Genomic DNA, 71012 nt, shown 5'->3' on the forward strand with positions numbered 1-71012 from the left:
ACTTTCTTTTTCATACAGACCTTTTACAGTATTCAGCTGCATAACCTATTCAAATGAGCATTTTTAATAACTCAAATGTTAATCTTAAAAACATACAATCTAATGTGGTCATAAATGTATGCTCCTGTACAAATGATGCATAATACATTGTTCTTCCAGTTGTTCATATGGTTTCTTCATATTCTCTAGTTTATTTTGCTGTGGTCATACTTCACCTGCATGTGGTTAACAAACTGCTAACAACTTGCTATATCTTCAACTTAACAACAGTACAACATTCTGTTCACTTTCAAAGAGTTGGTCTAAATCACAATATAAATCCAACAGAATTGTGCTTTTCTGTATATGAAAATGAATGGTGTTTTGTCTCAAATGTTAAAAAGAGCTCATCTAGAGGGTACTGTAAATCCTGTTGCTGAAACCTTTTTTGTTTATAGGTTACTTTTATGATTTTGTATTAGCAGAAACACCCATGTCAAACTGCTAAAGTATATATCCAATATGTTATCTTGTTTTGGAAGACCCCCTTCCAAAACACCACTTATACACACACATCTCAAATGTGTGTTAATACCATGGTCCATGGTTAATACATAAAGTTACTTAATCACTAAATCATGAAAACAATGGAAATCACTGCTAATTAATGTTGAGCCAAAACTGAAAGTTGACTTAAAAGGGTAATTGCATTTGTTGCTAACTATTAGTAATAATGAATGGAACAGGTGTTGGCTATGGTCCCATGGTTCCTTAGGATATATAAAGAACCTGCACTACCCCATGTAACACACAACAAAATGGACAACGTAACCATTAATGTGTTAGACAGCAAAGGTAATGTTGTCATGCTAACAGTTTCCAATGACATCGCTGAAAGGATGAAGAATGGTAAGGAAACCGCATAACTGTGAAATAACTACAAGGCACCAATGATTTGTGCAAGTGTTTTATTTATCATTTATTCCCCCAGATCAAATGTTCCTTTCTTCTGTCATGGAGCAAGAATCAGCTGTTGAAACAAAAGGTACACATTTACTTAATGACCAAGAATGTACTAGAAATATTGCTTGAGTGACACTGACCACATCTACAATCTTCTCTCCAACCAGCTCTCCTCAGTGGCCCAGCTTGTGCTGCAAAGCTCCTCCAACCTCCTATTCCATGTCTCACTACCTCCACTAGGTCGCCGGTACCCCTAAACCTCAGTTTTGTGAAACCACCATCAACCAGCCAGTGCCCCAATACTACAACTAGGCCCTCTGTACCACCTCCACCATCAACCAGCCAGTACCCGATTACTACCACTAGGCCCCCTGTACCACCTCCACCATCAACCAGCCAGTGCCCCAATACTACCACTAGGCCCCCTGTACCACCTCCACCATCAACCAGCCAGTACCCGATTACTACCACTAGGCCCCCTGTACTAATTACCTCCACTGTCAAGGACCCACCACCTGCCACTCTGCAACCTGGTGCAGTGTGTGGAAACCCTTCAGCATCCATTCAACCTTCATCCCCCTCCTTCCAGTCAAACAGGCATGAATCTCAAGGTATTATATCAAATACTGTAAGGAAGATAAATGTCAATACTGTGGTTAAATTACATTTTCTTTGTTTTGTAGTGTTAATCTATTTCTCTCCTTATCAGTGGCGGCTGCTGGTCTTTCAAAGAGGGGAAGCTCATTTTCGGCCTACATTATAAACATATTTACCCTATTTTTTGCACTAAATCAATCTTAGGTGTTGATCTGCCCTGCTGTTTAATTCTAATTTTTTCCTCGTAAGGAAGACTTTCAAATGGCTTCGCCAAAATCAGGTCGACAATATTAGCACCGTCTGCCATCGTGCGCAGTTTCACCCGTACGACGCTAGCCTACTGTATGAACGAGCGAACGAATGAATGCTCTAAAACAAAATATATTAAACTTGGTAAAACTGAAACAAGGAATGTGGTGTATAATTGTGTGAAATGTATTATGCAAATTGACTAGCAATTTCGCCAAACAAATATAAAGAAATAGGCTGCAGCAGTTTGTCTTTCGACTACACTTGAGAAATCCGCGATGGGACTGAGCGCGAAATAGCTTCAGTGACTTCTTATAGTACAGATTCGCTGTCAATCAAAAGGAGATGCAGTCTTTCGACAGATCCTCCAATCATCACGCGGAAGCCCAGAGTCCGGGCCAGCCCACTCCTCATTCACCCCCAGAAACGCTGAGTGTCCGTGGGTGGGACATAATCGCAGCATTTATCCAATGACCGTCTATTTTCGGAGCACTGAAAAAAACTGTTCAGAGCAGCAGCCCCATTGAAGTCAATGGACGCTCGGCTTCAACAGGGAAATGCACTGACGCTACGGGAATGTATGAGAAGTAAATCGAGTCAGCCGACCTGCTATATGTAATGTAGCTGATTCTGAACGACCTCGTCTTCGAGATGAACGTGTTCTAACGCATTTTTAGTCAATAAATTGTTTACACAATAGTACATATTTGACCATTATTTTTTTTGACATTATAGGGGAAGCTGAGCTTCCCTTGCAGTCTTAAAGAAATCCCCACTGCTCCTTATCCCCTCCATTTTACAGAAATAACACATCAAATGATACTATTTCTACTGGACCTTACAAAAACTCACCAGCAACTTTATTTTAGGAACAAAATGGCGTTCTATAAAAAAATACAAAACTCATTCTCACAAAAGGGCTACAACTTGTCAAGTGAAAAATTCGAAAAAAAAAACTAGCAAACATGTTAACCACTTATAAGAGGTTAAAAGACAGGCGCCGTGCAACTGGGGAGGGGAAGATCACCTGGGAGTACTATACAGTAAGTTGAAGACTGCACTTTACTTTATGTTTCTGAAATAACATTGTCATGTCTTACATTGGCCATTTTCATTTTACATTTGAAATCCACCAGCTAATGGATGAGTTATTTGGGTCATCTGGGATCGGTACTGCACCATTCACTCCACACCTCTAGGTTTGGAAGAGACCTCCACCCAAAGCATGCCCACAACGTCTTCTCTTCAAGACCAGCCAGCAGGTGCTAGTATGGATGAACAACCAGGAACCTCTACCATACCAAATACAAACGTCACAAGCAGGCAAAGACGACCACAACCCTTACAATTTCTGGAGGCTTACGAAGAGCATGCAGAGAGAAGGACTGCTGTGCTTGAGTCCCTGGTAAGGCCAGATCTGGAGAGATGGCGGCGACTTAAGGAGAGGCGGAGAAGGTCCTTCGAAAAAAAGATGGTGACCAGCTTGGGAACAATTGTGGAGGAGCTGAAGAAAATGGGGAAAAAGACAAGAGCAAATTATGCATCTATTACAGAATCCACATGAACCTCAAAAAAAATGATAATGTAAAGATGTTTTCTCTTTTGATTTACACCTTTCCCCAAAATGTCTACTATGTATTTTTTTTTTATGTTCCCAAAGAACACAATTTCTAATGACAAACTAATTTTGCTCAAAAAAATAAATTTCTTTATTTCAACACAAAATCTGTTTGTTTTTTTTTTATCATTTGTTGAATATTTCTGTACATTCAAATCTTTACTTTTGTATGTTTAGTATACACATACAAGTTAGATCTGGCCACAAATCTGGTCTCTATAATGACATGCATTAGTGTTGTGGGGTTGCTGGGGGTGTGGTTCATCATCAACACCATCATCTACCACAACAACTTGATCACTGAGCTCTAAACAAAGATTATGCAAAATGCAGCAGGCTGAGACTGCTGAACTGATATTGGAAATGCTTCTCATTTGCAGGCAATGGAGCCTCCTAAACTTAGATTTTAGAATGCCAAATGCATGCTCAATGACCACGCAAGCTGCATTGAGCTTTCTGTTAAAGTATCTTTGCCTAGCAGACAAGTGGCCATTGTCTCTATAAGGCCTCATAAGTTGAGGCAACAAAGGGTAGGCAGAATCCCCAATTATGTGCATTCCTTGTGGAACAAGGGAATGAGGATCTTCAAGAACACGACAAAATTCTGTGAAGCGAAATGCTCTGGCATCATGCCAACTCCCAGGGTAACCCACACTGATGTGACAGAAGCGCCGCTGACTGTCACAAAACCCAGTTAAATTTACAGAATAAAACTGTTTCCTATTCATGTATGCTAGGGGATTATCACAATGGGGTCTCAGTATAGGAATGTGACACCCATCCACTGCACATACAGTGTTGGGGGAAACCTGCTGCGTCAAACCCTAACTTTGACATCTCCAGTCTTTGACCTCTGGGCCAGGAAATGTGGTGGGCCATGTATGTGTTCACATTGCAACAAAACTCATGGAGATGCTTGGCAAGAGTGGATTTTGACATGTTGAATCTATCTGCCACCCCACGATATGACTCCTGATTCGCCAATGTCCAAAGGCAGGCAAGAACACTGTTTGTGAGTGGAAGTTTGGTCTGTTGTAAATTCATATAAACAGGACCAAGGGTAGTAATGACATCCTGCAAAGGTAGAAAAATAGGTTATCAAGACAACATGCTAACACTTGTAATAGTTCAATGATTTTTATATTAACCAGTACAAACCTCCACTTGTTCTTTGGAAAGCCTGAAATGACCTCTAAATTCTGAGAGACTGTAGAGAGGGACAACATCCTCCACAAAATTGTCTATTTTTGGAACCATTCTAAATTAGAACAAGAGGAATTGTACTCACTATATACATGTAGCCTAACTGAACACACATGTAGTCAAACATTTATTTTCAGTGTTTTATGTTGAATTATTACTCAAATAATTAGTGTATACAGAAGTGTTGAAATTGGAGTAAAACTCCATTATTTCTTTGTCAGAATGAGTAATTCTCCATTTAAACCAAAATAATAATAATTATTATTAAAAGGCAAGCAACAGTAGCTATTGATTACAAAAGCCACCCATTACATCAGTAATACATTGCAAAGACTTTAGACTTTCGATACAGTATTTTTATTCAACATATAATTTGCAGATTCTAGGTATAGTAACTTTAAAACTAAATTGATAATGTGTAATTTGTTTAAATAGATACTTCTTACATGTAACCATTTAACTCACCTTCGTTGCTCATTGTGCCCAATGTCATGCAAAAATAATGGAATTTCTATCGCTTCCAGCTCGTCTGCGATAAAGCAAGCAAACACCACGTGATCTGCCATGACTGACGTAATTGCAGCAAACTACGGGAGCCACAACGTGTCCGGCTTCATATCTCCGTTTGCAGATCCTCCCCGCCTGCACGCGGCAACTCTCGCCGATCGGTTACATCCAGCAGCAGCCGATGTCGAACACACCTATTCGCTGCAGCCAATGGCATTTAACGGATTCTTAAGCGCGAAGAGTTTGAGGGAGCGAGTCGAGCAATGGCTAACGGAAATTTTAAAGGGTAAAGAAACAATAGCTTCAAATACATATATTTTATATTGGCCGTTAATCTTAACGGCAGGTTTAAATGGATGTAGTTAGTTTCGAATGGTTTATTGTTCGACAGTGACTGGAGAATAACGTACGTGCACATTGCACGAGCTGCTCGAATATGCTTTTATTGACATTTTAGACTATTTTAAAGGCATGACGTCACCAATCTCATCTATTTTGGCTGTCTAAACTAGTTCTAGACGTCTATACCTGTAACATTTGATCGCTGGTATTGATATTATTGTCTATGACAGTCCTTCATGTGCAGTTATGTCCGCTCAGATTGTGTTCTTTGCCATCGATGTGGATTGTCAACTAGAAGAGAACAACAGCACGACCAGTGCCTTTCAAAATGATCTTAAACTTTGGATACTAAGGATTCTGCTCAGTTTGGGAAATAAATATGGTCTCGAAAAGGTGCTATGGGGATATACATTTTTCCATTCAAGGATAGTTAAAAAAGTGATACGCTCATAACCAGGTACTGACTTCAAAGAGCTCCACGAGAAGGCGTTTAGTGACTATGAAGAGGAGCTTTATGTCAAATTTAATGTGGAGGAAAAATAACGCATATGTCGCGAAAAGTCCTCAACGCAACACAAACTGAATCCCAGCCCGGCTTATTTGTCCAGAATGCACTGAAAGAGATCCTCCTAGACTTCCAATGGGACAGACCTGATCTAACATCTCCCACCAAATTGGCGTTGAGATCCCGAAGGTCCACTCGAGGTCGATGACATGGGTAGTGACAAAAATATCCTTTTCGTTGTTTCTGAATGTCCACGCTCCAAAAGAGAGTTGGGGGACTATTTGTCTTTGACGAGGGATGACAATAGAAACCAAATTAACTGAATGAAAAATGGACTTATGTCTTGCAACTAAATTGAACAAAAAAGAGGTCTGAATCCTTTAAAGTCCAGATGCAAGTTGAAACATTTCTGGAAAATAAAAGGCAAAAATAAAACACTGGTTTATTTTCTACTGAAGACTTGAAGATTGGAGTTACTGTTAATTTTGCTGCTTCATTATCCAGTATACTATTTAGTTTTAAAGAGTTTCTTAACAAGCTGTACATTTATTTTGAAATAATGTGTATTTAGAGGTTTGTGTATCTTTACATATTAAAGAGTACTCCCAATTAGTTCCACACAATTATGTAAAGATATTCTAAACTGATTATGGCCAAAAAAAAAAAAAACACAGTATCGGCTTGGGATCAGTATCGGCTGATATTGAGATTTCCGTTATCGGATCGGAAGAGAAAAAGTGGTATCGGTGCATCCCTACTGCTGTTATAGTTATCAAAGTGCTGCATCAATAACACATTACAAGAAGACAATCACTGTCAGACTTTAAATCCTCTGCTGTGAGGAAAGTTCCCATATTTGTGAAGTGCTTTGGAGAGATTAAAGACTTTTGATGATTCTGTCTGACACTGCTTCCATATATACTTGCAGTTAGAAAGGTTAAACTGCTTGATGTCATGAACTAGGCTAGATGTGTAACAAACAACTGACCGACTAATTAATTATGAAAATTGGTAGCTTTGCACATCCCAAATACATAAGCCCATATTAATGTGACAAATGTGTTGTCAAGTTTTCATTGAACATGTGTGACTTCTACCATATTTCTGTTGCTGCCTCATTTATACAGTTGAAGTCAGAAGTTTAAATACACCTTAGCCAAATACATTTAAACACAGATTTTTAATTGTAGAAAACTTTCCCTGTCTTAGGTAAATTAGGATCACTACATTTAAGAATGTGAAATGTCAGTATAATATTTTTAATAATATTTTTATTTTATTTCTTTCATCACATTCCCAGTGGGTCAGAATTTACATACAGCATTGCCTTTAAATTGTTTAACTTGGGTCAAACATTTTGGGTAGCCTTCCACAAGCGTCTCACAATTTTGGCCCATTCCTCCAGACAGAACTGGTGTAACTGAGTCAGGTTTGTAGGCCTCCTTGCTTGCACATGCTTTTTCAGTTCCGCCCACAATTTTTCTATCAGATCGTGGTCAGGGCTTTGTGATGCCCACTCCAAAACCTTGACTTTGTTGTCCTTAAGCCATTTTGCCACAACTTTGGAGGTATGCTTGGGGTCATTGTCCATTTGGAAAACCCATTTGTGACCAAGCTTTAACTTCATGGCTGATGTCTTGAGATGTTGCTTCAATATATCCACATAATTTTCCTTTCTCATGATGCCATCCATTTTTTGAAGTACACCAGTCCCTCCTGCAGCAAAGCACCCCCACAACATTATGCTGGCACCCCTATGCTTTACAGTTGGGATGGTGTTCTTCGGCTTGCAAGCCTCACCCTTTTTCCTCCAAACATTATGATGGACATTATGGCCAAAAAGTTACATTTATGTTTCATCAGACCAGAGGAAATCTCTCTAAAAAGATCTTTGTCCCCATGTGCACTAACAAACTCTAGGCTGGCGTTTTTATGGTGGTTTTGGAGCATTGGCTTCTTCCTCACTTAGCAGCCTTTCAGGAAATGTCGATATATGTCTCGTTTTACTGTGGATATAGATACTTGTCTACCTGTTTCCTCCAGCATCTTCACAAGGTCCTTTGCTGTTATTCTGGGATTGATTTGCACTTTTCGCACCAAACTACATTCATCTCTAGGAGACAGAATGTGTCTCCTTTCTGAGCGATATTATGGCTGCGTGGTCCCATGGTGTTTATACTTTCGTACTATTGTTTGCATTTGTAAATTGCTCCCAAGGATGAACCAAACTTGTGGAGGTCCAAAATATTTTTTATGAGGTCTTGGCTGATTTCTTTTGATTTTCCCAGGATGTCAAGTAAAGAGGCACTGGGTTTGAAAGTAGTATTTAAAATACATCCACAGGTGTACCTCCAATTGACTCCAGTTAGCCTATCAGAAGCTAATTGTCTAATTGCCTAAAAACTATTTTCTGGAATTTTCCAAGCTGCTTAAAGGCACTGTTAACTTGAATGTAAACTTCTGAACCACTGGAATTGTGATCGTCAATTAAAATTGAAACAATCTGTCTGTAACAATTGTTAGAAAAATTACTCACATCATGCACAAAGTAGATGTCCTAAACGACTTGTCAAAACTATAGTGTGGCAGGGCGGAGGGCGGGGCCAGGTCGTGATCATACACACGCGGTCCCGTATTAGGCTAATTATGCCTCGTGAGGGTTAAAGGCTGACTGCAGGGGATCGTGCGGGAGAGAGAGATCGTTAACGGACATGTCCGTCTGTCTGTGTGTGTGTTTGTGTCTTCTTTTAAGTTTATCATTAAACCATTATTTATATTATCAAGCCAGTTCTCGCCTCCTCCTTTCCATTGATCCCTTTACATATAGTTTGCTAAATCTGTGGAGTGGTTAAAAAAGGAGTTTTAATGACTTCAACCTAAGCGTATGTAAACTTCTGACTTCAACTGTAAATACTGTGCATTCATAAAAAGCTATTTTTTTGTTGAAGTTGTATTGTGCCAAGAACTTATTGCTTTATTTTAATATTATCTTTATGGATGCAAATCAAATAATTGTCATAATTGACTAGTCAGTCGGTTGTTTGAACGATCAGTCGACTAGTCTGTGTTAAGGATAATAATGTATAATTAGGCACCGTTATGGTCACATGTCCCGTGTTTCAGAGGGATATACGGACCCTAAGCACAGCACTTCAACATGGTAACTAACAGATAATCAACTAATTAAAAGGCTAAATAACTATCGCACAAAACTATTAAAGTAAGAAATAAGAAAGGCTCCAATAAAGTACGGTACAAAACTGCTTATGTGCATCCTGAACACAGAATGACGTGCTTCAATGTAAACAGAGAGCTCAGGGGGATCCTTGGTGTGCAGTCAAAAGCGCAAAACAAGATAATGCAGGTTCACATCTATTCTCTAATTCAAGCAGTTTAACCTTTCTAACTCCCAAGTATTTATTGATGCAGTGTCAGACAGAATCAGCAAAAGACTTTAATCTCTCTAAAGCACCGCATAAATATGGGAACTTTACTCACAGCAGAGGATTTAACATCTGACAGTGATTGTCTTGTAATTTGTTGTTGATGCAGTGCTTTGAACAGCAGCGAAGCATAGCTGAACTAAACTTAAGCACAACAAGCTATAATCATGCAAAAATACTCCAAGAATATTCACATCTCAATTAATTTGAGAATTGTATCTCCTTATTAAAACCAACACTAAAAATATTAGGCTAATGTTAGTAGTCAACCCCATTAATTGACTAGTCAGTTGTCGATAGTAGTTGATTAGTCGACCGTAGCACATCTCTAATTATGTTATAGTGCAGGTTGTTATTTTTTCTTAGATATTTGCACTATGGTTTAACACACATAAACTAGTGAATGACAGGTAAATTGTGCTACAATAAAGCGCAACATATCTTGTGGTTTTATTACAGTCACTTGACTTGATTTTGCATAGCTTGCAGAAGTGAGTGAAGGAGGTGTGGTGTGTTCATCGGTGCTGTCAGTGCTCTCCTCCTGCACAGCTCTGCTCATTGTCCTTCAGCCTCTGGTTACTCGGGGAGATGAGCACCTGCCTGCAAACTTTGTTTCCTCAGAAACTGCAGACATCCCCACTGACTTGCCTGATGTTGTCAGCAGTGTTCTCAGTGTCATGATTGACTTCATGGAAATGAGGATTGCTCAGGTGTTTGACATATTTGGAAATGTCTGTGTGTTGTGTGTCATAAAATTACATGGAGAAAACAATAAATTATGTGTTTTGTGCATAAAATAATTATTCCAGGGTGTGCCGATTGACTTCAGCCAGGTCTCCTAAGCAACCAAATTGGCTCTGATGCTAGGGAGGATAGAGTCACATGGGGTAACCTCCTTGTGGTTGCGATTAGTGGTTATCATTCTCAATGTGGCGCGTGGTAAGTTGTGTTTGGATCTCGGAGAGTAGCATGAGCCTCCGCATGCGGAGTCTCTGCGGTGCCATGCACGATGAGCCACGTGATAAGATGCATGGATTGACTGTCTCAGAAGCGGAGGCAATTGAGACTTGTCCTCCGCCACCCGGAGGTGAGTAATCACGCCACCAAGAGGACCTACTAATTAGTGGGAATTGGGCATTCCAAATTTGGAGAAAAGGGGATAAAAAAAATAATATTCTTAAAAATGTGACGTGTGAAACTTAGAGTTTTTGAGATTTACAGGTAATATGGTCTATGAAATCAATAACTCCCAGGTTCCTGAAAAGTATCCCTAAGGTCCTGGCAGATGTCTACCACAGTCTAGGAACTCAGTTGCCTGAGGCGCTTATTACTGTCCTGCCCCCTGACTTCTTCAGTGAAGAGCCTTTGGCTAAGAACAGCATGTCTGTGAGTCTCTCCTTTCTCTGCCACACAGAGCAACTTCTCCCGTTTCGAAGATCACTTGGAGGAACTCCACAATTGCTCTGCTAAGGAGGTGATTGTTAAAAAAAAAAAAAAAGTGTAATTGTATCAAGTGCTTTGTGTTGACAGAAATGAACAACTCTTTTGTCTCGCTTTTATAGGCACAAAATTATCACATGCCACAAGAGCATGAGCGAGGCTCCTCAAGTGCTTCGACTGATAGAAATGCCAAGAAAATCCACACACTTGGTGAACTTCTATTTTCCCCATCACTGCTTGCACTGCTATTTCCTGCCAGTTTCTTGTAATGGTATTTCTTTACTCAAAAATACCTTCCAATCTTTCTTTTATTTCAAAATGGAGAATAATGAAGTTGATATTACTTCAGCCAGGGGCAGTGTTCAACAAAAAAGAAAAAGGAACATTTTGGTTGAATGAAAAAACATCTATGGAGTTACTGCCCTGATATACTGTAACATGTTGTTTTTCATTTATCCAACTTTTCATCAGTGATCTGAAATTGATTTTCTGTCCAAAAGTTCTAAACAAAGTGAGGTGTTTGCAAGGGTGGGAACCCCACAAGAGCCAACACAATTCGAACACAGCCCAGGGATGTTGAAAAGTTACATAATGCTAATGTACCTCTATTGGGATCTACAGACAAAGCCAAAGTTGTGTGTTCCAGTAGAAAAATCCTGCTGTGGAAGAACCACCACCACAAAAGCAAGCGGTTCAAGGTGATTGGCTCATCTCATTTCAATCTTCATGCTGTCTTATGGTCAAGATGCTTAAAGAGTTGTTGTGATCTGGGTAGGGTTGAACCAGCTGTGTGTAAGTTCTCACATAAGTCAAGTCAAGTCAATTTTATTTGTATAGCGCCTTTCACAACATACATCGTTTCAAAGCAGCTTTACAGAATATCAGCATTAACAGACGATAAAACTGTAAGGTCTATAAAGTCGATTAATCATCATTGTGTAGTTTAGATAAAATACAATTTTTAATAGTATTTAAAAATAATTAAATGATAATTGTATTAATAACCCCAGTGAGCAAGCTGTAGGCGACTGTGACAAGGAACACGAAACTCCATAAGATGTTGATTAATGGAGAAAAATAACCTTGGGAGAAACCAGACTCACTGTGGGGGCCAGTTCCCCTCTGGCTAACATTATGAATGTAATGTAAATATTAATTATGTATAGGTAAAATCATGGTTTAAAATTATTAAACTATAAGTGTTAAGGGTCAGTGATTAAACATCGATTGTGTTTGAACTGTAAGATTAATGACCAAAGTCTTTGAAGTCCATCTTGATTAATTGCAGAAGTTCACATAGATGCAATTGTCATTGTTAATTGGCTGATGAAGGCTTTTGTTGGCAATAGTTAGTCTAAGCATTTCATTTCAAGATCGTAGTCCATAAATAGACTGAGGTGATGCAGGTTGGAGTTGGCATCATTTCATCCTCTGAAGTCCGTCATAATAGATTGAAGTGATGTTTGGCTGGCACCGGCTGCTTTTAGTCATCATCATTCTGCGACATGTAGCAGTGGAGTCCAACATGAAGCAGGAATGGTGCTGGATCCAGCCGGTTCTGGTGACCTCAGGATAGGAGTCCCGAGGTTGAGACAGGGAAACAAATAAAAAGATGTAAGCGTAGATGCCATTTAATTTATTGCAGAGTTAGAGATCATGCTCAATGTTTCTGATTTCTGGTTCCGGCAATAAGTTAGGGCATAAAGTTCACACTAAGGGCTTAGTAACTACTAGTTAGTTTGTATCCAAGTCAGTGCTTAATTTGGTTGCACCGCATGTTCTTAAGGCAAGACTTAACTAGTAGGTTGTAAGCTCTCCGTTATGCGTAGTAGCATATTATGACGTTTACCTTTATTGATCCAATACGCAGCCTTAAAATTTGTAAACAGAAGTATTAAAAAGCAGTGAATTTCAGTTTTATCTGGTTACGGTTGAAACCTTGTAACCCGTAACTGTCAGCTGTAATAAATTAAACCCCCATTAAAATACAATACATAATAAAAGTAGCTACATTTGATAAATAGTGTATTTGCCCTGTGTAAATAACAATAAATAGGAACTGTATAAATAAATCCTAATACAACAGGCTGGAAAAATAGACATTTATTCATTTTAATAACTTATATGCTGAAGAGACCCTTAAAAGTTTTTTTCTCTCTCTCTCGTAAATGTAAACAAGGGTAAATGCCAACATCATCATATATATGTCGAAATGATTTATACCTGTCATGCAATGCATGAGCTCAATGTCATAAAATGAGTCTGCTTTTCATTCCATCCATTACTCCTGGTTGGTGTTTGCCGTAAATATTTAGTTTATACGTAGGGTTATGTTCTACCTAAGTTTAATGGTGCAACGCTCAAATATTTAATAGTGCGTAATGTGACTTAGTGCCCATTTACACCACAACTATGCTAAGTTGTAATGTACAGCTGGTGCAAACAGCCCCTGATGTCGTACCTTGTCATATTCATTTACAGAGGTAACCAAGGTTAGGAGAAATCTCTTCAACCAGGTTACCGGATCTCTGTCAAAGAAGTCCAAAATGCCCAGAAGCCAGTCTGTGTCCGCTGTAGAAGGTCTCAGGAAACGCAAGTGTTCACATATGGAGGATGGTGGTAAATTGTTTTTAAGTGAGAGATATTGATTGATGAAACAGCACTGTAGTTTATTAACCTTTATTTAAAAATTTAACATTAATTTTGACAAAAGAAAGTATCTGAGACACCACTTCATAAGCAGGTGTCCAGTCACTTATGTCACAGGCAAAGGACTGGCAGGTGAGTCCTAGGACTGTGATTTTTAAATTGTTACTGGCTTTGGCACTTATAAGTAGTTTGCTTGAGGATGATATTAAAATAGTAGACCATTAGAAAATATTTGTTAAGTCTCACCACTTCTATACAAAGAAACTACACAATGTGATGGTAAGACAAAGAAAAAGTTGGAGCTATTGACTTCAGAGTAGATGCCGTATTTGACGAAAAATGAGGCTGTGAGGAATAGAATATTAAATCTTGTGTCTTAATGTCTTAGGCCACATATACGTTTCAAGATTATTTTTTGTCCACTGGATATTTTTTTGAATGGGATGTGCTTTGAGATGTATCGGCACACGAAATAACTAAGTATACTCTAGCCTCAATTTGTTGACCTGTTTTGTCAGATAAATGCTAAATGCCAGATAAAAAATAATAAGAATAAGAGTAATTTATTTATTTATTTTTCACTACAGGATTAATGTCTGAACTGGATAGCTCTCCTCTTTGCCAGCCAAGAAGCCAAAGGACACCAAGTATGCCATACAGCTGAAAGAAACTGCTAGACTAAGAAGTCTATCACTGCAAAATTTCTTTTCTGATGCATTTTCCTGCACTCTTTTTAGAAATTCAAACTTTCACTGTAAACGGTTTTGTCTGTTTTTAATATTATGCCATGTCTTTATATCAACAGTTTTATTCTGCTTTGCTTGTATAATAATGCATTACACAATATTGTATATCTTGTACTTTTTCTGTATTATACAAATGCTACATCAGTTACAGTGTAACACACGTAGGAGTTAAAAAAAAAAATTTAAATATGGTGGAAAAATTTATTTTACTTTTTTGTGTGGGTTTTTTAATCTAAAAACATAAGCTTAAATTGCATTCATTTTAGTTTCAGTTCTTTATTTATTTGAGCTTATTGCTCTGGAATGGAGTTTTTATGTAGTATGTTTTTCTTAAAAGTTGAAATGTAAATGTTAAACAGATTATTTTAATAAAGAAACAGTTATTCTTAAGGTTCTACATAATGCTTTTATTTATCCTTTTATGAATTAATGTAAAAAAAAAAAAAAAATGTGTCTGCTTTATTCTCAGAATATCTGCTAATGCTACAGTTGAAAGCCAATTGCAAAACCATTGATGGAATTTGTTGTGGTTTAAGGCATTAAATGTCATGTCTAATATAGCATGTTTTTGTGGTCTGAAAGTTCAGCATCTATAGTTTGTTGTTCATGTTGCACATAATCTGCTATTAAATTGGTTGGCCTCTGAAAAGATTATACTTCTTAAAAACATGACTTGCAGCTTGTCTTCTGGTAGGTTTTACACTACTGGTTAACAAAACTACCTCATGATTTGAAAGCTGCTTGACAAAGTGAATACCTAAGTGTTTTTGTGTGTTATACAGGCCTGTCCAAATTAAAACAAGTACTTTATCTAAATGAAGCTTTTGTCTTGGATATAGAGCATACAGCTTGGTGATGGTGATCTGTCATTGCGTACATGACTCAAGAGCGATGTGAAAATGACACCATCTATCTAGTGTACCATTAGATCACCTCATAATATGCCTTTGTGGTTTCTTTATATACAATTTGGCCATTAGATAAGTCCATATAACAATTGACTCGACTGTAACTTACTTTGATTCATTTTATGAGTGATTTACAAGAGGATGCATTTAAAATAAACCATGAGACAAGAACAGGCTATACCGCATGAGATGGTTCAGACAGAACATCTCTGATGAGCTGAGATGTTCCAGCAGTCACTTCATTTTCTTTGGAGTGTACCATTTAGATCCCAACACCAGTAGCAACATCTGTAAGGTGAGCCGTTACTACTCTTACCAGAATATTGTGTAACCAGCTAATTGTAAGTACATTAATCAAATACTTATATCACCATTATGTAATATTCCAGTGGGTAAAGGTGTTAAGTACCATGTGCTCTGGATACTTTTAGCCTGCTATGGCATCCCCACCACCACCTCTTCTTGTGGTTGTTTCCAAGTTACTGAGTGTTAGTTCAAGATTAAAGAAATTTCTCTCAAACTAATGTTATCCATTTCTCACATTTGAGCTGGCCAAGAACTCTTGTGATGTTGCGTACATGTACTTGTTCACCACACGGTGTATAGCTGCATAACTACAGAGTGCATATCTGTTTTTTTTTTTTAAGAAATTAGTAGAATTATAGGTTTAGTGGGCCTTTTATTTCACAATCCTTCCAAATGTACAAAAAAAAAAAAAAGGTACAAAAAGGAAAAAATAATTCACCAAATCCCCCTCCCCCTTTTCCATGAGAAAGAAATATGTGGAATTGGTCTCAAAAGTGCATCTCTCCAAGGTACAGTAGCAGGAAAGTATTCTCAATTTGACAGATCTGTACCTCTTCCACTTATCTTAAAAAAAAAAGAAATCACACAGTCTGGCCACCACAACCATCCACAGTGATCCCAGATCAGCAGGCCCAAGGGAGGGCCGACTTTGGGTCAGAGCACTGTTCACTAAAGATTGGTATATAATTTACATCTCCCGCAAAATTCCCTCCTCAGAGCTGTTGGCCTGTGATTGTTTATAACTCGGATTTCTTCTTCTTCTTTGACTTCTTCTCATCCTCCTCCTGAACCACCACAGGGTTAGTGGCCTCCCTCTTCAGGTAGGAAATAAATTCACTGACTTCACGACCTCCCTTAATGTCAAACCAAAAACTCTTGATTATCATCACTTCTATCAGAACACTGAAGTTATTATGTCATGGTATAATAAAGGCAAATTAATGTTCTTTACAAGGATATGAAGAAAAAAGCCAGAAAGACAAACCTCATATTTCTTTGGATTTTGCTTCTGACCAGCCGGAGAGAAATAGATTGTGGGGAATCTGAAAGCAAAAAACCAGATTGACAATAAACCAAAATGTCTGCAATAATTTAGAATAAAAAAATAAAAATAAAAAATCAATAGATGATGCACTACATACCCTCTAACTTCATATGGAGAGGGCACATCATTAGCGGTGGCATCCATCTTTGCGATGACAATGTTTGGATTGTTGACAAGCTGTGAAATAAAGGTGGTTAGTATTAATGTTCTGGCAGCTTTTCATAAACACTCAAAGTTGATGATCTCGAAACACTCACCTTCTCCCCAAGTTCTTTATATTTAGGCTCCAGGCTCTTGCAGTGTCCACACCAGGGAGCGTAGAACTCAATGAGAACGTCTTTGCTGTCATCATTTACAATTGAGTCAAAGTTCTCAGCCACAAGGACCTGGAATATAATTGTGGATAAGAGCAAGTAGTTGTGCAGGCTGTTATCAAAGTTAGAAATCTTTAAAGGCCGTCAGAATGAAAACTGAAACATAAAGCCCCTGACGCACCTTTACAGGGCCATCATTGTTCTCAGGGATCGGCTCTGATTTGAGGTAACGCTTCAGTTTTCCATCAAAATAATCCTGCAGGAACTTCTCCAAGGCCTTTCCATCACGACTGCAGAAACACAAAATGATTCACAAATAACGTATCGGTTACCTAACGTAACCTCGGTTCTCTCTAGATGAGGGAACGAGTATTGCGTAAGCTAGCTTACGCTACGGGAAAGATTCATCTTTTCTGAGATATTGAAGCCAAAAAATTATCCTTAATTTTTGTATCCATTGTCAACGCAGTGCGGCAGCTGCAGACCTTGAGCGGGCTAGCTAGCGAGCTCATAGGTTGCTCTGTGGCAACTGCTGCAGCCTATAGACGAGCTTGGGCTGAACTCGCGATCCAATGAGAGGCGTCCGCGCGCTCACTGCATCAAAGCCCGCCAAAATGGGCATGACTAGAATGCATATAAGCGTAGTTCGTAGGCTGGAACCCTGGTTTTCATTGACTGAAGCGAAAAGTCGCTCGTGGCGCGAGCACGGCCGGCTATGCAATACTCGTTCCCTCATCTAGAGAGAACCGAGGTTACGTTAGGTAACCGATACGTTCTCTTACGAGAGGTTCTCTCGTATTGCGTAAGCTAGCTTACGCTACGGGACCCATTGTCAACGCCGTGCGCGCCAAGCATCCACTGTATGAGCCCCAGGGAATGAAGGGGGGACCCGGGGGAGCCCTTATGAGTGGGGAAATAATATTTGGCCGGCAAGAATGCGGGTCATTGATTGTGTAAAACATAAGCACATAGCGGGAAGGGAACGACAGAGCGGCGGTGCCGGTCTGTGTGGAATGTGTCCCATCAGTGCAGCTCACCAGGGGAGCTGTAGCATATTAAACTGCTAGTAGTTTTGCCTGCAGAGCGGGCACTTCCATATTGTAAAATCTGACAAAGGTGGAGGGGGAAGTCCATCCCGCTGCCACACATGTCATGAATGGAAATCCCGCTGGACCATGCCCACGAGGATGCCATGCCTCTAGTGGAGTGAGCCCTAATGCCCAACGGGCATGGCAGGTCTTTTGACTGGCCGTGCAGGGGTTCAGCGAACGCCGCAACGGCCGCCACATACACTTTGAGCGTGGATGGGGATCTGCCCTTATCCAGCAGCTCTTGTAGAAATACGAGCAGCGATGACACCCCACATGTCCGCGGGTCCAGGTCTCTGTCGGTGCACCATTTTGAGAACACAGACCATTTTGACGCATAGAGTCTTCTCGTGGAAGGGGCTCTAGCGTGTATGATGGTGTTTATTACTCCTTCTGGCAGAGCGACGGGTAGTCGTTGATCACCCACGCATGCAGCGACCAGCGCTCTGGGTGGGGATGCCAGATTGTTCCGCGAGCTTGAGAGAGGAGATCTGCTCTCACTGTGATGGGCCACGGCGCTGTCAGTGACAGCTGCATAAGCTCCGGGAACCATGTCTGATTCTCCCAACGCGGGGCTATGAGGAGCACCGAGTGACGCGTTTCTCCGATCCTCTGCATTACCTGTGGCAATAGCGAGACGGGAGGGAAGGCGTAAAGCGGGCGTCTGGGCCAGTCCTGGGCCAGCGCGTCCTTGCTTTTCGAGAAAAATATTGGGCAGTGAGAGTTCTCTTTGGACGCAAAGAGGTCTATCTCTGCTCTGCCGAATAGGTGCCATAACGTCTGGACTGTTTGAGCGTGCAGGGACCATTCCCCTGGGGGAATATTGTCTCTGGACAGTCTGTCCGGGCCGTCATTCAGGTGGCCTGGCACGTGCGTCGCCCTCAGAGAGCGCAGGTGGCACTGGGACCAACTCAGTATGCGTTTCGTCAGATGGAAGAGGTTCCTGGATCTGACACCGCCCTGACGGTTTAGGTAGGATACCACAGATCTGTTGTCCGAACGGACCAGGACGTGGTGACCCTGAATGACCGGGAGAAAGCGCACGAGCGCGTACTCGACCGCTATCAGTTCCAGACAATTTATGTGAAGGAGCTTTTCCTGAACTGACCATAGGCCGAAAACCGGAGAGCCCTCGCAGACCGCGCCCCAACCCGTGTTGGACGCGTCTGTCGAGATGACTTTTCGGCGAGATACAGCTCCCATTGTCACTCCCCGCTGATACCATTCGGCCACTGTCCAGGGCTGCAGGTCTGAGTCAACTTGATGGGCTGGCGGCCTGTGGCCCAAGCCCGGCGAGATGCGCGGGTGTTTAGCCAATGCTGAAGCGGGCGCATGTGCAGTAAACCCAGCTGAAGTACTGCTGCGGCTGAGGCCATGTAACCTAGCACTCTGGAATTTCTTCAGAGGCGTGAGGCTGTTCATCTGAAAATATGCGGCTAGTCGCTGAACACGGCGTGCGCGCTGTGTAGATAAGCGAGCCGTCATTGCCACGGAGTCTAGTTCTATTCCCAGGAAGGAAATGGTCTGACTGGGCTGTAGTGAGCTCTTGGTCCAATTGACTGCAAGACACAAACTGTTCAGATGGCTGAGGAGAACTGCTCTGTGAGACAGAAGCTCCATATGTGACTGAGCCATAATCAGCCAGTCGTCCAAATAGTTCAGAATTCGCAAACCCTGACTCCGCAGGGGTGCGAGCGCCGCATCCATGCACTTCATGAAAGTACGGGGTGCTAAGGACAGGCCGAACGGAAGGACGGTGTATTGATAAACCTGGCCGAAGGCGAATCTCAAGAATGGCCTGTGACGGGGATTTATCTGAATCTGAAAGTATGCATCTTTCAGATCGAGAGAAATAAACCAGTCCCCCTGGCGCACATGCGCGAGGAGTTTCCTGATTGTAAGCATTTTGAACGGTCTTTTTGCAAGCACCTTGTTCAAAACCCTGAGATCTAATATGGGTCTGAGGCCGCTGTCTTTCTTGGGAACAAGAAAATAACGGCTGTAAAGCCCCGACTCGCTCAGAGAGGGTGGCACTTTTTCTATGGCCCTTTTGCACAGAAGGCTTGCTATTTCTGAACGAAGCATGCACGCTGCTTCCGTGTTCACAGTGGTTTCGAGCCGCGCTCTGAAGCGAGGAGGGCGGCGATCGAACTGTAGCAAATAGCCCTGTTGTATTGTGCTTAACACCCACTTGGATATCCCTGGAATAGCTTCCCACGCTTTGAAGCGTAACGCTAGAGGGTGAATGGCCAATTCGCTCTGATTGCCGCACACAGAGCGCTGAACAAAATGTGTGAGCGCGTTTAGTGTGTTCATGCATGATTGCTCGCAGACAGCATGAACAGGCTGTTTTGTGAGTGACTTCCTGATTGGAATGAATGGGGAAAGAGTCACATCTGTTACGTGATGCGCAAGCATAGTCATGGGCACGGGACTTACACACAGAGGAATGTTTGCTGGCCGTGTAACAGAGCGGGCAGAGAATGGGCGCGCGCACGCATTTTTTTGGGGCCTTCATTGACTCTGACGCTCGAGCGGTTCGTAACCGCTTTATGTGAGCGTGCTCTGGTGGGGACACGAGACATGCAGTGCTTGTGTGCAGAAGTGAACACTGGATTGTGGGCACATTTTCTACACATAGGGCTGGTCGTGTGACAGAGCGGGCAGAGAATGGGCGCGCGCACGCATTTGTGGGCGCCTTCATTGACTCTGACGCTCGAGCGGTTCGTAACCGCTTTATGAGAGCGTGCTCTGATAGGGGCACGGGATGTGTTATGCTTGTGTGTAGGGGCGAACACTGGGTTGTGGGCACTTTTTCTACACATAAGACATGTTTGCTCTTTACAAGATTTATTTGGGTCGCCGTGAAAACGGCGTTTGAGTGCAGGCAAGCGGGCAGTGTCACCGGCTTGTTGGCTGCTAAATTCACCACTGTAGTAGCCTGAGAGAAGGGGACTGACAGGGGGCAAAGCTTTGACGGTGGTCCGGCCGCGGCGGGACTGAGCCGTCGTTTGTTCAACAAAGTTAGGAAGACTTCGGTTGCTCTGGTTTCAGCGTTACCTTAAATCGAGGCCCGCGGAGGGGCGGCGGTCTGCGGCGGCTGTCTGAGCGCGATCGAGGGCGGCCGCCCTGTCGACGCTGAAAAGTCTGAGTTTGTTGAACTGGGCGCTGTGAAGAGGCTCGTGCAGGAGGCTGATCACGTGAGCGGCCTGCAGAGGAGCTAGCGCGACGCGGCAGGAAGAGGTTCATGGCTTGGGTGGCTTTCTGGACTTCTGAGAAGCGGTCAACAATGCCACTCACCGCGGAGCCGAAGAGACCAGTCGGAGAGAGCAGTGCGTTGAGGAACGTGGAGCGCTCTGCTTCTCCCATGTCGGCTAGTGTTAGCCATAAGTGTCTCTCGGTCACAGTCAGCGAGGCCATGCACTTCCCTAGAGCTTGGGCTGCAGCTTTGGTAGCGCGAAGGGCGAGGTCTGTCGCGCTTCGTAGATCAGTAACAGCCTCTGGGTGCCTGCCTTTCTCATCCCACTCCCGAAGAAGGTCTGCTTGTAGGATCTGTAAAACGGCCATTGAGTGCAGAGCAGATGCGGCTTGGCCGGCGGCGGAATAGGCGTGGCCAACATAGGCGGAAGTCGCTCTGCAGGCCTTAGACGGGAGCACAGGCTTGGAACGCCATCTCGCGGAGGGCGGACAAAGGTGTGCTGCTACCGAGTCCTCGACCGGGGGGATGGAGGAGTAGCCTCTCTCAGTGGCACCGTCCACCGACGCGAGAGAGGTGGAGACGTGGGAACGGGTCCTGGCTGAAAAAGGAGCGTTCCACGACTTTGCAAGCTCCGTATGTAAGTCCGGCAGGAAGGGAGCGGCCCGGGCCGTGGGTGTAGAGCGGCGATGGCTTTGAAGAAAGCAGCCGTCGAGTCTGTTGGGTGCCTGCTCAGGGGGCGGTGAGCACTCGAGCCCGAGGCGGTCGACGGCCTGTGTGAGGAGGCGTGTTAACTCCCCTTCGACTCCGGCGCGGGTCCTGCTGGATTCCTGGGCCGAGGAGGAGGCTTGGGAGCCTGACCACTCCTCGCTGTCCAAAGCCATGATGGAACAGCGGCCCTTATCCTCCGCCTCGTCATCCGAGATGGCAGCAGTGCGGCCGCTCGGCGGCAACTGCGCGTCCCGGGGGGGCGGGGAGGGTGAAAACGATGCTCGAGGGAGAGGCTCAGGCGAGGCAGTCGCTTCAACCACAGTTTCCGGCAGCCTTTGTGAGCGGCGCTTCTTCCTGCGCGGCTGAAGGTAAGGTGGCGCGGCGGGTTCTGCTTTGAGCGCTTCGAGTCGAGCCCGCAGGGTCGCATCCGCCCTCAGTGAGGGCGAGCTCTGCGTGCCCCGGTCCCAGGCAGAGAGCGCAGATGATGTGGCGGTCTCCTGTGCTGAGAAGGGCGCGACATGAGGCTCAAGTGGAGCGAGGCATCTTGAAAAAGACGCTCGTACTCTTTTGTGAATAGTTCGTGAGAACTAGCTTGCTGAATAAAAGGATACGTCGTCGGATGGCGTAGCTCGCAGGATGGCTGAAGGTGGCTGAGACGGCCGGCTTCTTCTAGCGCTGTCCACGCTTGCTTGATGCCCCTCGAACGGCGACGCGGCTTCCAGGTCAGCGATGCGAAGAGCTTCGCTGAAGAGATGAAAATCAGGGTTCCAGCCTACGAACTACGCTTATATGCACTCTAGTCACGCCTATTTTGGCGGGCTTTGATGCAGTGAGCGCGCGGACGCCTCTCATTGGATGCGAGTTCGCCCAAGCTCGTCTATAGGCTGCAGCAGTTGCCACAGAGCAACCTATGAGCTCGCTAGCTAGCCCGCTCAAGGTCTGCAGCTGCCGCACTGCGTTGACAATGGATACAAAAATTAAGGATAATTTTTTGGCCTCAATATCTCAGAAAAGATTAATCTTTCCCATAGCGTAAGCTAGCTTACGCAATACGAGAGAACCTCTCGTAAGAGAACTGTTTTTTACCTGCCTAAACAAACTCCTCGCACTAAATCTCAAAAGCAAGAAAAATACCCAGTTGCTCAACATGTTCATAAAGATGATTTCAGAGATCTCATTTGGGGCTTTTCCACTGCACGGTACAACTCGACTCAACTCTGCTTGCTTTTTTGGGGTTTTCCACTGTGGATAGAACCACGTCAAAATCCTGCAGACCACTGATTGGTCAGGGAGAATCGTCACTACCAGCGTCACTGGATTTCCGATACGCGACATCAACCCGCTAGTTTTAAATTTAGCAAAAGAGATAGCGGTATCGTTTGTTCACCCGACTTTCGAATTGTGAAAAGAAGAAAGGGCTGTGTGCAAAAGCACGCCATGGGCAATAAATGAGGTGCAGACGGTCCACTTGTTAGCGATGAGCAAAACTATAAAGTCTCTCAGGAAGTGTCTCAGCTGTTGGCCGCACACGGCTACCACCGGACCTACCAACAGTGTTGGGAAAAGTAAAAAAAATTGAAAAAAAAATTGAAAAAAGTGACTACAGAACTATCAAGGGAAAGTGGAAGTGGTTTGACCAGATAGACGCTATCTAAACCGGCGAGCAATGGGAGGGAGAGTGCCCTGGACTGGCGTTGATCCATGATGGAGGATGGTACGTTTTGTTGCGTTAACTCTATACTCTGCTTGAAAGCTTCACTTTATTTAGTTGACCAGCTACTGGAAGCTTGCTTCTAAAACAATCAGGCCAATTTAACTGTTACACTTGTGTAAAATCACCATGCAACAACTGATTTATGCAGCACTATGAGCTAGTAGCTAACAGCTAGCGGTCGTGTTATTGTTTATCGCAATCGACATCTTTCCCAACAGATATTATTACAAGCGTCATTTAAAGCCTCCATAAAACAAATCAGAAAACTTACGAGAACTCCTCATTCATGACGTATTTGTCACCCTTGGCGGTTCTGATGCCAACAATTGGCAGCTCATCACTGCTGGCATCCAGACCGAGCTCGGACACATCGTGGCTGAAGCTGTTTTTACTGGCCACAGCAAAGCTAAGCTTCTTGCCTTGATCCAGAAAGCTCTTGGCCACCTTCATTACCCTGAAGATAGACACAAAAACGGTCAGAGCCTAATTTTGTGAATGGTCTTTGTGACTTTTTGCCAAGTTTTACCTGTTCCTCCAATAGTTGGAACCCTTGGGGTTCTTGACATAGTCCACATCATAGTAGGCCACCAACAAATCTTTGCCCTTCAGCTGGTCTTTGTTGTCATCAGTCATGTGGGGACAGATGCCGAAACTGTCAAACAGTTAAAAAGGGTCTTTCAACAGTGTTTTAATGAACCATTTTAACAAACTTTAGATATTTACAAAGACACCAAATACAAATAACATTTAGCATTGTTAGACAAAACAATATACAATCTAGCAACTAAACTTGGTCATAATAATGTGAAAACTTACATGTTGTCCTGAATAAACTTCTTGATCTTTGCGCTTGTGAATTTGTCCTCAGCGAACTTGACACTTCCATCTTCAAATTTGTTGCTGAGATGGGGTGGCCGGAACAGTATAACACCCCTGTAATATGAACATAATTTTTTTTAAAACTAGAGGTGCAAAACAGGAAGGAAACAGTCTACTGGTGATAAAAGTTTCTCTAAATGTCTGCAAAAGTGAAACTAAAATCACCAGGACTAGAAAAAGAACACATACTCTCCATCAACGTCGTGTTTCTTCAATAAGTCCTCCACATTAGTATGGGCAAAACGGTAGGACTCTCTGAAAGCACTGGCAGCCTTGAGGAACTCTCCCTGGGCAGAGCTACCGCCATCCGCAAAGAATCCTGGAAACATGAAGAACCATTAGATGCAATACAATGGCTAGCACCTTTGGATAAACTTAATCTACTGTGGATGTCTACAGAGTATCGATGCACAACTCAAACTAACATAGTTTAGGCCTAATCAGTGGCAGATGTGTAATGCCGCCTCTTACCCACAACACTGGCATCACGATCCCCAATGAACTTATCAAATTCAGCCTCACTTTTGATCTCCACAGAGGCTGGGCCTGCCTGCTTTTTCAAATGACTAACAATCCCATCTAATGGAGTAATGAAGAAAGAAATTAACATTCTGATGAAGAAATTAGATATCATATCACTTGAAGTGTGATAAGAGAAGACTGTGTTCTTGATTAAACATACCTGCTGTCCTGGGACCATCGTAGCTACCAGAGTCCTCTCCATCCCTGAAAATCTTCAGGGTTGGGTAGCCACTCACACCATATTTGCTGCACACATTGGAATTAGCAGTACAGTCCACCTAGACCATATTGGAGACAAAAATTAAAAATCACAATCTTAAACCTGCTCCAATCCAAGGACACTTCATTTTAAAACATGGGTGTAGAAGAGTATTGCAATAAATAAGCAGCATTGAATATCAATACCTTAGCAAGTGAGACGATGCCTTTCAGTCGTGTGGCAGCTGCCTCATACTCGGGTGCAAGACGTTTGCAATGGCCACACCTAAAAGTGAATGTTACACATTGGTTTAATTGCTTTGCAAAGCTGCCTCACATATTCATGACAGAGAGCTAATTCTTTGAATAGCTTTAAATTTGTTATTAAAGGGATAGTTCACCCAAAACTGAAAATTCTCTCATTTACTCAATTTCATGCACATTGCCATCCCAGATGTGCATGACCTTCTTTCTTCGGCAGAACACAAAGATTTTTAGAAGCATATCTCAGCTCTGTAGCTCTTTGAAGCTCCTAAAAGCAGCAAATATGAATCCAGTGGTTAAATCAATGTCTTTTGGAGCAATTCAATTGGTTTTGGGTGCAAACAGACCAATATACAGTCTAACTCTGTTATCACTAAATCTTGACATCTGCGGTCTCGTTGGTGATCATGATTTCAACCCTGATTACACAGCCTAGTGATATCTAGCACTGTGCGCATGCATCAAGCATTAAGAAGTGTAATTGAGCTTGAAATCATGATTGTACCTAGAGACTGCAATGGTAAGCTGTACAGTAAAAACTGTTGCATTTGGTCAGTTCTCAAACAAAACCGATCGGTTCACTTCAGAACACATGGAATTAAACACTGTAGTATTATGGATTACTTTTATACTGCCTTTGTGCTTTTTGGAGATTCAAAGCTTTGGTCACCATTCACTAACCTACAGAGCAGAAATATTCTTCCAAAAAATCTTCGTGTTCTGCAGTAGAACGTATACATCTGGGATGGCATGAGGGTTAAGTATTTAAAAAAAATAATTTTTTACTGGCCCATTTCACTTCCATTGTAAATACCTAAGATTCTATTTGTGTGTGTGAGATATATATATATTTATTTTAGGGGTCTTATTTTTAAAAAATCAACATTGTGCCACAAATGCTGTTGATTGAATTAAACAGGTTTTGAAACCAGTGACATTTCTTTAATATACACATAGGGCTTGATTTAATAGACTTAATTCAATTTAGAGATAACTTACTAGTCACTTCGTACCCACATAACCCATTTGGAAGTCCAATTCAAGTTAGTGTGTAACTCTGAACTACGTAATCCAGCGTTATCCAATCACGTACGGACAGCGAAACTTCGACTTCACTTTTGACCAATCAAAACGTTACAACGGAGGGCGGCCGAGCCTCCAAACATCCTTAAAACCGCCCACATCTGCAACCAGATGTAACGATCTGATGAACTGTCTAAACCTAAAATAACGCACAAAGCCAAATCTGATCCATCATACTTTGCAACAATTTGAAGATTTAAATCTGCAAACAGATGAGATCTAACTATTTCGTATAGCAGATTTAAAACAAAGAAGTTTAAACGGGAGACTCAAGCAGTCCACCAATTTAGCAAGTTTGCTCTGATTAGAAGCTTTATGCAGAATGCAGGCTATCAAATAAACTATTGAATATAACAGATGCAAGATGGCTTATAAACATATCCTAGCACCACAGAAAAGTCAAATCAACAAACAGGAAGTATCGATGGTTACCTACAACCCCAGATATGCAGCAGCATGGATTCATTCGGAGCATATAAAATTCCTTATACCTCCCAAATAAATTCCCAGATTCATTATACATGTCTACCTACTTGTCTACTTATAATGTGACAAGTAAAGCAGCCCGTGAAGTTACCTTGTCTTTAGCAAGCTATCCTTGCAGTATTGTTTGAAGACACGAGTAGGCCTACTATGCATGCAATTTGGGTGGGTTTGGTATCTTAGAAGACGTTAAGTTATATATTAATCATAACTTAAAACCACAAAAAAATATATTATTATACTTGCATTATCTACATGCAGTTTTCTACGTCCTAATGCACAAAACGTCTAAACAGCATGATAGAAACACATTCAGATCATCATTTCAGTGTCGGGATCATATTTCTCTCACCATGGTGCGAAGAATTCAACTAGGATGAGATCGTGATCTTCGATTCTGCTGTCAAAATCGTCATCTGTGAACTCGAGCACATCACTTGCCCGCGCGGCCGCAGCGAGAGCGGCAATAAACAGCAACCTCAACATGATTTCAATCCCGGGAGACTTCAGGGCAGAAGTGAAGTGGATGTCCTAGTAGCACTTTATTGATTGTTTCTTTTGAGGTGATGCCGTATGAGGAGTGTGCAAGTCAAGGCCCGGTGGATCGTGCACCATGCACTCAATGAAAGAGAAAGCTCACACGACACGGATGTGCAAACCCGGAGCTCTTCAATGTAACCAAAGTGTGGCATCTCACCATTGGATTTTCAGCAGCGTCATGATGTTGCAATCAGCCAATCAGAGTTTGGGAAATACACACTTCCGGGTGGAATAAAATCATTCTAACACGTTACGAGGAGAAATAGATTATTTTATTGTTGTTAAATTATAAAAATATTTTTAAACGTCTTATTGTGAAGGTTAAGTTATCCATAGCCATAAATAAAGACACTTTTCAATCTCTAATTCCTGCTGTACTTGTGTACTACCGTGGTACACTATCATAAATAAAACAATAATAAATAATAAAAAAGCTAATATTGTTGGCACCTTATGATTCATTGCTTGTGTTTTTCCTCACTTTTGTTAAAAACTACCTGCTAAATGCAAACATGTAAAATGTGTAAATGTTTCACTCATGATATAGTCTTCATTATCTAAATACATTTAGCTCATCATCATGTAATAAAGGGTATAATTTGTGTAATTGACTTTTTGACTATCCGTTCACAATTAGAAGAATTAAGATGTTATCTTTTCTTGGTGTCACTTGATTACAGCTGGGTGTTTTTTGTTTTGTTTTGTTTTTTTTTAATGCCAATTACATCTAAACGAAATTGCTCAAATATGGAAAATATTTATTTTCATTAGGAATATTCCGGGTTCAATACAAGTTAAGATTAATCGACAGCATTTGTGGCATAATGTTTATTGCCACAAAAATAATTTAGACTTTTTTTTTTAAAGAAAAGAAGGGAAAAGCAAAAATGTGGGTTACAGTGAGGCACTTACAATGGAAGTAAATGTTGCCAATCTGTAAACTTTAAAATAATCACTCATTCAAATGTATAGTCACAAGACATAAACAATATGCATGTTAACATGGTTTTAGTCTGATAAAATTGCTTTCTAACCTTTTCAGTGTAAAGTTATAGAATTATAAAAAAAACAATTCTTCCTTTCAACCCTCAATAATTGGCCCCTTTCACTTCCATTGTAAGTGCATCACTGTAACCTTAATTTTTTCTTTCTTTCTTTTTTCTCCCCAATTTGGAATGTCCAAATCCAATGCGCTCCAAGTCCTCGGTTTGGCGTAGTGATTCGCTTCAATCCGGGTGCAGGAGGACAAATCTGAGACTGTCAATCCACAAATCTTATCACATTGCTTGTTGAGCGTGTTAAAGTGGAGATAAAGTGTGTGTGGAGGCCAACACTATTCTCCGCAGCGTCCACAGACAACTCACCTCACGCCCCACTGAGAGCGAGAACCACATGTTATAGCAACCACAAGGAGGTTACTGCCATACCCTCCCTAGCAACCGGGCCAATTTGGTTGCTTTGGAGACCTGGCTGGTATCACTCAGCACGCCCTGGATGCAAACTCGCGACTCCAGGAGTGGTAGTCAGTGTCAATACTCGCTGAACTACCCAGGCCCCCTATTTTTGATCTTTTTTTTTTTGTTTGTTTTTTAAAGAAAAGGACGGGAATAGTCGAAATTATTTTTTGGTAATCAACATTATGCCACAAATGCTGTCGATTTATCTTAACTTGTATTGAACCCAGAATATTCCTTAAAGTTGGCAGTGTATTTTTCTACCCACCATTAGAGTAATGTTAGATGTATAAACCTGAGGAGAAACAATTGAACAACAATTTCAAATCTTTTTTTTTTTTTTTGCTTTTGGCTCCAGTTTGGCTCTAATTGTTAGTAATTACACAAGCTGTTTCTGAAAATCCATTATTAATGTGTGAATCACTGTCTCTTATGGAAAGAAATATAAGGTACATACAAATAAATAAAGATTTACACATTTTAATTTCATAACAAAATTCTATCAGACTGACTTAAGTAATCTTAGTCTAATAAAAAACAAATATTTTAAGTTATATTAAGTGTATGTATAATAAATGTATAATATACATTTTTTAAAACACTACACAGTTCAATTTGATGGAACTTTGTTATGAAATTGAAATGCGTAAATCTCAAATGTAGCCTAAAATATTTTTTGAGGGTGGGTGAAATGTTCAACAAATGTTTATTAATCTAAAACTGTTCAACAACTACTCAATTCTTAAAACTGTTTTTTAACCATTTAACATTTAAATGCGAAATCAAGACAGAAATCCACTCATCTGCCTCCTACCGAACATACCGGTCACTGCATTTAAACTTAAGTTACCATACATCTTCTGTAGCCGCTGGTCCGATGGAAGTCCACACAGCACACCTGACTAGTAACGATTGCAGCATAAAATGTACATTTCTAGACTGTGCTATACTATATTATATATATATATATATATATATATATATATATATATATATATATATATATATATATATATATATATATATATATATACATATATATATTTCTGTGTTTTAGCAGAGATGGGCCACTTCTATTAAAATGAATGGGAGAAATTGGAATGTTCAACCAAGAAGCTTCGGTCAACGGATGTAGAAAAGAAGTCCCGCCTTACAGTAAAAAAAGAGCCAATCACCTTTTAGATACAATCATAATCTGTCAATCAACTTTATAACGCGGATGCAGCTATACAAACCGGGAAAATGCGTAATATGAGTTAAAGAAGCACAGTTTATGATTCCAGTATTGTCAGATTTTATTGCTGATTTGAAATATGTTCTTTTACCATAATCTTGACCAACCGTTTTTGAGATTTTGGTCTTTCTCCATTCAAGTAGATAGGAGCTGCACTTGCATGGCTGGAAATAGTTTTCCGGGAGCGTTTCAAAGATGGCCGACAGTGGACTGACTTGCTGGAGCTACTTTGTTTTTAAAACGACTACACGGTTGGTTGCAAAGACTGGTTGCCTTCAACGTTTTCTTTCAAACCTCTTCTGCCGTTAAACTTTGTTATTTTTTAACCACCTTCGCTGACTAGGCTAACTTACTGACTAGATTCTCATAATAATTACTTATTTTAGTAGGTACATTTTTTTGTAAAACAATGAGCCGTCTTATTAAAGTTCAGGAGATCAAATCCTCTGATACAGGCCAACATGAGGAGGAAAAGCCTCAACAGAGAGCACAGATTGTTCGAAATAAAGTCAACACGTTTAATGAGCAACCGCAAGAGGAGCCTAAAAGCAATCCAAAGTTTTGCATAAAGGATGTGATTGGTATGATTATTACATTAATTTACTTGTAAAACTGGATAAGAGGGAATGAGTTTTCTCAATCTTTTATTTTTTTTAATATTTCCCATAACATACTTAGGCCTACTGTAGTGTATTGCTGTTTTTATTTATTTATTTTTGTCCATTCGTCTTCGCATTACATATTATTACCAACTTGGGTAAAAACCTCGAAAATTCCTAAAAGTCATACCATCCTAAGGTGGTAGTCCAGCTGGTAAACCAGTTTAAGCAGTGTTTTGGAACATTTGTAAAAGGATAGTTCATCCAAAAATGAAAGTTCTCTCATCATATACTCACCATCATGCCATCCCAGATGTGTATGACTTACTTTCTTCTGCTGAACACAAAGATTTTTAAAAGAATATCTAAACTCTGTAGGTCCATACAATGCAAGTGAATGTTAGCCAGAAATTTGAAGCTCCAAAAAGCATATAATGGCAGCTCAAAAGTAACGCATACAACTCTAGTTGTTAAATCTGTGTTCAGAAGTGGAGGTTTTTGGGTGAGAACTGACCAAGATGTAACTCCTTTTTCATTATAAATCTTTACATCAGCAGTTTCCTTGGCGATCATGAATTCACGCTCGATTACACTTCCTATTCCTATTAGCACTAGAAAGTGTAATCGATCCTGAACTCATGATCATGTTTAAAGACTGCAATGGCAGTATGTACAGTGAAAAAGGACTTATATTTTGGTCTGTTCTCACTCAAAACCGATCGGATCGCTTTAGAAGACACGGATGAAACTACTGGAAACTTAGGGATTACTTTTATGCTGCCTTTATGTGCTTCTTGGAGCTTGTTCACCATTCATTTGCATTGTATTAACCTACAGAGCTAAGATATTCTTCTAAAATATTTGTTTGTGTTCTGCAGAAGAAAGAAAGTCATACACATCTGGGATGGCATGAGGGTGAGAAAAAGATGAGATTAAAATATTTTGGGTGAACTATACCTTTTTTATATTTTGTTTATTGAGGGCATTAATATATGCAAATAAACTGCAATAATCTGTTGTAATGTAGTTTTGGAATATTCCTGTCTCAGATCCGGAACGATACAGACGTCTCAGGAAGGAAGATAATCACTTGGTGAGGTTTGAAATAAATCCACAGAGACCAGACATCATTACCACAGAAAAACGCAGACTAAACCGCGTGCTGAACCGCCATGCCAAATTCCCTCCCTTGAAAATGTTTGCACACTGGATCTTAGAGAGTATCCTTTTCATACTGTGAAAATACCTGAGGTTCAGTCTGATGTTTTGAATGATTCACTGTCATTCAGTATTGTATGAAAAACACATTAGCATGTTTTGAGCAGCGCTATTTATTTATTTGTTTTGTTATTAATTAGTGACTGTGATAAGTGCCTTAAGATGAAAGTATACTCTCCTTAACTTATATATTAGGTGATCTGTTTCAAAATATGATTGTTTTTCTCATCGTTTTGAACGTTGTTGTACTGGGGATAGAAGCAGGTGAGAGTTCATTAGCTAAAGATTCATTTTTTGTTTTTTAATTGCTCCATATGATTGGATACAAACAAGTAGTTAAAGTCAATCCTGAACATCCTCTGTTTTCATTGTTTAGAGTTTCATGACAATTTAGACCCGAGCTTAGAAACTCTTCATACAGTTCTTCAAGCAATGAACTGGGGTATACTGGAAGTTTTCTTTTTGGAAATCCTATTAAAATGGCTCGATGATTTCTGGCTATTTTGGGAAAGTAAATGGAACATCTTTGACTTTGCTGTAACTGTACTGGTAAGAATGAACTATGCCAAATATTTTAGTAACTCTTTACAAGGTTCTATATGATGACATAATAACATCAGTTAATGTATTATGATTATCATGCATAATGTACCTAAAAATTAAAATTATGTTATCATTTATTCAACCTTATGTTGTTTCAAACCCATATGACTTTAATTTTTCCTTGGAACAAATCAGGAGGCAGAATGTTAGGGACCAGCTGCCTCATCACCGTTCACTTTTATATATATATATATATAAATGTATAAGTTCATAATTAGTTCATAATAGTCCATGATGCATTAACTAATGTATATATATGTATATGTATATATAATGTATACAGCATTAAATGTTAAACATTTACATTTAGATATTAACATTAAAGGAATATTACAGGTTCTACAGTTAAGCTGCATCAAAACATTTGTGGTAAAATGTTGATTACCACAAAAAATACATTTGAATCACTCCTCGTTTATTAAAACAGCAGTTACAGTGAGGCACTTACAATGGAAGTGAATGGGGCCAGTCCATAAATATTACAATACACATTGTTTCAAAATTATTGCCACAAGACATAAACATTATACATTTAAACATGATTTTGGTGTGATAAAATTGCTTACTAATCTTATCTGTGTAAAGTTATAGCCAAAATTACAACTTTGTTGCCATGGCAACGTATCACTGGTAAACCCTAAGCAGTTTTCTCACATTAAAATCATGTTGAACAAAGATTTTATCACACTAAAATCCTGTTAGCATGAATAATGTTTATGTCTTGTATCTAAACTTTTAAACCATGTGTATTTTAATGTTTATGGACTGGCCCCATTCACTTCCATTTTAAGTGCCTTACAGTAACCACAATTTTTGCTTTTTGTTTTATTAACATTATGCTACAAATGCTGTTGATGGAGCATAACTTGTACTGATGCAGAAACATTCCTTTAAGTATTGTTGTAAACATGTACAACCTTATTGTAAATAGTATTACCACCTTTTTCCCATGCTTCTTACAAATGAATCAAAGTGACTTTTAATATCTTTTAAAAGTTGTTACAAAAGATGCACACAAAAACTTTTAGTAATTTTTACAATTTAGTACAGCTTATGTAATGTGCAGTATCCCCTTCTGTTAGCCTGTTCTCCCTGAGTTTCTCCCAGAGTCCTCCGAAGATGCAATCATATCTCAAAATTTGTTAAAACTACTGATTCAGTTTCGCATCCTCCGTTGTTTGAAGATCATTTTCAAATTCCGAGAGATGCGTCTTATTTTGCTGGCGATCTTCAGTGCATGTAAGGTTCGTAGTTATACATATCAAAGACTGTACAGTGTAAAGGATACAGTGTTTCTTTAATACAGTTAATTACTTTTAACAGGCCACGATTTGCGTAATTCCGCACCTGTTGATAATCTTTTACATTTTTGCTGCATTTGGAGTCCACTTGTTCAGAGATTACACCACATCCAACATTCAAGGTCTTCACTACAAAGAAGATTTCAAGTGAGATCATTTCTATTATATACATTTCATAGTATTCATCCCATTTAGATCATGAAGTACATGTATGTGGCTTTAACTGATTGAAAATTAAATGATTTGTTTTATTGGGTATTGGTTTTGTGTTCTAAATGGATGTGCTTGTCCTTTTTCTCAGAGATCTCCCAAGTTCCTTCATCACACTCTTCACCATTTTTACCATGGATCACTGGCGTAAATTACTGGAAGACACTCGCAGAGTTCCAGAGCTGAACCATCCCGTCTGTGAATTTTTTATTATTTTCTGGCTTCTGTTAGCAGCCATCATGTCCAGCAATACTTTTGTGGGTATTGTGGGTAAGTATTTTTTTTAGATAAAATGAAACCTTGAATTAATGAATCCAGACCCATACTCTTCCATTTGAGCACATATTGCCCATTAATATAATAATTGCATTTTTGCATTAAGGCACCTACTATACCACCTCATTACCTGTATTCAACATATTTTTAGTTATATATCTGCCATTTGTTTGTTCTTTATTTTTTTCAGCTGTTAAGCATTATTTTTTATTTTCTAAATTTCTGTATGCTATTAAATTTTTTTAATAATTGTTTTCTTGCTAAGTTTTGGCTGATGAGAATTTAATTGTAGTGTCACCTGTTACCCTGTGCTCATCTCATGAAAATAAATAACATGACTTGATTTTTAAATTGTGTGTTTCATATATGAATGCAGTGAATTCCTTCCAGGTTATGCGAAATAACCTCTCCCAAGAGTTGCATCAATTGGAAATCCAGCGCAAGGCAGAATTTTTCAAAACATATGCAATGAGCAGGTAAGTGACCAAATTTTTTCTACTATTCATTCATAACTGGCCAGTTAAAGCATTACTATAACCATGTAAACAGTTAAATCATCTTATTATTTTCAGGAAAATGAGCCAATCAAAGGTGTTAAAGGATCCTCAACATGACAAAGATATTGAAGGACCCTCAACTGTCCATGAGCCTGAAACAATTAGCTCAGATTACATGCAAAATATGAATGAGGAGCTACATTGGGATCAGGGTGTGGATGAGTTTATTCTGGCGATTGAGTACCTGGAGGACTATGAGACAGTTTACTGGCCTGAAGAATGCCGCCTCAAATGCTTGGAGCTGCAAGAAAAGCTCCAGCTCAAACTAGAGGAAAGGCTCCAGCTCCAAAATAGAGCAGGTAGGTATGGCAATTGCAAGCATTTTCATGTTCAGTGCTTACAAATTCAATTCAAGTTCAAATACTTGATCCAGGCTGGTCAGCTTACCATGTTTAAATTCTTAATTGTTAAAGGTGCTGTAAGCTAATACACTAAATAAGAACATTCCCATCCCTTCAACTACTTGTCTGTTCTGGTACAGGCCTGGTTTTCATCCAAATGTTTAGCGCATTTCTACAAATTCGACTGAAGAAAATGCAAATGTTGCGTGTTTCCATCCACTACATCATGTGAATTATTTTGAGGCAAACCACCTTGTCATGATGGAGCATCCGAATGACCTCCTTGATACAGGGAGAGTTACACTCACTGAACACTTTAATAGACACCTACTTATTCATGCAATTTATATAATCAGCCAATTGTGCGGCAGCAGTGCGTAAAATTATGCAGATATGTGTCAGGAGCTTCAGTTAATGTTCACATCAACCATCAGAATGGTAAAAAAAAAAAATAGATCTCAGTGATTTTGACTGTGTCATGATTGTTGGTGTCAGGCGGGCTGGTTTCAGTATTCCTGTAACTGCTGATCTCCTGGGATTTTCATGCACCACAGTCTAGAGTTTACTCAAAATGGGGCCAAAAACAAAAAACATCCAGTGAGTGGCAGTTCTGCCAATGGAAACACCTTGTTGATGCAGGAGATCAGTGGAAAATGGTCAGACTGGTTAGAGCTGACAGAAAGGCTACAGTAACTCAGATCACCACACTGTACAATTGTAGTGAGCAGAATAGCATCTCAGAATGCACAACACATCGAACCTTGAGACGGATGGTCTACAACAGCAGAAGACCATGTCGGGCACTTTATAAGGACAATAGTGTTCCTAAAAAAAGTGCTCAGTGAGTGTATATTTGCGGTATTGGAGCAATTTTACACAGTTTAATTAAATCCTGCCAGGAGACGTCTCAGAATGAGTGTAAAACTCATATAACGAGGGCTGCTAAGTCTCCATAACTCCAAAACTGTTTTGGTGGATTGCGAGGACCCATTTTAATGACCAGCTGTGGGTTAAACACTTCCAAATGTCAAGAGGTATGTTCGAAGAATAGTGTTCACATTCAGAAATAGGCAAAAAAAAAAAACATCGTTTTGCAAATAAACTGTTTCAGTCACCTTAATGTGCAAAGTTGACTTTAACTCTATAAACTCTATAAAATCCACCATAAACCTTTAGGCAAATTTTTTGAATTTATGAGCATATCTCAGCTCATGTGGTCCTTACAATGCAAGTGAATTGTAGGCCAAATTTTGTAGCTCCAAAATCACATAAAAGCCACTTAAAATTAATCCAGTTGTGAAGGAAAGTGAAAGTAGAGATTTTTATAAAACAATCTATATATATTGATCTGTTTCCTTTCTGGTTTTCTTAGGCACAAATTTATGTAAAAAAAAAAGTAGGAGGATGGAAACCCAACAAATTACATGTTGGCGAACCAGAACGTGCCACCTGATGGACTGGCAGTGAACATTTCTGATGGCTAAAATTTGAGGGCTTCACTCAGGCTTTTTTGCTGTTTACAGACTCTTGGGCTGTCCCAGAGGCAGATATTTCACAAAACACCTATTTTGATGATAAATGTCAGGTAGTAGGGGCATTTTATGTTGGTATTAATACAAATAGCTTACAGCACCTTTACTCAGACAGAGAATGTAAACATTGGGTTTTTGCCCTAATAGCTCAAGGCCCTCAAGGAAAATTATATTTAATTAAGGAATATTTAAAAGGCCTTTGTCATATTGCATGTTGAATAAAAAACATTTTATCTGTTCTGACACAGTTCAGTCTTTACTTAACCTGCATGACTTCTAAGAAAGGAGGAAAACTAAGAAGAAAATGGCAACCATGAACCAGTTTTGAGGAAATAAATCTGCAAACCTACACTGAGAAGTTTGTTCCCCATCATTAACACTAGAGGGGGCACTTAAACAGTGAAAGATGCTTTCTTTTTGCACTCTGCTCATCACTCCCATTAGCACTGAAAAAGTAGTGTATAGTTTAGAACTGTCTACAATGCTCTTGATTATCCACAAATAAAATGACAATGAGCTTCTCTTTTTCTGAGGAAATTTTCACTTTAAACTCAAAAAGAGAGACATCTTTATGAGATCTTGTTATGAGAGCTGCTTGTAGGCAATTGACAATTTTCCTGCCCTAGTTTAACATTAAATATTTTACTGGTAGGTAAAACTGAATATAATTTAAGCACAGCTTTACTTTTGTTCACTCTCAATACTTACTCAATAACAGTGGTAAATCCTAATAAAGCAGTTTGTTAATTAAATTGTTATTAATTATTAAGAGTTCATTATTTTACACCTGTCTAAATTCAGTAAGCTGTATCTATCCATCCACCCATCCATCCTCGGATAATGCCCAATTAGGACAGACAACTTTGAGCATTATACTCTCAAATGTCACCTTGGATGAGACTCATGCTGAGTCCGCTGAGAACGATGTGACATTAATACTTGCATATGAAGAACTTGTGCTAATTAACCTGTACAACACCAATCTAAACATTAATTATTTTAGTGGGCCATGGAGTTTTGGCTTTTGTGTGCAACCACAGTTAAATTCCCAATAAAACACTCTCTTGAGACAGCAGCATTGAAGGTCCACCTATAATCAATTTATATCGTCACCATCTTCAACAAAAACACCTTTTAAATTCTCTGACACCTGAGGCAATCTTGACAATGGTTATATTAGTATTACTGCAACACAATCAAGTAAGTTACAATGTGACAAATTAATAGCGCCACATTAACACAATCTTGAAGTACGATACATTCACTCCTGTTTTTACACTGGAGAGCAGTATGACTGATGTAACATACATGTATGGATTAGCATTAGTAGAATATTGAAGGAGGAATGACAGACAGGAAGGGAGGAGCCTGGAGAAAGGAAGACCAAAGAAGGCATGGGGTTACTACCAGTCTATTTAACCTGGCTTATGGGGGCAGGGATTTTGATGTCTTGGCCTTTCTCCAATTTCTTCTCGCACTCAATAAGATAGGTCACTCCATCTATCACAGTCTGCACCAGTTGGACCTGAGCACACATTGACATAGACAAGAGTAGTATGGTCATGGTAAGGTAATAACTGCACAATTAAAAAAATTAAATAAAAAAATTAACTGATCATGGGGAAAAGATTTCTTTCATCTGTCCTGTCCTGCAGTTTAATGGCACTGACCTCTGATTGGCCCAGCCTGTCTAGATTGGAAATGTCAAAAGTGCTTCCAACAGCGGCAGTGTCCACTCCCCCAGTCCCTCTCTTCTGGAGCCTCAGGTTGTCCAGGATTTTAGGCAAACGAGCGTCCTGCATGAGAAAAGACATATAATAAGATGCAAGGCAGGACATATACATGTCAATAATAATAATATATACATAATATATAGTCAGTAATAATACACAACAGACATGATATATACAGTAATAGATAAGTAAACTGAGATTATGCAAAAGGGGTGGTTTATTCTTCAATGGAATACATAATGCCCTACAAAGCCAAAAGCACAGTAACTATGGCAACACTGAACCTGAGAAATATAGTTTTTGTTTTTACTGCGGTTTGCCAAGGTTTTAGTCTGGATCTTGGAGTTACTGCAATTTTAACACTCCGCTTTCTCTAAATCCGAGCATAGTTGAGCCAAACCTGTCAGTCACATGACAGATCATAGTCTTAAACAGGGGGTTTCAAAATATTTTATGCTAAGGACCCCAAAATATGATGATCCACTTACGTGGGACCCCATTCTAAATATTTAACAGAAGTTATATATTTTCATGTATACCAAACAATGTAAACAGTGAAAAAATAATAGTGTGAAATTTTAAAGACACTTTTATTTTGTGTCCAAAATTAAATTATTGCCTTTTATTTGTCATTTTCCTAAACAAATTATTGTATGGCAAATCTAAATATTTTATCTGGAAAATATTTACTTTGTATTAAATTCACAGCATGTCTTTTTTCTATACAATATTAGAATATTACAGAAACAGATTCAGTTATATTAAAATGTATAGTGCTTTTCACAATCAGTTTTGCTCTGAAGCAGCATGAAAATATTGCCATAAACCAGTGAGCAAGATAAAGACAATAGTGGTGATTAAAAACTTAGAAACACATAGCATACAAACTTAAAGTGAAAGTTCACCCAAAAATGAAAATTCTCTCTCATTTACTCTCTCATTTACACAAACAAAGATTTTTAGAAGAATATCTGAGCTCTGTTGGTCTATACAATGCATGTGAATGGTGATCAGACATTTGAAGCTCAAGAAAATCCCATAAAGGCAGCATAAAAGTAATCCATATGTCTCCAGTGGTTAAATCCATATCTTCAGAAGCGATGTTCAGAAGTCCGTTTTTTCTTTGTTTCACATTTTCAGAAGTGAAAGGTAAAGTAGAGATTTATTGTGATTTTATTTTTTTAATATTGATCTGTTTCTCACCTGCACCTATCATATAGCTTCTGAAGACATGGATTTAACCACTGGAGTCATATGGATTGCTTTTATGCTGCCTTTATGGATTTTTTGGAGCATCAACGATCTGGTCTCCAAATCACTTGCATTGTATAGACCTACAGTGCATAAATATTCTCCTAAAAATCTTAGTTTGTGTTCAGCAGAAGATAGAAAGTCATATAAATCTGTAATGTTATGAGGGTGAATAAATGATGAGAGAATTTTCATTTTTGTATAAACTTTCCCTTTAAACATCTGTACATTGTGATGAAGGACAGATGAACACTTCAAAATACCATTTGGTAGATGTAGAATTGGTCAAATTTTCCATAGACCCACTAGCACTACAAAAATAATAGACACTTGGTCTAAAAGATTTCCGTGCTCAAAGTTAACTTTAATTTAAGTTTTCACTAAATGTGTAGTCAATGCATTTTGCATTTGCACAGCAGCACAGAAAAGAGAAATATCTACTGGGCTATATATTTTTTTTATTTCTAGAGGGAGCACCTTGCTGAGGCGGGGAAGTGTAACATGGACACCGGCTCGTAGGCCTGTGCCCAGGTTTGATGGGCAGGTGAGGATGTAACCTAGACGTTCGTTCCACATGAATTCCCAACCTTTCTCCTGGATCAGTCTCTCAACCTGAGGGAAATAAGAAGTTCTTGTGAGAATGATACATGAGTGACCTGTTCAGCTAAAAAGCATAATCAAAAAGAAGATATTTTCCCCCTTTAGAATCAGCAACTTAAACAAAGACAATGGCGTGCACACACATAATTACACACAGATGCACATCTGGTAGGATGATGTGTTTACAACTGTATGCTCACAAAAGGGCATTTCTGGCAGCCACAATAAACACAGCTGCAGTGTCCCTCACAGAGCATTGCTGGATAAATAATGAAGGCTTGTGCAGCTTTAGCAGTGACTGAGAGATGACATACAAGTGTGTGAGCTCACCTCTTGAAGGCCCTTGCAGAAACGCTCAAAGACCCTCTTCATGTTGCCCCCCTTTTCCATGGAGATCACACGAGTGTGGTCTTCCTCATTGATCCACACCAAGAAGGTTTTCTCATTGTTATGCCTGCCATTGAAACATATCTGTTTATTCTGAATCATCTGCAACAATAATTAGGCCAGAATCTTTGGCCTGTAAACATATCCATGTGATCAGGGGTACAAAAACCATATTTGCAAAGCATAGGAGTGCCACACAAAGTGGGATCCCAAATCAACCCCAAGGTGATCAGTTGGACATTACATACTGTATGTCCATTGATGCTTTGGTAGCTCAAAAACATCAGAGTATTAAAAGAGGTAATTTCCAAAATGAGTTTGGCAATGTTGGGGCAGTAAGAAGTGGAAGACGAGGATGAATAATGCAGGGGATGTTGGCAAGCTGTGGGCAAACTGGGTGATCGATATCAGACCTGAGTGTAAGGCTTCAGACTATTTCAAGCTGTAACACTACCCTGACAGAGAGCATTGTCAGCCATAAAACCACTCAACTCTTTCAGCCAAGAGAACACTACCATAATTATTCAAGTTAATTATTATTATTTAATTATTTTTGGAATGGCATGCAAAACATTTCCCTATTGCAAGACAGAGATCACTGAATTAGGTGTACTAAAAAATCACACCTTCTGTGTGAAAAACAAAAATGATACTAGATCACAGTCTAATTATTTGTTTAGTCAAGGCCCATTCAGACCGAATGCGAACTTGTGTTTAAGAAAATTAGTCGCAACATAACAAACAAAACGGAATGCACGTTATTCGAGACCCTTTTTTTTTTTTTTTTTTACTTGGCACGGCATATTAACCCTTGTGTGACCTTCGGGACATTTTTTTGTCTTTTAAATTTTGTGTTAATGCCATGGGCATAAATTTGGCCAAAGGTGTGTATTTTTGGAGAATTTTTATATTTCAACCTCAGTTCCTATAATACATCTATAATACACTGTGTACACAAAATAGTTACACTCAGGACCTTAAGGACAAAAATGTCCCCATTGAAACTTATTAAAACTGCAGTATTTGATCCCTGTATCATTAAAGCATAAAATCATGAATTCTATGATATTATGCTTTCATTTCAGAGCCCTGGCTTCAAAATATATATATAAAAAAGATATATTTTCCTCCAGATGGCACCATTTTTTTCATGTTTAGCCTATGGAGCAAATTCATGCTTTTTTCCCATTTTCTGTTTGCTGTATTATAGAGCACTGCAGGTCAATAATAATAATAATAATAATAAAGGCCAATGAATAAATGATGCAGCTAAAACTGTGTGGGTGTGTTGGTATGGATGTCAGAGTGTGTTTTGTATGTGTGTATTGAGAAATATGTGTGTGTGTGTGGGTGTGTGTGTGTGTAAGAAACAACAGTGGCATTATGTAAACAAACTGGAATTTAAAGGGTTAAAATCATGAAAATGAATTAATATTTGGTAGTTATGATCAGGACTGATGTTCATTGAAAGTGGAAAATAATATTAATATATCATATTATTATGGCAATTTTTTGACGTGGACATTTTTGTCCTCTATGGACCTCTGAGTAACTTTTTTATAATGACGCATAAGGGTTAAAAACGTGGTGCTCCTGCGCAAGATGCTGAAAAAACATTGAGATGTGGCGCAATGATCAAAGAAGTCTATCTAGTGCAGTGGTTTTCAACCAGGGGGCCAGGGCCCACTATTGGGCTTCAGCACACTTTCAAGGGAGCCTCAAGGTGACTTAAAATTATTAAAAACAAATTAGATTAATATAATCTTAAAAACAAAAATAGATGTAATAGTTTTGGAATCACAAAATTAATTTAGATTAATTGTTTTAATCAATTGTCACTCCTAGTTTCTTACAAACATTTAGAAAAAAAAAGCAGTTTTTTCATTAATACAGCAGAAGTCCAGAAGAAATATCTTAGCCTACACAGTGGGCCTTCTAATATTTTCTCTGACAATGGGAGGCCATAATCCTAAAGTATACTTTGTTCAGATGCGAACCCTGAGCATGCATGTACAGATATCATGACACAAATCTCACACACAAGCACACATTATATGCATGCTCCTGGAATTATTTGCACTAATTAGTGAGTCCACAAGGTGGCAACACTCACATATGAGCCGTTGCTTTCACAAAGAAGCACTAGAAGAAGATGTAGTTGCCGCTAAATATCAGGAGACAAAGGTAAAAACAACAACAGTGGATGTGCACATTAAAAGTAGTAAGTCCAGTGTCTCATAGCAGTCACCAACCACTATGTATGCGCGCACAGTCATATGGAGTATACTTCGGTAGGCTTGAGTAGACTCTACGCAGACGGCGAGCGTTTGTGTAAAATCGAAGTATACTTTGGCCTTTAGAGTCAAAAAAGTTTTAAAACTAATCTAGCGCATGCTTACGTGTAAAATACAACTAAAAACAGCGCTGACTGATGCAAAAAGAAGTTGGTTATGTATGGTCCCTGAATGGAGTGTGGTAGTTGGAATGGATCATTCAAGTTTAGGGGGATATTCAACTACATAAGCAGTTGTAAAATGTTAGTTTGTCATGCAAGCTGTTTTGCACAACACTGAGATCACGTGGTCTCAATGGTACAATGTACGGTATATTTCTCACTGAAAGTTATGCTCACCAGATGCCTCTTGCATCGGGCCAGTCACGAGCCATGCCTGCGCATGTCAGCAGGGGTGACACAGGCTTATCAAACAGGAAATGATCCTGCAAAGCAAAAAAAAAATCCAGTACATTATATACTCATTTCTGATATACGCATTTCACAGCATGACTTGAAAATTATTGCGTTGAGTCAGCACCAGCTAATGCTGTCTCAATAGATTTGTTGACAGTGATCAGCATTCATTACTCAGATAGCAAATATACCCACATCAATAAGCTGCTGCTGCTCCTGTTCGGTCATTTGAGTGAGACTGTAGTATTTCCCTGCCAAATCACCCTTTAGGCCTCCCAAAGCATCAACCACAACTCTTTCCACCTCTCTGCGCTCAGCACGGGTGCAGGCTGGTGGTAGACTCAGGCCCCGGATACTCCTGCCTGTCCTGACTCTTGATGACAGCACGTACTTCTCATCGAATATGCCACCCCGTATCTGATGGGACGAAAGAAGGACAAGTATAATATTAACACAATGGAAGTAACTTGAAGTAACTTCTGTTTTTGACTGGTAATACCATTTAAAAATATTCAAATGTTATCTATTTGGTCCCAAATATTCATATATATTCAATATGTTTCTGTCGCACAAGATTTTATAAAATGACAAACATGACTTACTAATGTTACTATTGTTAAAGGGGTCATGACAAGCCTTTTTTATTATTTTAATACTGTATGTTCATTGAGGTTTACTTATAATATTAATAAAGATTATTTCACAATATTTATTTGTAAAACATGATCATTTTCCATCCTCATTCTGACCCTTGGTAAGAAACGCTCTGTTTTGGTGCTGTTTCTCCTTTAAGACTCAACAGTAAACGCCCACTATTATGATTGGTTCTCTGCTTTTGACTGACCTGCTTTCTCTCTTTACTATCTTACTGCTCAGTGCCACTGTGCAGGCTTACAAAAGTGATTAAAGATAAAAGTAAGCATTGATGTGTTGTTGTGGATGTGGTCAGATGCAAATGTGTATCACAGTGGGACATTGCAAGTAGAGAACGAGTAATTTTGGCAGTTTGGTTTCAACAGCTGTTTTTGCAGTAAGGAGAAAGTTTTGAGTTCTGAAACTTACAGTATTATAAGTCAAAATATAAAGGAAAATCGATTCCTCGTGTCGTGACACCATTGAAGACGTACATGTAAATATACCCTCCTACCTTACTGGCATCCAGGTCAGTGGGGTGCTTCATGATGCAAGGATCATAACCATTGTGCCTTTCTTTGATGACTGGGTTAAAGAGGTCAGCAAAGACCTGCACGAAACATGTTTGATTAACTTTAGTCCTCCAAAAAACATTATCCTCTTAATATGCCATATGTCTGATACAATATCTTCTCATATTACCTCATATGACTCTTCATCCCCTGCCACCATGCCAACTGTCTTTATAAAGGGATGGCCTGGATTGTCCACGCCTGTTTGGATGGCTTGGTCCAAAGTGTAACCATTAGGAGTGGCTTTATCACACAGCTTGGCGTATACGGAAGGAGACAGGTGACTGGCCATACAATTGTTGTGCTTCCGCAAATCTGGATATTCAGCGCTGTTGGGGTATATGAACTAAGCCTTAGTGAAGGCAAACTGCTTCGATTGAGAAAATAATTCATTTGACAAAATTCAGGACAATGGCTCTGTGTGTCTCAAAATCAAGTGAGTTATCAACTTAGACAGCATTTCTGGGCATCATTGGCACGCTGTGAATGAGTCAATACCAACTGATGGTCCATATGCGCTGTTTTTCAATTGTTTGGCTATATAAACATATGGTATACAGACGATTTTGATTGTTGCATCGCGTGTAGCTATTTTACAGCGTATTTTAGGCTAAAAGAACGTCAACTTTTTAGCGCAAGAAAGCATTAATGGTCTCTAACAAGACAGTACTTTGGGCATCATAGGCGCGTTCCTGAATGCAGGCAGTTCACTTGGTTTTGAGACACAGCCAATGTTCAACCAGTAGAGTACAACAAGGTTAAAGACGTTTTTATTATGGTTACTCAAGGATAAGGTGTTGGAGTGATGGCTGCTGGAAATTGGGCCTGTCTAGATTTGATCAAAAATTACTTTTTACAAATATTGATGGTGCTGTTTTTTACATCAGTAATGTTCTGACTATACGTTGTGATCAGTTGAATGCCACTTTGGTGAATGAAAGTACCAATTACCTTCCAAAACAGCAAAATCTGTACATTATTCTAAACTTTTGGCCACTAGTGTCTGTATCTAATAAGAATCCCTGAAATGATCATATTTATTTTAAGAAAAAATAACACTTATTTGTCAATTCCAGTTTTGTTCAAGGTGATTAACAAAAGCTTTTTAATAATGGACCAATTTTGTGCTATAACCTTTGTTGCTTTATAAAGGATACATGACATCACTATAACATTAAAATACTTACTGTTTTAAAAGTATAGCCACAAGACATACAAAATATACTAGTTAACATGATTTTTGTTTGATAAAATCACTAACCTTTTTGGTGTAACGTTATAGCCAATTTTACAACTTCATCGCCAAAACGATGTAGCTAATGCTATAAACCCTAAAACCCTAAAATGACCATAAAAACTACAATTTAAACAGCTTTACAGCTCAAATAACGCACAAGTTTTTACAGAGGAATTAATTTGTGCTTTTATAAATTATAAGCTTCACATTTCTGCCTTTAAATCCTCCAAAAATTGGCCACATTCACTTCCATTGTAAGTGCCTCACTGTAACCTCCATTTTTGCTTCTTCTTTTTTAAGAAAAGGAGGGACGAGTTTATTTTTGAGCTAATCAACATTAGCAAACTGAGCTTAATTTGTAGTGAACCCGGAAGATTCCTTTAAGATATGCCTTTAGCCCCGTTGTAGCCTACAGGTGCATTTGCAGCGATAAACATTTGCATTATCAATGCATGCGTCTCCGTGGACCGTGTCAAACTAATATAACATGAACACACATTCACGCTTGGAGATCTGTAGAAGAAAATGGGTTGACGTGGTATTGCTGCGAACCACATATCGTGAACAGCAGCATTCTGCACTGAATCACACAATGCTTTTGTTTTAATGTAGGCTATAATATAGAATAACATTTTATTTTATGTAACACATAACTTGATCAGCCTTGGGTCATTCAATCACCCAGAATCAATTAACATCCTTTTACGCTCATTTAGGCTTTTCTGTCATAGCATGGTTGGTGTGCCATCCCGTTCCACATTACATTGCTGGAATATCAGCCGACGCCGATGTTAGTGTTTGCAGTGTGTATGGGTGTAGTTACCTGGGAGGATAGATTCTGCGGACCTTCGCTCCTGCATTCACATGCTGCTCTCTATTCAGGAAAAATCCCACTGTCAAAGTCCCAGCACCGACCAACGACAAGATGCCCACCTTCCTTTTACTGGATAAAATCCTTACGAAGCTGCTTGCCATTTTTAAAAGCCCACAAAAGACAAACAGTGCAGACAAGATCTCTCCAGGTGGTGTCGGTCTTAAAGAATGGACAAACAGAAGGACAAACAATGTAATTATTGGGCAGAAGTTGGAGGATGCAGGGGAATGTTGCGGATATCTATGCCCTTCTCTCAACAGAACAGCCGCCCGATCACCCTCCCCAACCGAGAGCCCCTTACACGGAAACACAATCCTAGAGATGATTCTTAGATGAAATCTAAGTGAAATCCGTGCAGTATTTCCCACCCCTACACCAAATAATATTTCATTAGGATGAAATATTTCATTGAATTAACCATTTATTTTATTCGGGCACAAAAGGCAATAATAAATGTGTTAAAGATGAAGCGCTTCTGACTGTTCACGTGGACCATGTACGTGACTTTGAAGACTATTGGCTCAGTGTGTTGGTTTTTACCTGTGAAAAACCACACGTCCGTCTGCGACACGCGCATGCGCACTAGAGATTGAAGCTGATTCCAATGGCTATATGGTTACAGTAGATATAAGTTAAGGTCATTTCTGTGGTTGAGATACGAGATTAACGTGACCAATAATTGACCGAATTCGAACTTAAATTTAAGAAGGTTAAAACCCTGAATATTCTAAAATATATATTTGCCAACATTACTAGAATGAGCACACATTTTCCCTCCACAGTGGCTATTGAACAGGGTCGTTTCTGAGCATATGGGGCCCTGTGCAAATTCCTACTTGGAACCCCCCAAAACTAGAATATATTAATGACACAAAACGTAAAATAATAACAACATAATATTAATATAAAAAGTTTACAATAAATAACTAAATACAAATAAAAAATACCTTGCTTTGCGGGGCCCCCTGGTGACTCGGGGCCCTGAGCAGGTGCTTTTAAAGCTCATTGCTAGAAAAGACCCTGATATTGAACTTTAGCTTTGCCACCATGTGCCGTCATAAGGCCTAACCTTTGAGTCAAGTTCAGAGCATTCACTTCTCCTAGTGGAAATGAAAATCCTGGCTTAAACCGCCCCGGACCTGTATACTTTGCACAAGTCATGTGAAATAAACAAGAGTATTACCACTGGCAAAAATTAAAGCCTGTATAATAATCCCTTACTTCTCTGCAGAGCAACTGTATAATAATCCCTTACTTCTCTGCAGAGCAAACTGGTCATTATTGTAAGATTGAGCACAACAATTGTGACGTTTCTTTGAAAATGCAGTTCAAAGATGCAATCTTTAAACTTATTATTATTATTCTCTTTATGTCATTTATCTAAAGCACCAGAGAAAGTAACATACACAATTGTTTTATAATTGTTCGTAAAGCATCTATAGGAATGAACATGTATATATTTGAAATGAAATTCTAAAGGCTTACCAGCTCAAATAAACTTTTAATCAGTTTACTGTAATCTTGAAGATATCTTTTCTTCTGAAGCAGGAACCAGGTACAAGGGCAATGCTTTTGCTCTCTTCAGAATGGTAGAATAGAAATAGGTGTGGCCTTTTTTATAATAGTGTAATGGTGTGTTTAAGACTTCCTTCTGTTTGAAGTGTCCAATAGTGAATTAGAAAAAACTTGCCACTGTAACGTACTTGTAGCACTGTGCCATCCGTTCATTGGCTGGCTAATGCTGAATATTGTTTCCTGGTAACAAAATCACGACTGAATTCCTTATCTGGAGTTGTTGTCATCAGAGCTTCCGTAGACTGGGCATGAGATAATGTACCCACGATTAAGTTCAAAGGTCACTGTGAGGACTCAATAAACTCAATAAATGACACGTCCCGGGAACTACAGTACCTTAAATCACAATTGGTTTGATAACCAACTACTAAATCAACTAAACAATTTTGCTAAAAAAAAAGACTACATTAGCAAAAGCGTCTTTAGCTAATCAAAATTTCTCTAAAGTCATTAATGTCTTTATCATCTGCACTTTCTTCATCTAATTTTATAAACGATACTTGCCTATAGCTATTCAATTGTTAGCACCCTTATGGAAGCTTGATTCTTAATAAAAGGTCTAGACTGAAAGTGGAAACTAGCTATAAATAATGGTCAAAGTGATTATTTTAGCAGGGAACAAAACATATGTGCATATGCAGGTTTGGGAGGGTTACTTTTGAAATGTATTCCACTACAGATTACAGAATACATGCTGTAAAATGTAATTTGTAAGGTATTCTGTTAGATTACTCAAGGTCAGTAACGTATTCTAAATACTTTGGATTACTTCTTCAGCACTGGTAGATTTTTTCAATTGTTTTAACAATACAAACTCTGCCAGTACATTAAAACAAAATACACATGATAAAAATACATTCTCTGAAAAACCTAAATATCTCCTGCAGTGTTGTTTATAAAACAAGATAAATCAAATTGATCTTGTTTTAAGGATTTATTTTATTTGCAGAAAAAGCATTTTAGCTTAGTGTAAAGCTGACAATGTACACAAGGTTTATTTCTATTTCTTCTGCTCCAAACTTTCTTCAAACTTACTTCTCTGTCTGCTCGTATGAATGTCACACATCATGAGAAAGTGTTTCACCGCTGTTCAAATGCACTTTGGATCACATCATTTATATGTATAAATGTTTCCATCTGAAAGGACTAAATATATAGACTAAATGAAACAAATGACAATAAATGCAAAGTAATCTCTTCAGTAATCAGAATAATTTTTGAATGTAACTGTATTCTAATTACCAATTATTTAAATTGTAACTGTAGTGGAATACTTATATTTTGTATTTTAAATACATATTCCCATTTCATGTATTCTGTTACTCCCCAACCCTGTATACAGTGAGGAAAATAAGTTGGATAAAACAAAATTCTTAAAACATACTGTACACTGCTGTCCTAAAGTGACATGTTAATACTCTGACAATCATGATTTTAAATTATGCCACAATCAATAATAAACTCATTTTATGTGTCTTTAACTACTGTGTACTAACATTAAAATCCATACAATACAATGCATTTATTATGTAACTACGTGTTGTTTTGCTAAATTCTCATAAGATTTACATTTGCCGCTACATAGTTTGATGTACAGGTAGGTTTAGGGGTATGGTTAGGGTTTAGATAAGGGTAGAGGTTTGGGTAGGGTTACGTTTAGGATTGGGGATTACATTTAACAGTGTAACTGCAGATGTAATTAACTGCAGGTACTTTAAATGTAAGTACAAGGCAACAACACATAAGCATGTGTACATTGTATCAAATGCTTAAGTACATAGTGGTTAAAGACAACTAATATAAAGTGGGTCCAAACCTGCTGAATTTGCTATATTATGTGCAGCAACTGTTACAACAGAAAAAGATACTAAGAATTTGTTTTTACTACCTACATAGATTGTATTTGATGTGCATATTTTAAATCTTACAACAACAACAAAAAACGAAAATTAAAATTTTTATGGTCTGATTGCACCCCCTCTTGGAACTATTGTGTAATAACAAGCACGACGCATCTGTTCCACAAGTCCAAACAGAACAGCGTTGCAAAGCATAAGCGGCAGTGGCTACAACTCACCACAAGGAGGCGCCACGTTCCCTGGTTTTTATTAGACTGTGCCCACATACAAGAGATACACTTGATTTTTCCTTGCTTAAAATGTCTTGAACTTGAAGAACCCATCTGATTCTTGAAAGCAGTTTCAGCTACAGCCGAAATTAGGAGAAGCTCTGATTACTCAATATTAAGTGACATTGTATCGCAATGTGGCCAGACTAGCATGCTGTTACCAGTGTTTTAAAGGTAAAGTTCACCCAAAAATTAAAACTCTCTCATCTTTTACTCACCCACGTCATCACAGATGTGTATGACTTTCTTTCTTCTGCAGAACACAAATTAAGATTTTTAGAAGAATATCTCTAAGTTCTGCAGGTCCATACAATGCAAGTGAACGGTGGTCAGAACTTTGAAGGTCCAAAAAGCACATAAAGGTACCATACAAGTAATCTTCAGAAGTTATATGATAGGTGTGGGTGAGAAACAGATTAATATTTTAGTCCTTTTTTACTTAAATCTCCATTTTCACTTTCACATTCTTTTTTTATTCAGTATTCATCTAGCATACCACCACCTACTGGGCCCACACTTCTTATTTTGCTGGAGTCTTATGGATTACATTTATGCTGCCTTTATTTGCTTTATGGAGCATCAAATTGCTGATCACCATACACTTGTTGCATTGGACTTATAGAGCTGAAATTTTCTTCTAAAATTGTTTAGTTTGTGTTCAGCAGAAGCAAGAAAGAAATACACATCTGGGATGGCATGAGGGTGAGTAAATGATAAGAAAATTTTGGGTGAACTATCCCTTTAACCCACAAATGTGTATGTACGGGTGAGTATGCAGTGCAGGCCCGGCTGCAGCTCTAAGATGTAAGGTGGGCCATAGGACTCTCTGGGTCGGCCAAACATTTGGAGGGGTGGATGAAGGTGTAGTTGCCAAGGTGGCCAAGCTCATGATTGGGTGGTCCATGCCCACCCAGGCCCCCTGTGGAGCCGACCATGATGCAGTGGTAAATTATAGTGCAAAAAATCATTGTGTGTGCTTTCTAGTGGTTAACATTTTTTATTAAAATCAATTTAATAGTTGAGGAAATCTGTTGACAACGTTTTATTTCTAAATTTCTAACTAAGATGTGTTATAATTGGAAGGTGCTTGGTATTATATTAAAGCATAATTACATCAATCAATTTTCATATTTTATTGACAGTTTACAAGACATGGTACAAAGTACTATGTTTTGTGCAATAACGTCATCTTCTGCAACATGCAGTGCATACATTCTGTAAAACTGACAAGTCCCATTAATGCTTGACATGCACTACCTTTTTAAATGTAGAACATATAGAGCATAAACGTGGCCAAAAATGCTGTAAACATTTAGCTCTGTTAGCACTCCTTGCCACTTCTCACTCTTCTCTGAAGAAATTGACTTATGTGTCAATTATGCTGTACTTAACAATATATATATATATATATATATATATATATATATATATATATATATATATATATATATATACTCTATATGTGTTGATATATAGATAACATGCTGTGTTTAATGTAAATGGTTGTACCATTGCCACTGAGCAAGTGGCAACAACCATTCTTTTTAATTTTACATTCACCAAGTATTTTGGATCCATCCCTGTTATTCAGCACAAAAATAAATAAATACAAATAATCACATTTGTCAAGTATAATGATACAAGTATTATGCTTGTAGCTAGTAAAGATAATCAAAAACAAAACAAAATGTAAAAATTGGTTTAATGGGTGACCTTCACCTTGAAATACACATGTGAATTCTGCCACTATGTTTAGCCAACACAAGGGGTGAGTTTCCTGTCAACAGATTTTTGTGTTGTGTTACCTTTATGATAGACTGAGTATTCATGACCCGTGTTGGGTAAGATACTTAAACCGCTACCACTTTGTCTGTGTAAATGAGAAATTGTCAGATCAAACTAATAGTTAATAATACCTAGAATATCAAAATCCACAAAAGGAGTAGAGCCTTTTCCTATTTGGCTCCTTATCTATGGAATAGTCTTCCAAAGATGTATCAGGACTCAGACACACTCTCTCAGTTTAAGTCTGGACTAAAGACTCATCTTTTCAGACAGGTATACACCTAATTTATCTATCAACTCACAGTTAGACTGCATTAGTTAGGTCTGTTGGAACCAGAAACACATCTCATATTCTATAATCCTGTTTAAAAGTGAATGGCATCTATGCTTATATTATTCTATTTGTCTCCCTGTCTTAACCTCGTTATACATATCCTGAGGTTACCAGAGCCTACCAGATCCAGCTGTGATCCTGCCTGATGTCCGATTCCAGTTCTGCCTGATGTCCGACTCCCACTACTACATGTTGCTGAGTGATGACGATTAACTGCAGTCTGTGCCAGCAGATATCACTTCAGTCCACTACAATGGACTTCACAGAGGATGAACTGATGCCAGCACCAACTGTCAGACATGGGATACTTTATTGGACACTGCCTGAAACTTGGACTCAAGATGGACTCCACTGGAAATTAATCTGCCACAAGCTTACAGTCGAACTGCAGTGCACATTACTGACCTCTTTCTGCATCACCTTGGTCAAAGGATGGACTACACTCTTAAAATGGAATACATCATAAATTAATTGCAGCCATCATCAGCCAAATAACAAAAGACAATGCATCTGTTTGCACTTCTGCAGTTAATCAAGAATGTTAATTGTAAGACTTCGGACATTAATATTACAGTTAATACAATATCTTTTTGTTTAAACATTGGCCCACATTGGAGTTTACTCATTTTAAATCTTAACTTGTACTACACATAAATAACTAATATTGGCATTATATTCATGCTGTTTAATGTTATTTTTCTCCTTTAACCAACATCTTATGGAGAATATAATTCTTTTCTATTATTTATTTTAAGGCACAATTTACAATCATGTTTTTTTGTTTTCTTTTTTTCTCCTTTTTTTTTACACAGCACTATTATGACTTAAATACATTACTGTATTACAGCTTTTTTTAAGCATACTTTTCTGTAAAGCTTCTTTGAAATGATGTGTGTTGTGAAAAGGTCTATGCAAATAAAAATGACTTGACCATAATTCATGTATTCTATACAAATAATATATGAGAAATAAGCATAACCCTATAATGTATTTAAAAGTAAACAAATCAGTAACTCTAATCTGATTACAAGAATATTATCTGTAATGCATTACACTACTTTTTTTGACTAAAAAGTAATTAGATGACAGTTAATAATTACTTTGTTATTGGATTACACCAAACACTGTTCATGACATATAGTGCACGATGGAAACAGGGTTGTAAAGTAACAAATTACAAATACTCTTGTTACTGTAATTAAGCAGTTTTCCCTGGAATTGTACTTTTGTAAGTAGTTTAAAAATGGTGTATTTTACTTTTACTTGAGTACATTTTAAGTGCAGTAACTGTACACTATTTTCCCTCTGTTTGTGTTAGATAATTCCCTGTCCTGATTTTATTTTTTATCCATCAACGTGATTGGCTATGAAATGGAAAACACCATGACTGTCTTAACTCATAATGTCACACACAAGCTCAAATTTTAAATGTAATAAAAATTTACATTATGGACATAGTACATTAGAAACTAGGTATGCTTAATAAATGGTATGATTTACATGAGATAAAACCACTCACTTTGGCACTAAGTGAGAAACACTAAAATTCTGGAACCATTAACATCTAAGTACTAGTCATGACACCAAAGTTTTAACAGTTAGCACAGGGTTAAACAGTAGTAATCCTAGCCCAAAGGAACTTGGAAAGCCTCCTCTACCCCCATTTCCTTCACATTCACTGTTTCCACAATCAGTTTTTATTAAGGCAATGTTTATACACATTTAAGACCTGCCAGTTCAGAAAATCTACAGACCAAAGAGACTCACTCTCAAGAACCACAACAGCAAAGGAGGTCTCAGCCAAAGACTTTAAAATGGACAGCAACCTCAACAGGGAACCAGAGCTTCAGTCTTCAACTTCACCATTGGAAGACAACGACAATATTGAAGAAAGAAACCAAAATGGTGAAGCTGCATTCTCCTCTGCTTTTGAAACAGCTGGAGATGGAGATTACTTACAATCGCCGACAACTGCCGCTAAGTTACTGAGAATGCTTGAGGCAGCAACCAGCTGGCAATCAAGGCTCACACAAATGCAGAACAGTGACGACGTGTTTGATGCAAATGATGTAGCTGTCAGGGAAGCGCCAAGAACAAAAAGAATAAGTGCCTCTGGGGCTGAACAGGTGAGTGCTTTTTTACAATTAATCTTAAACATAGTGTTGTCTGGCAGTGTGTAAGAAAAGACCAAATGTACTGAAATGCCCTTTTTTGCCCTTGAAAAAGGGTACTCAACCACTGGTTGCTTAAGAAGAACTGTCCATTTAAAATACAGCTGTTAAATTACTGTTTCACACCTGGTGGGACCGTATATTAGCATCTGGGCTGCCAATCCATGTGTGCTGGGTTTAAACCCTGGAAAGGGTGACCCATCAACCAGGAGGTTGTTTAGTATACCAAACTTTTGTCCTTTAACAAGACACTTATCCCCAGATTTTATTCAAGGGAACTGTCCGTTTAGGTTGCAAACCTCCAAATACCTGTTTGACATAAGGTGGTGTAGTGGCAAACTGTCTGGGCTCAAACCTTAGATAGGGTGACCCACAACTCTGGGGGTTGTTAAGATCCCTTAACAAGATGCCCTTGAACAAGGTTAACCCCAGGTTGCTTTAAGGGGACTGTCCCTTTAGTAAGTCGTTTGGGATTAAACATGTCTGCTAAAGAACTGTCCATTTAAAATACAGCTGTTAAATTACTGTTTCACACCTGGTGGGACCGTAGATTAGCATCTGGGCTGCCAATCCATGTGTGCTGGGTTTAAACCCTGGAAAGGGTGACCCATCAACCAGGAGGTTGTTTAGTATACCAAACTTTTGTCCTTTAACAAGACACTTATCCCCAGATTTTATTCAAGGGAACTGTCCGTTTAGGTTGCAAACCTCCAAATACCTGTTTGACATAAGGTGGTGTAGTGGCAAACTGTCTGGGCTCAAACCTTAGATAGGGTGACCCACAACTCTGGGGGTTGTTAAGATCCCTTAACAAGATGCCCTTGAACAAGGTTAACCCCAGGTTGCTTTAAGGGGACTGTCCCTTTAGTAAGTCGTTTGGGATTAAACATGTCTGCTAAATGATGTGTAACTGAATAACCAGTTCTTTGCTATCATTAGCAACCCTGAACGGAAACATAGTCTGTACACAACACAATGTGAGTACATTTACAGAAGCTCAATGGCACTGGGCCATAATTAATAAATTACTTTTGATAAATAACTCACTTTTGTGACCTCACAGACTTTAATCATTGTCAAGTCACATGACCTGCCAGAGTGTCCTGATTGTTCTAAACATATTATAAAGGTTTTGGTCCCACAGTGTAGGATTACATCTGACAGTGGATCCGTGCTTCTCTTGCCTGGTCACTTCACATAATGACACAACAATCATTGTTGTAGTTCAGCCCTTAAATGCTTGTGAGGAATTTGTTCTACGGATTTCTCAAGTGGATCTGACACCATGAGGAAAGTCTATAGCCTGGTCAGTCTCACTAAAAACAGGGAACCAAAAGATGCTGTGTTATCCCTTAACATCAAGGTATTTTGACATTTTTAGACAGAAGTTGAAATTTAACTATTATAACTTTTGAAAAACTACATTATAAGATGATGTAAATCTGAAGTTTTAAAATTTTTTAAGTTAGTTTTTTGGGATTTGTAGAAGTTTGTAATTTTAGTAAGGGATTTTGTATTGAGTGGTCACTCTGAGGCAGGTGTTCAAATAACCTCCATTGGTGTCTTGTATATAACGTTACATTTTTATTTCTAACCCTAAGGTACATAACAGAATGATTCTCATTACCTGCCCTCAAGTTTTTTAATTCTTATTCATTAACTTGCTGAAACAATTGAGCTGTTTCAGCTCTTTTTGTCTATAAATAGACATAATGCCTTTTGTAGGAAGATACTGTTATGTTCCCTGTTGTCTTTTGTTTTTGTACTGTCATCGTGAAGTTTAGTTTAATTCCTGTTTTGGTTTTGTAGTCTTTTTGTAGTTTCTTTTATTCTGTCATGTTCACTGTTGTCTTGTGTTCTATGTTTCTCTATTCACATTCTTGTCATGTTTCCTTGTCTGCTCCGTGTTTTCCTTTTCACCCGTCACCGTTCACGCTCCATGTCACGTTTTCTTTGTTGTCCGCCTCGTGTTTCACTGTCCTTGTCTAAAACTACATTTCCCACAATTCCCGGCCTTCCCTCACTGCCTGCACTCATCATTGTTTCCACCTGTGTCTCGTTCTGTCTCCACTTTGTCTGTGTATTTAAACCCTGGTTCTTTGTTTAGTCTCTGTCGATTGTCGTTCGTTTCTTGTATGTTGCCAAGCCTGGTCCGTGTTCCCTACCCGAGTTCTTAGTTTTCTTTGTGTTTTGTTTCATCGTGTTTAATCTGTTTCATTGTGTTTTAAGTTTCCAGTTTTCCCATCGTGGACTTTCCTTTGTGTTTACCTTTTATTTCTTATGTGTTAAAGTCAATAAAAACCGCGTTTGGATCCGCACCTCTTGTCAGTCTTGTCCTGCTTCCGCACCCCTCATAACAGAACAATCGACCAAAAATGGATCCAGCGGTTCAACAGGCCAATTATCGGCTGCTGTGTCTGAAGCAAGAGGACCGACCGGCAGTGCTTCACATTGGTGATTTTCTCAGGCTGGCAAGCGTCTCCGACTTCCCGGATTCTGCCCTGGTGGTCTACTTCAGGGGCAACCTGAACGCCTCGTTGAGGGAGCGGTTGCCACCAGCAACGCACGAGTGGACTCTCTGCAGATTCGTGGAGATGACGTTGCGGGTCTGCGGCTCACCGTTAACTGTGGGCGTTGCTGAGAAGGACTCTACCTTGCCATCCACAATGGAGTCCCTTCGACCACCTCCGGCGGCCCCAGTAACACCAGCCCCACCTGTCTGCGAACCGACCCTCACGCCAGTCACCTACCACGAGCCAGCGCGGCCCACTTCGTCAGCCCGGAGGAGGGAGAGAAGACGGGCTTCCGCCTCCCGGCCCGCGCCAGCCCCGGTCTGCGAGCCAGAGCCCACGCATGTCACGGTGAGCGAGCTAAAGCCCATGCATGTCACTGTGAGCGAGCCTGAGTCCTCGTCAGCCACGGTGAGCGAGCTAGAGCCCACGCATGTCACTGTGAGCGAGCCTGAGTCCTCGGCCGTCCCCGAGCCAGCGCCAGTAGCCTCAGACGTCAGTGAGCCAGTGCCTGTAGCCTCAAACGTCAATGAGCCAGTGCCTGTAGCCTCAGACGTCAGTGAGCCAGAGCCGTTAGCCTCAAACGTCAATGAGCCAGAGCCTGTAGCCTCAAACGTCAATGAGCCAGCGCCTGTAGCCTCGACCGTCCCTGAGCCAGCGCCTGTAGCCTCGACCGTCCCTGAGCCAGCGCCTGTAGCCTCGACCGTCCCTGAGCCAGCGCCTGTAGCCTCGACCGTCCCTGAGCCAGCGCCTGTAGCCTCGACCGTCCCAGAGCCAGCGCCTGTAGCCTCGACCGTCCGAGAGCCAGCGCCAGTGGTCGTGCCCATCCTAGAGCCAGCACCTCTCAAGCCTTCCAGGGCTCCTCCTCCCGAGCTTTCCAGAGCTCCGCCTCCCGAGCTTTCCAGAGCTCCGCCTCCCGAGCTTTCCAGAGCTCCGCCTCCCGAGCTTTCCAGAGCTCCGCCTCCCGAGCTTTCCAGAGCTCCGCCTCCCGAGCTTCCTAGAGCTCCGCCTTCCGAGCCTCCCGAGCTTTCCAGAGCTCCGCCTCCCGAGCTTCCTAGAGCTCTGCCTTCCAAGTTTCCCGAGCTTTCCAGAGCTCCGCCTTCGAGTCTCGAGCTTTCCAGAGCTCTGCCTCGAGCTTTCCAGAGCTCCGCCTCCCGAGCTTTCCAGAGCTCCGCCTCCCGAGCTTTCCAGAGCTCCGCCTTCCGAGCCTCCCGAGCTTTCCAGAGCTCCGCCTCCCGAGCTTCCTAGAGCTCCGCCTTCCGAGCCTCCCGAGCTTTCCAGAGCTCCGCCTCCCGAGCTTCCTAGAGCTCTGCCTTCCGAGCCTCCCGAGCTTTCCAGAGCTCCGCCTTCCGAGCTTTCCAGAGCTCCGCCTCTCAAGCCTCTCGAGCCTCCCAGGGCTCCGCCCCTCAAGCCGCTCGAGCCTCCCAGGGCTCCGCCCCTCAAGCCGCTCGAGCCTCCCAGGGCTCCGCCCCTCAAGCCGCTCGAGCCTCCCAGGGCTCCGCCCCTCAAGCCGCTCGAGCCTCCCAGGGCTCCGCCCCTCAGGCCTCTCGAGCCTTCCAGGGCTCCGCCCCTCAAACCTTTCGAGCCTACTAGGGCTCCGCCCCCCAAGTCTCCAGAGCTTCCTACGGCTCTTCTTCCAGAGATTCCCGAGCCTCCAAAAGCTTTGCCCCCAGAGACTCCAGAACCTACCAAGCCTCTACCTCTGAAACCTCCGACGGCGCTGCCTCCCTCGGCTCCGCCTCTCGAGTCTCTCGAGCCTTCCAGGGCTCCACCTCTCGAGCCTTCCACGGCTCCGCCTCCAGAGCCTCTTGAGCCTCCTACGGCTCCGCCTCCCGAGCCTCCTAAGGCTCCGCCTCTCGAACCACCTGAACTTCCGACGGCTCCGCCCTCAGAGCCTCCCGAGCCTCCTACGGCTCCGCCTCCACAGCCTCTTACGGCTCTGCCCCCAGAGACTCCCACGGCTCCGCCTCCTGAGCCATCCTCGGCTCCGCCTTCCTCAACCCCGTCTCCTAGGTCTTCCAGGGCTCTGCCTCCAGAATCTCCCGAGCCTTCCACGGCTCCACCCTCAGAGCCTCCCGAGCCTCCTACGGCTCCGCCTCCAGAGCCTCCTACGGCTCTGCCCCCAGAGACTCCAGAGCCTTCCTGGTCTCCGCTCCTAAAGCCTCCTCACGGCACTGCCGCCTCCTAGCCTCGGCTCCGCCTCCTGAGCCACCCCCAGCACCGCCTTTAGGGCCTTCTAAGCCATCACCTCCCTCGGCTCCGCCTCCGAGGTCCTCCTTGGCTCTGCCTCACGCGGCTCCGCCGGCCTCCCCAGTGGCCACTCCTCCTCACAGGGCCCCTGAACCGGCCCCTGCCCCACGGCCATCTCCTAGGCCACCCAAACCGGCCTCGGTCCTGGGGCCACCTCCCAGGTCCCCTGAACCGGCCCTTGGCCCATGGCCATCTCCCAGGCCACCAAAGCCGGCCCCTGTCCTGTGGCCTCCTCCCAGACCACAGAAACCTGTCCCTGCCCGGTCGATCCCTCCCTGGCCCCCTAAACCTGTCCCTTTTTGCCCCCGTGGACTGTCTCATTTCCCCGTGTGCCCCCACGGACTGTCTCATTTCCCCGTGTGCCCCCACGGACTGCCTAATTGCCCCTTGTGCCCCCATGGACTGCCCAGTTGCCCCTTGTGCCTCCTTGGATGGCCTCTGTGTCCCTTGTTCTCCCTTTCATCTGTCTGTTTTCCCCCCCGGTCTACCCCCTCACTCTTTGGTAATTTTGTTTTTTTTGGTTTTTCTGTCTTTTTTGTTAGGACCGTCTGGAATCCGGTCCTTTTGAGGGGGGTTATGTTATGTTCCCTGTTGTCTTTTGTTTTTGTACTGTCATCGTGAAGTTTAGTTTAATTCCTGTTTTGGTTTTGTAGTCTTTTTGTAGTTTCTTTTATTCTGTCATGTTCACTGTTGTCTTGTGTTCTATGTTTCTCTATTCACATTCTTGTCATGTTTCCTTGTCTGCTCCGTGTTTTCCTTTTCACCCATCACCGTTCACGCTCCATGTCACGTTTTCTTTGTTGTCCGCCCCGTGTTTCACTGTCCTTGTCTAAAACTACATTTCCCACAATTCCCGGCCTCCCTCACTGCCTGCACTCATCATTGTTTCCACCTGTGTCTCGTTCTGTCTCCACTTTGTCTGTGTATTTAAACCCTGGTTCTTTGTTTAGTCTCTGTCGATTGTTGTTCGTTTCTTGTATGTTGCCAAGCCTGGTCCGTGTTCCCTTCCCGAGTTCTTAGTTTTCTTTGTGTTTTGTTTCATCGTGTTTTAAGTTTCCAGTTTTCCCATCGTGGACTTTCCTTTGTGTTTACCTTTTATTTCTTATGTGTTAAAGTCAATAAAAACCGCGTTTGGATCCGCACCTCTTGTCAGTCTTGTCCTGCTTCCGCACCCCTCATAACAGATACAGTGTACTTCACCATAGTTTACATTTATGGGACTACTTGAAAATTAACTCAAAAGAATAAATATGATGCCATAATAAATTAAGTTTTTAATTATTAGTTTGTTTAGTGTGTATGTGTATTTAAGTATGTACTGTATGTGAGTATAGAAAAGTGTTAATTCACTTTATAACTGGTCAACAGGATCTCTTGCAGTATTTGAGAGATGAAAAAAAAGTGTAAAATTAAGCCATCAATGTGGCTTTTTTAATGCAAACTTTAATTTTAATATTTGTACCATTATATATAGCCTTATTGAGTATAAAGCATAATAATGATTCTGTGATTTTGAAACACCCCTTAACATTTTGGTTCCTCAAATTTGTAATATTTCTCAAATTTGCATTTGCAAACATCAAATTTCATATCCTTACCTATTGTATTCAAAACAATGTCAAACAATTTAATTGCTTAACAATTACCACATCAAAATCTTCAAGAAAATGTAATTAGTGGAAGTTTTGTGGAATAATTTTTTCTTAGCCAATCCAGTATCCTGATCAGCCACGAGAATTCAACAGTCGATTAACCAAGACTGGTCGCAGCTCTCTATCCCACTCCATTTCTCATTCTTCTTCAGACAGCAACAGCTCAGGTAGATGATTTTGGAGTTTCTTAAATTGGAGAATTGAAAATGTTTTTTGGTAGTTCTCTTTATCCTTGCAAACAATCTTTGATTCTAGTTTACTTCTCAAATTTTTTCTCAGGGGGCTCAGATGCAGAAAATGGAGACGATGAAGTTTGTCCTCGAGACAGGCAGCAGATTAACTCTAAAGGAAACAGAGATTTCTGCATAAAAAACATCAAGCTGGCTGATTTCGGCCGTCGAGAGATACAGCTTGCAGAGGACGGTATTATATGGTTTAAAACATGCAAGAACATATGTATTGTGCATGTCCAGCTACTTTATATAATTGACTAGATACATAAATGTGATGGATGTTCCTGTACCTTTATTTGTTGAAGAGATGACTGCACTGATGGCCTTAAGAAAAGCAGCCCATGGAGAGAAGCCACTTGCCGGGGCTAAAATAGTCGGCTGTACCCACGTCACCGCCGAGACAGCTGTAAGTGTCATCTATAATCCCTCCCTACTGTCATACTGACAGAGAAAACAAAGCATACTGAATACAGAAACTAAACCCTGTATACTCCCTTGTGCTTTTCAAAGACCTTCACACAACGTGGAAACATATGAAACAGCCTACTCCCTAACACATTTTTCCTCACTAGGTGCTGTTCGAGACCCTGACAATGTTAGGGGCTCAGTGCAGGTGGGCAGCCTGCAATATTTACTCCACCCAGAATGAAGTGGCAGCTGCTTTGGCAGAGCAAGGTAAAAGAGAATCACATACTCTCTCTCTAACTGTCTGAATACTCTTAATAAGACATCATACTTTTTTGTCCAATAAAACTTAAATGTGTACTTCTGAGTGTGGAGTGGCCCAGTGGTGAAAGATCACTGCACATTTTATTGTAACTGGGTAAAAACAACAAACTGATCAAATAGCCATGTGTCATATGTCGTTGGAAAGCTGGAATACAACCAGCCTATTTGTTTTACTCTCAGAGAAAAATATAGCAAGTAATAGCTAAGTCTATGTCTTTGACATACATGTTACATGTAAACAGGTGCTGCTTATATACCGAGTTTTTGCTTGTAACTTTGGAACACTTGGAGATGTTTTTGGACACTAGGATCAATCATATTTGCAATGTTATAACTTTTGATTGCTTTGTCTAATTAACACAAAATTCTACTTGATTACAGATGATTAGGAACAAAACAAAAACTGTTTTTTTTTTTATCTTATTTACACCCTACAATGTCAAATTAGAAAAATAACAAAAAAAGCTTTGAAAATAAATAACAGTTTCATTGGCTGATAGTCTCAGAATTGATCATAATCTATATCATTAAACATTTGAAAAGTTTTCTTTAAAAATATACCAAACACTTGACCCCCCTTGTTTTTTTTTTTTTTTTTTGTGAAGTTATAAGCCTTTAATTTTGGGTATGTCTCTGAAAGTTGATCAGTTTCACCAGGGATGAACTGCTGAAAATTCGGCAGAGCATACCTGATAATTTCTTGCTGGTGTTTGATTATTCAGACATTTTATTAGACATCTTAGTTGGAGGCGCAGCAGTGCTCTACAAGCGATCCAAAAGATGCACTTGAAGGAAGCAAGCCGGTGTGCTTGTGAAGCTTCATCAATGCGGCTTTGGAACTCAGCTGCTGAGTATTCATCTGGCGAATGTCCGCACCATCACCAACAAAACGGACAAACACCTTCTGCTCACTCAAAAAAAATAAGGACTTTTCTAACTCCTCTGCTCTGTGTTTCATGGAAACCTGGCTGAATGAAGCCATACCAGACAGCTTGTTTCATCTGCCGGGATTTTCAGCTGTTCAGAGCGGATCATGGAGTTATTGGGGAAAACGAGAGGTGGTGGAACATGCTTTTACATCAACGAAAGATAATGTACACATGTAACAGCATTGAAGAAGATGTGCTTTCCTAATTTAGAGGCACTCTTTATCAACTGTAAGCCTTTCTACTCACTGCGGGAGTTTTCCTTGTTTATTCTGGCGAGTGTGTACATCCTGCCACAAACATACGTGAACGCAGCGTTCACAGACATGGAGCAACAACACCCAGACTCACTTATTATTATTTTGGGAGATTTTAATAAAGCTAACCTCACCCGTGAACTGCCAAAAATACAAACAACACATCACATGCCCCACCAGAGAAAGAAATATACTGGTCCACTGCTACACCACTGTAAAGGATGCATATCGCTCTGTCCCACGTGCAGCTTTAGGACTCTCTGATAACTGTCTGGTTCATCTTTTCCCAAACTACAAGCAGAAACTAAAATCAGCTAAGCCTGTAGTAAGGACTTTAAAGAGTTGGACCAATGAATCAGAGGTGGAACTACAAGCCTGCTTGACTGCACTGATTGGTGAGATTTTGAGGCTTCAGCCACTGATTGGACGAGCTCGCAGATACCGTGACATCATAAGTCAGTTTCTGTGAGGATATATGCATTCCTACTAGGACATTTTTACCATTCAATAACGATAAAACATGGTTTACAGGAAAACTCAGACAGCTTCATCATGTCAAAGAGGATGCTTACAGAAGTGATTGTACAACAAAGGAACACATTGACTAAGGAAATATGAGTGGCTAAAAGAAGCTGTCGTTTTCAGCCAACGATCCTGTATCTCTGTGGAAACACCTAAAAAGCATTACCAAGTATATGACACCTCCCCCTCGATCTGTAGAGAGTCAACTAATGGCTGATGAACTGACTGTGTTTTTCTGCGGGTTTGAAAAGTGAAGTCTCACACCCCTCCCCCGCTCTGATCTTCACTTCACTTCATTACACACACACACACACACACACACACACACACCTCCTCGCCCTCCTGCTACTCAAACTGCTCTTATGATCTGTCAGAAGGATGTGTGCCCGGACTTTCGGAAACAAAAGACTAAGAAAGTTTCAGGCCCAGACGATGTTTCACCTGCCTGTCTGAATGTCTGCTCTGACCAACAGGCCCGCATCTTTACACAGATCTTCAATAGATCACTGGAGCTGTGTGAAGTTTCCTGCTGCTTCAAATGTTCCACCATCATTCCGTTCCCTCCAAAAAACACAAAATAACAGGACTAAATGACTACAGACCTGTCGCTCTCACGTCTGTGGTCATTTGAGAGACTGGTTTTGGCCCATTTGAAGTACATCACTGGACCCCTGCTGGACCCCCTTCAGTTTGCTTACCGAGCAAACAGGTCTGTGGATAATGCTGTCAACATGGGACTGCATTATATTCTGCAACACCTCAAGATACCTGGGACTTTTTTAAGGATCCTATTTGTGGACTTCAGTACAGCCTTCAATACCATCAATATCTGACCCAGCTCTCTGTGCCCACCCCAATCTGTATTATGGATCAGCAGCTTTCAGACAGATAGGCAGCAGCTAGTTAGACTGGGGACCCTCACTATTAGCACTGGCGCTCCTCAAGGATGCTTTCTGTCTCCACTGCTCTTCTCCCTGTGCATCCCCCGGTCATCTGCCTTGACAGTGACAGGTCTGCATACAGATGGGAGGTTGATCAGATGCTGTCTGGTGCGGTTACAACAATCTTGAGCTGAACACGCTCAAAATAGTGGGGATGACTGTGGAAAAGCAGCTCATAAAGCTCATTCTGATTCTGAAACAGGAAATCTTTGAAAACACCCTTAGAGTTTAAAAGGTTAATAACCAAAAGTTTGGAGGTTTGAACCTGTCAGAGGTGATCTGTGAGCTAGCATATCGCCATTGTTCTTCGAGCAGTATTTTCCAACTCTGTTCCTAGAGAACCCTTATCTGACACACCCAGTTCAGGTCACAGAGCAAATAACATGGGGTTTGATTCCCAGGGAATGGATGAAAGATTAAATGTATACCTTGATTTCACTGTAAGTCACTTTGGATATTAACAAATGCAAAAAAAATATGTTATTTTGGTTTTACCTGCTTTGACAACAATCTTGTTGTTTTCTGTTCTCCATGGGAGATTTCCCAGTGTTTGCATGGCAGGAGGAGTCTGAAGATGATTTCTGGTGGTGTATTGATCGCTGTGTAAATCTGGAGAGCTGGGAGCCGAACATGGTATGAGTCCCTCCAGTGATATGGGACCACTTTTCCTTCCAAGGAGCAATATAGTGTCTTGTCGTATCGTATCTTGTCTGTCACCTGTAAAGAAGTTTGGTTAATGACCTTTCATTTTTAGATCCTTGATGATGGAGGAGATATGACACATTGGATATACAAGAAATACCCTCACCTCTTCAAAAAAGTCAAGGGTGTTGTTGAAGAGAGTATCACTGGAATTCACAGGTATCGTTTGATAATAATACATTTTCTTTATTGTATTTTTTATTTGATAAAAAAGAGAAGACCCTCTATTTGTACAATGTAATGGATGCTCCTATATCTTTATTTGTTAAAGAGGTGATTGCATTGATCTGACACAAGGGTGTTTGCATGATGAGCTTGTCTTGAAACAACTTTAATCTTGTGTTGCATCACATTTATCTCTGTTCAGGCTTCATCACCTGTCTAAAGCAGGAAAACTCTGTGTGCCAGCCATAAATGTCAATGACTCCGTCACAAAACAGAAGTTTGACAACCTTTACTTCTGCAAGGAATCCATTCTGGATAGGTAATATGGGTTGGACACATGATCACAATATATTTAAGAATGTCCTGGTGTATTAGTTTAAAATGTTTATAAATTTATGATTAAGCACCATATTAAATCACTTTCTATCTTACTCTTATTCTTTTAGTCTAAAAAAGACCACTGATGTTATGTTTGGGGGGAAACAGGTGGCTGTATGTGGATATGGAGAGGTGAGGTAACATGTAATATTACATCACCTGTTTCAAATAAATTAGGCTCTTTTTTTGTCAGTTTCAGAATACTCATTGTCACCGGTTTTAGCCTATTGGCCTCTGTGTGTTTGTGTGTGTATGTAAATATTGATGCCCACAGGTGGGAAAAGGTTGCTGTTCAGCTTTAAAAGCATTGGGTTCTGTTGTGTATGTAACAGAGATTGATCCTATCTGTGCTCTACAGGCATGGTAAGACATTGGTTACCTGAAAGAATCTTGAAATTTATAGCTTCAGAAAGTTAGAATGACATATCACTACATTTGCATGTTTGCCACATGTATGTATCATCCTTGACATGGTCCAATCATATCTTACCTAGCATGGATGGCTTTCGATTGACCAGACTAGGTGATGTCATAAGACAAGTGGACATTGTTATCACCTGCACAGGCAAGTTCCACAATGCTCGACTATTAACTTAACACTGTTATTTGCTATGACAACCCACTCTTTGTTCATACAGGTAACAAAAATGTTGTTGTGAGGGAACATATGGACCAAATGAAGAATGGGTGCATTGTCTGCAACATGGGACGATCCAATACAGAAATTGATGTGGTAGGTGGTTGCAGGACTTGGTAAAACACATTATTTTGATAGGCAATTGGATGCTTTTAATTTAATTTCTTGCCAACCTTAAAATTTGTGTTTGGATTTGAATTATTCAGGTTAGTCTGAGAACGCCAGAATTGACATGGCACCATTTGAGACAACAAGTGGATCACGTTATATGGCCTGATGGCAAAAGAATTATTCTCATAGCGGAGGTGAGAGGAAAAATACAAACCCTATAGAGCACATATAGCATGTTGTACACAAGTAGGACATGTTCCTGGGACAATATTTCTATTGACCAATCACATCACTTACCACTTACCTGAAATCACAGGGCAATTATGTTGATAAGACTTTTGTTCTAGGATCAAAGGATGTCGATCCAAGAACATTTTGTACTTCGTGTCAATCTTGTAAAGATATCATGTACATCTCTTTATAACCCACATGGCATATCGATAACTAATATAATGCAGGGTACTGTTTTACCACATTTGGTTTCAGGGCCGTGTTCTTAATCTGAGCTGCTCCACTGTACCCATATATGTGCTTTCCATCACAGCCACCACACAGGTATGGGAAAGGATAGTTAATACATGAATTTAAATGAGGTTGATAGCCTAAAGGCTTAAGTTTCCCCTTCTGTCGCTCTCTCCACGTTGTGTCGGAGAAGCGGCACTAGGGGTCTCTCTTGAGCGCCGATATTCACCTCTGATCTATTGAAAAGGGCCAATGGGAGTTGGCAGTCAGTATTTGCATACCCCGCCCCCGGACATACGGGTATTTAAGCGGGGCAAATACGGGAGTTCATTCAGAAAATTTCTTCGGAGCCGATGGTCTGTCTGCAGTTGCTGCGAGTTTACACACCACTATAAAACATTCCTGTTTCCTCTGACGATCTGCATGTTGTTGGATCTTGACGGCGCACAACAGTGGCTTTCTCCTTCACTTTGCACGGCTTGCATTGTTGCCCCTGAGCGCTTCGACAGCGCAGACACACATACACACTGTGTATATTAAAAGAGTTATTTTCCTTAAAAGAGTAAATTTCTCTAAAAGAGCAAACACAGCGGCGTAGAACGTCCTTTTCAGGACGCGTCTTTCTGAAGATGCCTTTCCGCCCCTGTGTAGTTTTTGGAGGCGGTGATTTCTCCCCACCTCTGACGGTCATAAAAACCGCCTGGCGTACCTGGGTTGCGAAACATGCAGGCAGCGTTTTTTATGAATGGTCTATGTTTTCAGTATGAAAACATAGCCATGACAGCATTGCGGTCATAGGCTTTCTCTTGTGGTGAGAGAGAGCCGCTTCAGCCGCCCCCCTCGCCTCCTTCCCACGGGATTGAGGCAGGCGCCGCGGGCGATGAAAACGATCTGGGGTCAATGACGGGCTGCGTTTCGCCGGGTGAACCCCCTTGAAACCCCCCGCCTCCCCGGCACGCTTGCTGTTTTCCGTCCGGGCTCGGGATGAGCATGCTCTCCAATGGGTTATGTTTTCAGCCTGAGAACATAGCTGCAGCAGCGTTGCGATCTCTGCTTTCTTGTGAGGAAGAAAGCCACTTCAGCCGCCCTCCGCTCCTCGCCTCCTACCTACGGGATTGACGCAGGCGCCGCGAGCGATGAAGATGATCCCGGGATAATGGCGGGCTGCGTTTCGCTGGGTAAAAACCGCTCGAAACCCCCCCCCCCTGCACGCTTGCTTGCTCCCCTCACGAGCTCGGGATAAGCGCGGTCCGCCTAACGGCCGGCCGCCCGGTCCCTGGAGCTCCCGGACATTGGATGACGACATCACCGCTGCATCGGAAAGCGTCACAGCGGCATCGGATGCGGATAACTCGCCTGGGCCGCCACCTACGGGTCTGCTTGCCCAGTCTGAGCCTGACGCACGGAGAGCCGCTATGCTTCCCCGGGCTTGATGATTCACGGCCTGGTGCGCCGCCCACAGCCGCGCCCCCCCGTTCCTTCCCGGACGTGCACGACGAGCTGAGCGAGCCAAGCTTCCTCGCTCCTCCGCTCTCACTACCCTCGGCGGTAGAACGGTCCCAGACCGCTCCCCCCCTGCATGCCATGGCCCCTCCCTGCAAGTCCACCGGGCCAAGGCACTTCAAGATTTGCACTTGGGTAGTACTGTTCTTGACGTGCTGCAGGAACTGCACTCGGACAGGCGATGTCCACCCTCGTGGTCCAGAAACATAACAAATGGACTGGATCTGGTCGTAGTACAGGAGGTAGACAAAGCACGCTTTCTCAAAACTCTCCAGTCTCCCAGCTCCATTCGGCGACACCACCTGACGACTCCACCCAGCAGTCCTCAGTGGTGAAGAAACAGACTGAGGCCAGGTCACACGTCCTGCCCCGCCACAAACCTGCCGCCAGGGGCCATGCCCTGTCTGCTTGCCGAGGGCATCCTCCTGCGGCTTTCAAGGAAGAAAGGAAGTGGTACTCCGCCTCAACGAACGAGAGTGGGCCTAGCTCTCAGCCCCGCGTTGAGCTCCCCACAGAAAGAGGACGCCCCCTCGTCTCACGGACCCCCTCGAGGACCCGGAAGGCTCCCAGGCGCTCCTGAGACGACCGACCCAGAGACCGAGACGTTAGCTCCGGAGGTGGTAAGACCTCTCCGTTCCCCGGTGGAGGGCCGGGAGGAGAATCCTTTGTTTTTACATTTTCCACATTCTCAATAATAGAGCTATTTCCTTTGCCTCTGGGTCACGTGGCCCGCAAATGCCGTTCTCACGGCAATCTGCTTTCAGATTACGACAGTCCCGGTACACCGGACGCGGCGATCCCGCCTTCCGCCTGCCCACAACTGTCCCCCGGCCGGCCGGTTCAGACGAGTCCAGAGGATGCCAGCATCAGACCTCCTCCTCAGTCACGAACCCGCCCCCTGCCGGGTGCGCGAAGCAAGGTAAGTGCTTTGAGTCTATTCTCAGCACCTCAGCCTCAGGCCGCAACGAAGCCGCCCGACGCTGCATTACCTGTTCCGCCCCGCTGCGAGGCCCCGCCGGGTACGTCCAAAATACTCGTCCCTTTGGTGCCCCTAGCGTAGAGCTGGGAAGCGTGGCTTTCGCTTCCCAATGCATCACGCTGGCTGCACCGGACCATTCGACTCTGTTACGCAATTCAGTTTGCTCGGCTCCCGCCCCCCTTCAGGGGCGTCCGCGGAAATCACGACCCTCTTAGCCAAGGGCGCGGTAGAGCCCGTCCCTCCAACCGAAATGAGGAAGGGTTTCTACAGCCCTTACTTCATTGTACCCAAGAAAGCGGCGGCTTACGACCAATCCTGGACTTGCGAGTTTTCAATCGGGCCTTGTTAAAACTCCCGTTCAAAATGCTCACGCAGAGAAATATTCTGGCTGGCGTTCAGCATCTAGATTGGTTCGCAGCGGTAGACCAGAAGGACGCGTACTTCCACGTCTCAATTCTGCCACGACACCGACCCTTCTTACGGTTCGCGTTCGACGGCCAGGCGTTCCAGTACAAAGCCCTCCCCTTCGGCCTGTCTCTATCCCCTCGCGTCTTTACGAAAGTCGCAGAGGCGGCCCTTGCCCCGCTACGAGTAGCCGGCATCCGCATTTCTCAACTACCTCGACGACTGGCTCATCCTAGCACACTCTCGAGACTTACTATGCACACACAGAGACCAGATGCTCCGGCACCTCAGCCGCTTGGGGCTTCAGGTCAACTGGGAAAAGAGCAAGCTCACTCCGGTTCAGAGCATCTCTTTTCTCGGGTTGGAGTTAGACTCAGTCTCAATGACAGCACGTCTCACGAGCGAGCGTGCTCAGTCGGTGCTGGACTGCCTCGCTTCCTTGAAGCCAGGCACAGTGGTCCCTCTAAAACTTTTCCAGAGGCTCCTGGGGCATATGGCGTCCTCCGCGGCGGTCGCGCCGCTGGGGTTGATGCATGTGAGACCACTCCAGCACTGGCTTCAGACTGGAGTCCCGAGACAAGCATGGCACCACGGCACGCATCGGGTAAGGATCACCCCTGCCTGCCTCAAAACACTCTGACCCTGGACAGACCTCTGCTTTCTACGGGCAGGAGTGCCCCTGCAGCAGGTGTCCCGCTGCGTCCTGGTCACAACCGACGCCTCCCGGTGGGGTGCCGTGTGCAGCGGGCACGCAGCAGCGGGCCGTTGGAAAGGGGCCCCGCTGCGTTGGCACATCAATTGCCTGGAGTTGTTGACCGTCCTTCTTTCTCTCAGGAAGTTCCTCCCGTTAGTTCGGGACAAACA

The 71012-nt window shown here is 41.2% G+C and overlaps 4 protein-coding genes across 13 annotated transcripts in view; 2 read left to right on the plus strand and 2 right to left on the minus strand.

The window, feature by feature from the left end:
- Positions 1–16020: 16020 nt before the first annotated feature.
- Positions 16021–27619, minus strand: LOC127638428 (protein disulfide-isomerase A3-like). Its single transcript, XM_052119952.1, has 13 exons — positions 27305–27619; positions 25330–25408; positions 25085–25202; positions 24874–24981; positions 24592–24721; positions 24340–24456; positions 24050–24175; positions 23795–23977; positions 16996–17104; positions 16758–16886; positions 16598–16677; positions 16441–16498; positions 16021–16309 (listed from the first exon to the last, which is right to left on the minus strand). The coding sequence occupies exons 1-13, from the start codon at positions 27436–27438 to the stop codon at positions 16193–16195; spliced, it is 1488 nt and encodes a 495-aa protein (XP_051975912.1). The 5' UTR covers positions 27439–27619; the 3' UTR covers positions 16021–16192.
- Positions 27620–30158: 2539 nt separating this feature from the next.
- Positions 30159–38276, plus strand: LOC127638142 (cation channel sperm-associated protein 2-like). 4 transcript variants are annotated; one of them, XM_052119521.1, is made up of 10 exons: positions 30159–30761; positions 31829–31999; positions 32193–32261; positions 32374–32546; positions 33683–33844; positions 33924–34048; positions 34203–34381; positions 34764–34863; positions 34960–35243; positions 37066–38276. In XM_052119521.1, the coding sequence occupies exons 1-10, from the start codon at positions 30590–30592 to the stop codon at positions 37095–37097; spliced, it is 1467 nt and encodes a 488-aa protein (XP_051975481.1). In that variant the 5' UTR covers positions 30159–30589; the 3' UTR covers positions 37098–38276. The 4 variants fall into 4 exon arrangements, with proteins under 4 accessions (XP_051975481.1, XP_051975480.1, XP_051975483.1 ...); XM_052119520.1 differs by lacking the exon at positions 37066–38276 and adding an exon at positions 36658–37055; XM_052119523.1 differs by lacking the exon at positions 37066–38276 and adding an exon at positions 36658–37055 and having other exon boundaries at positions 30159–30431.
- ckmt1 (creatine kinase, mitochondrial 1) lies at positions 38193–48444 on the minus strand. 2 transcript variants are annotated; one of them, XM_052119524.1, is made up of 10 exons: positions 48279–48444; positions 46743–46952; positions 44813–45011; positions 44625–44720; positions 43673–43894; positions 43421–43506; positions 40732–40855; positions 40279–40413; positions 38488–38613; positions 38193–38342 (listed from the first exon to the last, which is right to left on the minus strand). In XM_052119524.1, the coding sequence occupies exons 2-10, from the start codon at positions 46892–46894 to the stop codon at positions 38229–38231; spliced, it is 1254 nt and encodes a 417-aa protein (XP_051975484.1). In that variant the 5' UTR covers positions 46895–46952; positions 48279–48444; the 3' UTR covers positions 38193–38228. The 2 variants fall into 2 exon arrangements, with proteins under 2 accessions (XP_051975484.1, XP_051975485.1); XM_052119525.1 differs by lacking the exon at positions 48279–48444 and having other exon boundaries at positions 46743–47101.
- Positions 48445–54253: 5809 nt separating this feature from the next.
- Positions 54254–71012, plus strand: part of ahcyl2a (adenosylhomocysteinase like 2a) — a 20630-nt gene continuing 3871 nt past the window's right edge. For 2 of the 6 annotated variants that reach the window (XM_052119651.1, XM_052119652.1), the window contains exons 1-14: positions 54254–54741; positions 61254–61365; positions 61478–61621; positions 61737–61837; positions 62004–62106; positions 65345–65439; positions 65561–65667; positions 65876–65992; positions 66120–66183; positions 66326–66414; positions 66546–66616; positions 66690–66784; positions 66895–66993; positions 67286–67354. In XM_052119651.1, the coding sequence (XP_051975611.1) occupies positions 54430–54741; positions 61254–61365; positions 61478–61621; positions 61737–61837; positions 62004–62106; positions 65345–65439; positions 65561–65667; positions 65876–65992; positions 66120–66183; positions 66326–66414; positions 66546–66616; positions 66690–66784; positions 66895–66993; positions 67286–67354 (1578 nt within the window). In that variant the 5' untranslated portion in view covers positions 54254–54429. Of the gene's footprint in view, positions 54742–55930; positions 56150–61253; positions 61366–61477; positions 61622–61736; positions 61838–62003; positions 62107–65344; positions 65440–65560; positions 65668–65875; positions 65993–66119; positions 66184–66325; positions 66415–66545; positions 66617–66689; positions 66785–66894; positions 66994–67285; positions 67355–71012 lie in introns of those variants that run through there. The other 4 variants (XM_052119655.1, XM_052119656.1, XM_052119653.1 and 1 more) reach the window with 2 other exon arrangements.

Source organism: Xyrauchen texanus, chromosome 46, assembly GCF_025860055.1.
Source record: "Xyrauchen texanus isolate HMW12.3.18 chromosome 46, RBS_HiC_50CHRs, whole genome shotgun sequence".
Lineage (NCBI taxonomy): Eukaryota > Metazoa > Chordata > Actinopteri > Cypriniformes > Catostomidae > Xyrauchen > Xyrauchen texanus.

Coding starts and splice junctions, on each gene's coding strand:
- LOC127638142 (XM_052119520.1), top strand. CDS start 30,590: ATGAGCCGTCTTATTAAAGTTCAGGAGATCAAATCCTCTGATACAGGC. Junction 32,000..32,192: donor TGCACACTGGATCTTAGAGA/GTATCCTTTTCA, acceptor CTTATATATTAG/GTGATCTGTTTCAAAATATG. Junction 34,049..34,202: donor CACTACAAAGAAGATTTCAA/GTGAGATCATTT, acceptor CCTTTTTCTCAG/AGATCTCCCAAGTTCCTTCA.
- ckmt1 (XM_052119524.1), bottom strand. CDS start 46,894: ATGGCAAGCAGCTTCGTAAGGATTTTATCCAGTAAAAGGAAGGTGGGC. Junction 43,895..44,624: donor CTGACCTGGATGCCAGTAAG/GTAGGAGGGTAT, acceptor TCGTCCCATCAG/ATACGGGGTGGCATATTCGA. Junction 38,343..38,487: donor ACAGGCTGGGCCAATCAGAG/GTCAGTGCCATT, acceptor ATGTGTGCTCAG/GTCCAACTGGTGCAGACTGT.
- LOC127638428 (XM_052119952.1), bottom strand. CDS start 27,438: ATGTTGAGGTTGCTGTTTATTGCCGCTCTCGCTGCGGCCGCGCGGGCA. Junction 25,409..27,304: donor GTTGAATTCTTCGCACCATG/GTGAGAGAAATA, acceptor ATTCACTTTTAG/GTGTGGCCATTGCAAACGTC. Junction 24,722..24,873: donor TCGTGATGCCAGTGTTGTGG/GTAAGAGGCGGC, acceptor TCATGTTTCCAG/GATTCTTTGCGGATGGCGGT.